Genomic DNA, 70,709 nt, shown 5'->3' on the forward strand with positions numbered 1-70,709 from the left:
GTGAGTCTATAGGCTCTATCTGAATTTCTAGATCCTTTCAAGTAGAAGTAGAATGGTCTTCAACTACATATTATATAAGTGAAGACTGCTTTCTACTTTTTATCAACTTCAATTTACATACTGTGTCCTTTTGGCAAGAATCATAGAGGTGTCAGTTGTGATGTTTGGAATAAATATTCACGTTACACAGGGTGCGCCAGAATTAAGGTGACGGAATGTATCCGTGACAGCTTATTGTGCGTGGACCTTCATGGGTTAAGAACAATTCTTAACTAGGAGTCATTCTCTCCCTGATAATATCTTCCATCGTTCTTTTCATTTTATCGCAACTATTTCTGGAGCAGGAGAATGGTCTGGTCTGTTCAGTCCACTCACTCAGCACATAGTCCAAGGTGACTGGAGTGTCAATGTTCAGCTGGAACGCAAGTAAGCACAGGGACAGATTCTGTCCCGTACAATGCAAGTCGAGACTGCTGTCCAACAGTTTCAGAGCCGCCTCAGAGTCCTTTCTTCGCTGCTTGGCATTCTTATTGGGCGTACTTCCCCAGCTACCCACTGTGTAGGGGAAGCGTCCTTTGTATAGGTGCTCGCGAATACTGCGCGCGTAGGTCTGCTTGAACCAGGATACCTGAGTGAGAAGAAACGTGGAGATTGCAAACAAAGCTTTACCTTGCAAAGCAGATGACTGGGCTTACATACTATTTCTACACTGTAGCCCTAGTACTCGTAGCTCAAAGGTACTCGTTATTCGAGAGAACGGGGTTCGAGACCCAGTACGTAGCAAGATGAGAATTTTGTAGCATCATTTTAAGATGGATATTAAATTCGTAAAAAGTTTTGATACTATTTCTACACTGTAGCCCTAGTACTCGTAGCAGAGGTACTCGTTATTCAAGAGAACGGGGTTCGAGACCCAGTACGTAGCAACATGAGAATTTTGTAGCATCATTTTAAGATGGATATTAAATTCGTAAAAAGTTTTGCTTAAAGAAATTAACAATTTATTACTATTACTATTAGCCTCTCTAGAAGCTGGAGCAATTGGAACTTACCCCTACTGTACCACTCTGTTGTAGTATATGTAGCACATTGAGTATAATATCAACTACACATTGAAGTAGAGCTACAGCTTCCACTACAATATCAGAACCAGCTTGCTTCCTGTCTGCCACGACTTCTATGAAAGTTTCCATCAAGAGAGGCATCAACATTTGGGTGTAGTTCTGTCAAAACAGAAAATGAGATTAGAAAGCATTCCTTTTAGGGTGTCAATGAAGAGACAACGGTAAATAAAGGAGCCATAATTTGACATATGCTTTTGTGCTTTACTATTTTTAAAAAGTCAACGAAAAGGTTCGAGAAGTTGACATTTATAACGGTAGCCTACTGCTGGAGTAAGGAATTTTAATTGTGTTAAGCATATTTAAATGCTTGTCACAAACATCGTTCCCCGATTATTTCACCTAGATAAATTTCATGACATGACTTAGACTCGTACCACCAACCTCCAGATCCAAAGTCCAACGCGTTAACAACTGCACCACTGAGGTTGGTCTGCTTACAAGACTCGTACCACCAACCTCCAGATCCAAAGTCCAACGCGTTAACAACTGCACCACTGAGGTTGGTCTACTGCTGGAGTAAAGGGATTCTTTAGTCCCAATCGACGAATATATATATAATATGAACTATTGTTATTATTACTAGGTATTTACTGGTGCATTATTATTTCCATTCTGAACGTACTCCTGATTCTTGTTCAATTTTACCTGTACATCATCCAGAGTTTCATTGGATGTGATTTTCTTGTCATAGATGAAAGACTTGCCAGGTTGCTGTGAGCAATACAGAGGGACGTGACGAGTTGAAGACGTGACTACAATTTCTCTGGAGACATTAGAACTGGAGGACTCTGTAAATTAAATTTCATTGTTATTTCTGTTCTTGCCCATAATCAAGATACCTTCCTATTCAATCTATTCACCTGTTATTTATTTTCATTAGTAATTTTTAATGAATATTATAATAATAATATGTAAAAATAAAACATATAAAATGTCAAAGTACTAGTCTACAACTTACTTGTTTTAAACAGATGAACAATTGCAAGCAGCATGGATCTCAACCTTGTGAGTACTTTGATTCGAAACACAGTTGTTGTGGTACGACTATCCAAATCCACTGTCAACTGTCTGGCCTGTTCATGACTGCGGGTCTGAGAGGATATCATGTCAAGAAAGTGAGGGAGTAATGAGCGATAGTTGGCTGTCAGGATTGGACATTGCTCAAGCAGAACATCAATTATGAGGAGAGAGTCTTCTCGGACTCCAGCATCCAAATGACTCATAGCACAGGCCAGGTAGCGAACAACTATTTCAAACAGAGGGGCCAATTCTTCTTCGGTGACCTGCAAATGAATTATGAAGCTAGAGTAGAGTTATGAAATCAAGCATGTTGAAAAAAAAAAAGTGCTCACAAGGTTGAGATCCATAATGCTTGCAACTGTTCACTGAGTGTTAAAGCTACATCTCTATTTGGCAGAGGAATCGACCGCCCTTGAGTTTGGTGTCCTCAGAAGCTGAAATCCCCAATTTACCTACTCTTTCATCAATCCTAACCATATGACTTCCAATATGTGACCGAGTCACTGATATGGATATAATCACCATACTTATAATTGCTTAAGTCAAGTGATGTGTTGGAAATGGTCGTATACTAGTTAAGAATTGTTCTTAACCCATGAAGGTCCACGCACAATAAGCTGTCACGGATACATTCCGTCACCTTAATTCTAGCTTGATCCATATTACTTTAAATTGGTGATGGAACGTGTCCATGACAATAAGTGTGCATGAACCTTAAGAGGTAAACTATATCACAACTTTGGTGTTCGCTGCAGCTGCAGCAATGTAGGATTTTCCAATTTCTCAATAATCCAGCACCCATTGTTTATCTACCATGCTCGCACCAGTCATTATGTGCATTTATATTACATAGCTACTCATTTTCGTCACGAGGCTGAGTGGACCCCGATTGCCTGGTCCAACTTTGATGGAATTTGGGTTCCTTGAATCAAGGCACATCAATCCTTGAAATTTGGGGTCCCAGAACTGAGTTGTTCCATTTTTGGTTTCCTGGGAATATCCTTTCAATACTAGTCATTAAAATATATCCTTGTGTTCTTTCTACAAAAATGATTTTGTCAAAAGATCCCAATTCTTGGTAAAGCCTAAAGCCCTAAAGCAATAGGTAAAAAGAAAAAAATATCTTTTGAGTGATTGTAAATGAAACCTATTCTCTGTCCTCTTTATTACATAAAACTTTCCTATATATATGTACCTTCTTTCCTATTTCAATACATGCTAATTGCATTCATAATACTAGTCATAAAAATACATCCTTGTGTTCTTTCTACAAAAATGATTTTGTCAAAAGATCCCAATTCTTGGTAAAGCAATAGGTAAAAAGAAAAAAAAGTCAACCATTCTTATCTTTTGAGTGATTGTAAATGAAAACCTATTCTCTGTCCTCTTTATTACATAAAACTTTCCTATATATAGTTACCTTCTTTCCTATTTCAATACATGCTAATTGCATTCATACATACATTTGTCTCAACTTGGCAAAAGAGTTTGAGTGAGGTCTACAATTCACAGAACTACTAGTGTAGATAAATTAAGGAGCGCGGTAGCGCTCCGCCCCGCCAAGTCAAGAAAGTTTGACCGCGCTATTACCAAGTAGGTATGCATGTATTTCTAAATTCAGAGGAGATTTGAAAGGTATTTTGAATTGAAATGCAAATGTAAGTTTACCTGAGAAAACATGGCTGAGAGGAGCTTAACAGCTGCTTTCCGTGTAGTTGCACTGATGTCCAACATTAGTGGGGAAACACTGTCCCCAAGTAGGTATGCATGTATTTCTAAATTCAGAGGAGATTTGAAAGGTATTTTGAATTGAAATGCAAATATAAGTTTACCTGAGAAAACATGGCTGAGAGGAGCTTAACAGCTGCTTTCCGTGTGGTTGCACTGATGTCCAACATTAGTGGGGAAACACTGTCCAAGATTGAGGAGAAGTGAGATTTAATAACACTAGTTGGGTTGAGTGTGATAATCTCAAGTAACCCAGACAAGCCATCTTGCTTCACTGCTGAATTGTTGTGTCTCAAACGAGACATCAATTCCTGTGAATAATAGTGAAAATGTAACAATGAATTGGAAATTTTACTTTGGTATTCAAAATGGAAGAACAAAAATAATTATAAAATCACAAAAGTTCCCGCCCTTTTTTTATCTAAACAAAGATGTTCCTTTTCTACCCCCAATACCTGACTAGGTAGGTACCTACTTTAAAATGGAAATCAAAAACTTTAGAGAAGAGCTTGTGAACAGCTATAATTATAAAATCACAAAAGTTCCCGCCCTTTTTTTATCTAAACAAAGAAGTTCCTTTTCTACCCCCAATACCTGACTAGGTAGGTACCTACTTTAAAATGGAAATCAAAAACTTTAGAGAAGAGCTTGTGAACAGCTGATGCCAAATGATGGGACAGTGCCCCCACCACCAACTGACCACTGTCAACAATAACACCGCCATCATCGTCAGTTTCCTTGAAAAAGTCCACGGAGATGGACAAAACTTGAGTCGGATAAGATCAAAACCAGAACGTGTATCCATTGTATCTTATAAAGGTAGGTAATAAGTTTGTAGTTACCTATTTCATAACTTTAAAAACTTTAGAACTGTTTAGTCATAGGCTCTTCTAAAATAAAACTCTTCAATTGTGTACTTACATACATACTTGCTTTTCAAAATATTTAATGTGTAGATACTGATTTTTCAAGACCAAATAATGTGCAAAAGACATGTTCAACAAATTCTCAGGAGTGGGGGAAAAAAGATAATAAACCCAGAAAGTAACATTGACTCTTACCTTGACACTCAGTTTTCTTTGCACCGATAACAGTTCATTTTCTCCCCTCTCCTTCAGTTGCTCCCTTATGACAATCCGTTTCACCTTGAATTCTGTGTTTGTCACATTTTGACCCTTTGGCAGGATTGTTTTATAAGACTTTCTCAGCTTAACTCTGGCCTTTTCTTTCTTCACAAACTTCTTGTGCCCTGTCTTGACCATGATTTGATGGCTTTAGTTCAGTTGATGGTTGGGTTGTTAGTTAAATTTTTATCTGAAATGAAAGATGAGAAAATGATTACTGACCTATACTTACCTCCACTATAACATTCAAAATTCCCACTGATAAAGGGTACATATTATTCTTCTTTGCTTTTTCCCATGTTCAGATGGGGTTGTTGTTCTTTGTCAGCCTCTCAATCAACCCTAGCTAGGGTCTATGCTTTGGCGGTTTAGGTTACAATTTTTTACTTTCCTTATCCTATAGGAAGGAAAGTAATGTAATCGGGTCAAAATTTCGATGGTCAGTTTTTAGTGCCAAAACACGTATTTAGTTAAGTTGATGGTTGGGTTGTTAGTTAAATTTTTATCTGAAATGAAAGATGAGAAAATGATTACTGACCTACTTACCTCCACTATAACATTTTCAAAATTCAACAAAAAACAAAATCCCTCAAAAAAGAAAGTTCGATAAAAAATTTTGAAATAAAAGAAAAGTACGTTTCCACGTTTAGCACGTGCTACAGTGTTGCGAGATTGGGCGCAAAAAAATGCAGTAAATGCACACTGTGTGACTGTGCATAATTTCCTCTCCGACCGGGTGACCGAAAGATGAATCGAATAGAATATTAGAGAACCTCGGTGTTTTTTTTTTTATTCCCTAGTTGAATTTATTACAAAAAAAAGATTCCTTTTTGTTTTTGTTCGAGTTCATTTCGAGAAATCGATGCCAAGAAAAATGGAAAATAAATTTGAATCACTCGCGAGCGCGCCAAAACGCTACTAGATCAGAAAATGGCCGCCCCCTCCTTTGATGACGTCATGGATCTCAAGATTTGTGTTTACATTTAGCAATGCATGCAGATTTCGATTTGAGTTTGGATTTTGAAAGACCTCAGGGTGTACTCAGGAACTCAGGGGTTGTTAAAAAGTACTCAGGGTGACATAGGCTATTTGAAATTGTCACATTCTATCCTGATTCAAAATGGCGGCGGTTCAAAGTTATGCCCATTACACTGCACTGAGGGAGGTGAGGGAGCGCATAGCGCGACAGTGTGTGGTGGTCCTATATACAAAGGAAGGGTCAATCACTAGCAGAAAGTAAAAAAAAATAGAATGTACAGGGTGAGGTGCAGCAATTTCCTTTTTGAAACATCAATTAAAAAAAAAATCTGATACTTTCTTCACTTCTGTCGATGGATTAGCATCAATTTGACTTCATGTTGTTTTGAAAAGTACTGCATTCAAATGACAAGCGCCATTCTTGATACACTGATGGACGCAATTTCTGGTTTCTTTCTACTTTCTCCAACATTGCTACCGGTAGATGGCCTATTTCTTGTCAGATGTTGTGCTTCCATTCTTCAAGGGCCCTAAGATGATATTTGTAAACTTCAGCCTTCAGGTAGTGTTGAGTTGGAGTTCTAATGTAGTAAGAAAAGATCACTTTGAAAATAGAACATTGGAACGAATTTATTTTGTGTAGACTCACCAGAGCGAAAACCAAGACTGAGGATTGAATCAATTCACTCTAGCCAATATTGGATATTGGAAAACCGAAATACACTGGTTCGAAACCACCATCATACACAACATTCCCTTCGTCAGGATAAGCCTTCACATCTCTTCAATTAATCTTCTGGTTCTTCTAATTACCCGAGTAGTACGACGAGGCACTTGCACTTCAGGACTGACCGTTGGAGTTCCATAAGCTTCAGAACTTGTTGGACTTTCCAAAATTGAAGGATTTCTAGGAGTGATGGGACTTTCAGGAGATGCAAGGTTTCTAGGAGTCGTAGGAGTTCCAGGAGATTCAAGGTCTCTAGGAGTCATAGGAGTTCCAGGAGTTGAAGAACACCCAGGACTTTGGGAATCTTGATGTTGAGAACATTGAGGTAGAGGAGATATATGGACTCTATTTCTCCTATACTCATGTCCCTCTTCATCCATCACGTTATAAGACCTAGGATTTTCCAGTGTTGACGAAATGACACCAGGCGTTGTTTGAATCTCTAATGTGCCACATTCATTTAGAATATACAAGGTGCGCCAGACTGACAATGGCTCAGGGTAGGTAGATCTCATCATTTCAACAAGGTTCTGCAGGTCATTTTCCTAACTTCGGCTTCGTTTCTGAGAAAAGTCCAAAAAACCACTTTTTAAAAAATACAGACCTTGTGTCAGTTTTTAGGTCATAACTTTTTAATTTTAATTGATAAACTGTTTTTGTTAAAGCTACGAGCCAGAGCACAAAATTTTATTTTTATTACTATTATTTTTTTCACCTTAATATGTACGATTTTTTCGTTACGAAATACACAGTTTTTGCCCAAAATTTTACTAGGGCAGAGAACTCCATCTTTCAGGAAAACTTGCGCTTTATTCAAGTCAAGGATCAGGCGCCCACATACGGTCAGTAGTGTTTTAGCCTCGTGGATGTTTTTAAGGTTGTTAAGTGGTTATTTATCTGGGAAGGACGTGAGTGAAAAAGGCAAATAAGATCTCATTATCATCCTTGAACAGAACACAAGGTTTCCTGAAAAATGAAGATCTGTCCTAAAAAAAAATGGACAAAAATCGCGAAATACGCGTAAAAATCGGACATAAGGTAAATTTTTCGAGCTTTAAATAACATAATTATATCAAAACTGAACTTTGGAAATCATTTCTCAGATGTATTCGGATCAAAATTTTATGCTCTGGCTTGAGGTTTTAATAAAAACAGTTGATCCATGAAAAATATTAAAATGAAAAAGTTACGATATAAAAACCGATACAAAGTCTGTAATTTTTTAAAAAGTGTTTTTTTTTTTTACTTTTCTCGGAAACGAAGCCGAAGTTAGGAAAATGACCCACAGATCCTTGTTGGAAACAATGAGACCTACGTACCTTGAGCCGTCGTCAGTGTTTTTCTGGCGCACCCTGTGTAACGTGAATATTTATTCCAAACATCACAACTGACACCTCTATGATTCTTGCCAAAAGGACACAGTATGTAAATTGAAGTTAGAATCAATTCACTCTAGCCAATATTGGATATTGGAAAACCGAAATACACTGGTTCGAAACCACCATCATACACAACAGGTAGCCCCATAAAACCCCAAGAAGGACACCATAAAAAAGATGAAACGCAATTGTAAAAGACGAACATTTACCTGATAGGAAAAGACCCCATAAAACCCCAAGAAGGACACCATAAAAAAGATGAAACGCAATTGTAAAAGACGAACATTTACCTGATAGGAAAAGATCACATTTGAAGCTGATGGTAGCAGACTGAGATTGCAATAGATTTACACAATCCAAACATTTGGGCAACAATCGTATAGGGTTCCTGCTGAATAGGTTCATGCTGAGGTTTACCTTTTCCTACCGGGTAATTCTACCCTTATCCTCAATACATTTGGACTTGATCTAAAGAGTCTGAAAACAGAACGTTTCGATTTCCCAAATGATCTTGCTCCGGCAAAAACTACGGGAAATTTATTGATAAAAAATAAAAAAATAATATCTCCTTATCCTCAATACATTTGGACTTGATCTAAAGAGTCTGAAAACAGAACGTTTCGATTTCCCAAATGATCTTCCTCCGGCAAAAACTACGGGAAATTTATTGATAAAAAATAAAATATCTAAACATAACCTAAAAATGATAAAGGACGACTTGAGTTGTATAAATAATATCTAAACATAACCTAAAAATGATAAAGGACGACTTGAGTTGTATTCCATTATGTGAAATTTAATGTAGTCAAAAAGTCAAACGTGGCTGAACCAATGAGATTGTGAGATTTCGTCCAAAACGGAATCTCATTGGTTAAGCCATGTTTGATCTAGTTTTGTTTGCGTAATATACAACTCAACTTTGCTTTTCCTCTGTTGTACAGGGTTGTCAGATGCAAATTATGCACGGAAAATGTGTGCATATTTTATCTACCTAATAAAATACAACTCAACTTTGCTTTTCCTCTGTTGTACAGGGTTGTCAGATGCAAATTATGCACGGAAAATGTGTGATTTTATCTAGTGTCGGATCAACTCATGATAAATGAAAACGGGCCTTTAATAATAATAATAATAATAATAGATCAGTTGCGCTTACGTGGGTGATGTTTCAAAGTCATAGAGCAGGAATAATGAGGACCATCGAAATTTTTCTTTTTCTTACTTGAACGATCAGTTGCGCTTACGTGGGTGATGTTTCAAAGTCATAGAGCAGGAATAATGAGGACCATCGAAATTTTTCTTTTTCTTACTTGAACACCGGTAAGTCTTGAACTCTGACGTCACGGCATACGCTCCCGTAGGCGATGACGTCACATCAAATGTCCCAAGTAAAGCTCCCTCGCAGGCAACACATTAATCTGTTTATGCGCATGCATTTCTGCGCAATTCATGTTTGTGCGCATAACTTTCTGCGCATCATCTGAAGTCTGACGTCAGAGTTCAGGACTATATGACGGAAAATAAAACTTGAATTTTCGACCTTTTACAGTTATTTTTTCGGAGAGTTGACCTCAGATTTGGATTTTTCACAACTTTTTACTTAGGAATCGACCATTTATTAATAATTTTTACCCATTTGCAACTGCTCCATAGCCCGTCCCTTATACCTTTTTTTATTACTGTCGCAATAATAAAGGAAGGACGGGCTAAAAAGTCACAATAAAATATGCATTGCAGAAATGAGGTGTACGAAAAGTCTTTGGCTTAAAATCGGGACTTAATGGGAAATGAATGGACGATATTCCCAAATCTATCATTTACCTGCAGGATTGAGGCACTGGACCAGGCAAAAATCTGTGGAAATGTATCCACCGTCCCAGAAGGTTCTTGGCTCGAGGAACTAAAGGCAGAGGGTATTGAGATCAGTGATGTTGGCTCAAGTACTGACATAGACATATTGCTGGGATCTGATATTGCTGGTAAGCTTTGGTCTGGTAAATGTGTTCAATTAAAATCAGGATTAGTTGCCATGGAAACACATCTGGGATGGACCCTATCGGGCAAACTTCCAATTAGTACAACAATGTTATCTGACAACATTGCAACTGTAGTGACCAATTTGTATGTGAAAGAAGCTAACATAACAGATCTATGGACATTAGATGTTCTTGGAATAAAGGACCCTACGGAAAATGCGTCAAAGCATGACATTGAAAGGATTACACAAGAACATTTTCTATCCACAGTGAGAGTCAATGAAGACAACCGTTTTGAAATCCATCTACCTTGGCTAGAGAATCATCCACCTCTAAAAAAAGTACTAGTTCAGAAGCCAAGACAATGAAAAATTGCTACAATAAGGAGCTGTCACAAATGAGCAATGACCAGTGTTATTATAGGGTTATGTTCAATACAGTAAAAAGGAACTTTCTTTTTCATTGTTGTGGCTTTTGAAAAATCAGAAAAAAAGTGCTTGCAAGCCTTGGTTTGAGCTATAAAACCTAGCCTAGTTGGTGAACAAAGCCTAACCTAAAGGAAAAGTTCATAGACACTTGCTTCACTATGACTGTCATTCTGCCTGCTTTTTAGAATGTACAGGGTGAGGTGCAGCAATTTCCTTTTTGAAACATCAATTAAAAAAAAAATCTGTGATACTTTCTTCATTCTGTTGATGGATTAGCATCAAGAAATGTTGGAAATTTGACTTTATGTTGTTTTGAAAAGTACTGCATTCAAATGACAAGCGCCATTCTTGATACACTGATGGAGGCAATTTCTGGTTTCTTTCTACTTTCTCCAACATTGCTACCGGTAGATGGCCTATTTCTTGTCAGATGTTGTGCTTCCATTCTTCAAGTTTGGTTGAGATGGGTGCTGCGCTTGGCGGTATTTTGACCGCTTTTGGACAGATTTCGACCGTTTTTTGGCGGTTTAAATGATTACTGACCTACTTACCTCCACTATAACATTTAAAATTTCCACTGATAAAGGGCACATATTATTCTTCTTTGCCTTTTCCTATGTTCAGATGGGGTTGTTGTTCTTTGTCAGCCTCTCAATCAACCCTAGCTAGGGTCATTGCTTTGGCGGTTTAGGTTACAATTTTTTTTTACAAAGGATGCCCTTTGCACTCAACCTTTGCTAGTTTGTTAACAAATTAATTTATTTACTTAAGTTGTAAGATCAGGTACAAAAATATACATATACATAAGATACAGGGTTCCACTCACTTACAGTTTATCTTTTGTTTTTTGCTTGTCTACTAATTAATTGTCATGTTCTCTGCTGTTTAAAATAAAACAAAGTAGGTACCTATCTTGTTCAAAAATAATAATGATATTCTTGATCCCATTCGTAAACATCAAAAGGTCTTTGCCACTATCAGAATAAGTTTGTTAGCAAAGGAAATAGGTACATGTAACAGGTTGGTATCCTCGCTGTCTAAAGTTCCCCAGCCAGACAAAGGGTACAGACATCGTCAAATTCTCAAGTCAGTTGGTCCAGACTCAAACAAGGAGTTCTGTTGCGAGAATCTTAATTTGAATTTTTCCGCTGTTGAAAATATTGTCACTTGTTGTACATGGGTAGAAGATGCGAATTCGGTTTCATGGGTACAGACATCGTCAAATTCTCAAGTCAGTTGGTCCAGAATCAAACAAGGAGTTCAGCCTTTGGTTGTAACTTGGATTACTTTTTGACCATGTATAAAGTAGGTAGTAGGTACCTTGTACGTATGTCCAATCAACACATGTAGATTAGAGAAAAAATACTTACCACAGAACTGAAAACAGTGAAAACTGAATAACTGATCCTTCTTCGGTCTATCAACGAAAGTGTTTGAACTTTGAACTTTGAAAATTTGAAATTTTGAAATAAAAGCACGTGCTACAGTGTTGCAAGATTGGGCGCAAAAAAAGCACAAGCACAATGTGTCACTGTGCATAATTTCCTCTCCGACCGGGGACCGGCCGGGTGACCGAAAGATGAATCGAATAGAGAACCTCGGTGTTTTTTTTTTTATTCCCTAGTTGAATTAATAGAACAGTTGCGCTTACTTGGGTGATGTTTCAAAGTCAGAGCAGGAAAAATGAGGACGTCACATCAAATATCCCGAGCAAAGCTGCCTCGCAGACAACACATTAATGTGTTTGTGCGCATACGTTTCTGCGCAGTTCTTTCTGCTCCTCCGCTAGCGCGCTTGCATAGTGGCGCTACCTAGCGGACGAAAAAAACGACTGCGTAAAGTCTGACGTCACACATCTTTGAACTCTTTCATTAGAACGGAAGATAAAAATTGAATTTTCGACCTTTTACAGTTATTTTTTCGAAATTTTGACCTCAGATTTGGATTTTTCACTACTTTTTACATAGGAATCGAGCATTCATTAATAATTTTTACCTATTTGCAACTGCTCCATTATTACAAAAAAAAAAAAGTAAGATTCCTTATTTTTGTTCGAGTTCATTTCGAGAAATCGATGCCAAGAAAAATGGAAAATAAATTTGAATCACTCGCGAGCGCGCCAAAACGCTACTAGATCAGAAAATAGCCGCCCCCTCCTTTGATGACGTCATGGATCTCAATTGAGATCCATCTTAAGATTTGTGTTTACATTTAGCAATGCATGCAGATTTCGATTTGAGTTTGGATTTTGAAAGACCTCAGGGTGTACTCAGGGCTGTTAAAAAGTACTGAGGGCTGTTAAAAAGTACTCAGGGTGAGGGTGACATAGGCTATTTGAAATGGAGCAGTTGCAAATGGGTAAAAATTATAAATAAATGGTCGATTCCTATGTAAAAAGTTGGGAAAAATCCAAATCTGAGGTCAAAACTCCGAAAATCAACTGTAAAAGGTCGAAAATTCAATTTTTATAATGAAAGAGTTCAAATATTTGTGACGTCAGACTTAACGCAGTTGCTATTTTTGTCCGCTAGGTAGCGCCACTATGCAAGCACGCTAGCGGAGGAGCAGAAAGAACTGCGCAGAAACGTATGCGCATAAACACATTAATGCGTTGCCTGCAAGGAAGCTTTGCTCGGGAGTCGGGACATTTGATGTGACGTCATCGCCTACGGGAGCGTATGCCGTGACGTCAAAGTTTACGATTTACCGGTATTTTTTAAATCGATTTATCTCGGGATCTAGAAGTCGTAGAAGAAAAAGAAAAATTCCGTTGGTCCTCATTTTTCCTGCTCTATGACTTTGAAACATCACCCAAGTAAGCGCAACTGAACAATAAATAACGTTATTTAACAAAATCTTCTACTTCAGACCAAAATAAATTATATAAGTGTGTTTCTACCAAATACATAGATAAGAAGCTTGATTTTTACAATCGAAACTTTTGATTAATAACGAGATTAACGAGTGACCTAAAGGGATTTGGCACTAATGCGTAAACAAATTATTTGACCAAACATGCACATACCTACTCAGTTTAACTGAACCTTGTTCAAGGAAATGCGTTTGCGCCAAGAAAAAAAAAAAATCATTTTAATGGCCTAATAAATTGGTTTCACTAATTGTCCAATGTCTATGAAGATTTATTTGATAGCAGACCTAATGGAATTTAAATATTGTTGATCTTCTATGCATACCTACTCAGTTTAACTGAACCTTGTTCAAGGAACTGCGTTTGCGCCAAGAAAAAAAAAAAATCATTTTAATGGCATAATAAATTGGTTTCACTAATTGTCCAATGTCTATGAAGATTTATTTGATAGCAGACCTAATGGAATTTAAATATTGTTGATCTTCTACACAGCATTTGCTCCCTGTAAGAAAAACAAAGAGAGTATAATAATGTGAATTGTGAGCTTTAAGAAAGTGCCTTCTAATCGGCATACTTTTTCTTCAGTCTTAACTGGATCATCAAGCAAAATTTCATATAAACATGATAGGAAAGCTATGTTGTTAGCAAATATACAAAACTGCAGCTTTGGACACTACATTTCAATGAATCTACCTCTTCTTAAATTACTTACTTTATCTAACAAATTTATTTATTATTTGTTAAGTAATTGTTTGAATCCTCAGTCTTAACTGGATCATCAAGCAAAATTTCATATAAACATGATAGGAAAGCTGTGTTGTTAGCAAATATACAAAACTGCAGCTTTGGGCACTACATTTCAATGAATCTACCTCTTCTTAAATTACTTACTTTATCTAACAAATTTATTTATTATTTGTTAAGTAATTGTTTGAATCTCTAATGTGCCACATTCATTTAGAATATACAAGGTGCGCCAGACTGACAATGGCTCAGGGTAGGTAGATCTCATCATTTCAACAAGGTTCTGCAGGTCATTTTCCTAACTTCGGCTTCGTTTCTGAGAAAAGTCCAAAAAACCACTTTTTAAAAAATACAGACCTTGTGTCAGTTTTTAGGTCATAACTTTTTAATTTTAGTTGATAGACCGAAGAAGGATCAGTTCTGTGGTAAGTATTTTTTCTCTAATCTTTAGGTGTTGATTGGACATACGTACAAGGTACTTTTATACAGTTCAAAAAGTAATCCAAGTTACAACCAAAGGCCAAACTCCTTGTTTGATTCTGGACCAACTGACTTGAGAATTTGATGATGTCTGTACCCTTTGTCTGGCTGGGGAACTTTAGACAGGGAGGATACCAACCTGATATATGTACCTATTTCCTTTGCTAACAAACTTATAGTGGCAAAGACCTTTTGATGTTTACGAATGGGATCAAGAATATCATTATTATTATTATTTTTGAACAAAATAGGTAGGTACCTACTTTGTTTTATTTTAAACAGCAGAGAACATGACAATTAATAGACAAGCAAAAAACAAAAGATAAACTGTAAGTGAGTGGAACCCTGTATCTTATGTATATTTTTGTACCTAATCTTACAACTTAAGTAAATAAATTAATTTGTTAACAAACTAGCAAAGGTTGAGTGCAAAGGGCATCCTTTGTAAAAAAAAATTGTAACCTAAACCGCCAAAGCAATGACCCTAGCTAGGGTTGATTGAGAGGCTGACAAAGAACAACAACCCCATCTGAACATAGGAAAAGGCAAAGAAGAATAATATGTGCCCTTTATCAGTGGGAATTTTAAATGTTATAGTGGAGGTAAGTAGGTCAGTAATCATTTTCTCATCTTTCATTTCAGATAAAAATTTAACTAACAACCCAACCATCAACTTTAATAATCCAAAGGGAGTTTTTAGTGATCCAAAAAGGAGGAGTCTTTGAAAACTCTTGTTTGGACCATTAAAAACTACAGTATGTACATTGAAGTTGATAAAAAGTAGAAAGCAGTCTTCATTTATATAATATGTAGTTGAAGACCATTCTACTTCTACTTGAAAGGATCTAGAAATTCAGATAGAGCCTATAGACTCACCATCTTTCTTATATGTGATCCCATGAATGGTACCAGGGGTATCATCCTCCAGTTCTGCATAGGCTTGAATGAGGGCTTTCTGTTGATCACTCAGTTTCCTTGGCATCCTCACTTTCAGGTGAACATAATGGTCGCCATAACCTTGGGAGCCCATTTTTTTCAGGCCTTTCTCTTTTAGTCGAATTTTCGTGTGTGATGAAGAACCAGGCTCGATCTGGAACATTCAAATATGATCTCAACTAGGGGGGCTGCTGTTAGGCCAAAGGAGGGTCCAACTTTTAAATCTTAAATTTAAGAACCCCCTGCTTGTATAGTGGAGGGGGGGGATACCTACCAGTACAGTCTGATCATCATAGATGCCAGGGATCCGAATAGTACCTCCCAGGACAGCTTGTGACAAAGATATTTCTGCATTTGAATGTATATCAGGACCATCTCTCTCAAAGATATCAGACTTTTCTACTCTAAATGTGATGTAGATTTCTTTCTTGCTCTTTCCTACATTCATTCGCACAGTTTGTCCATCTTCTACACCAGCTGGGACTGGAACAGTGATGGTTTGCCTCTGAGCAAACTGTCCTTTGCCATCACAGGTTGTGCAAGGATTTTTGATCAGATTTCGACTACCTGTGGAACAAATGAGGGGATATTTTAATGTTGGCTAGAAAATTCACTTTATACCTAATTGTTTTACTAGTTTGTCCTAAATACCTAGACTAGACTAGACTAAGTACAAGATAATTTCAAAAAATAATAATACCTATTATGTATCTTACCTTTGCAATACCTGCATGTAGATCTCATCACAAAAGGCCCCGTACTGATAGTTTCCAATCCAGTACCATTACAATAATGACATTTCTGAGCTTTAGTACCAGGTTCACATTTCTCTCCATGACAGCGGGTACAAGTGTCCATAATTTTTAACACAACATCCTTATTCACTCCACGTGCTGCTTGGGTGAAAGTCAATTTCATTATGATTTCTTGTGGCTGACTAAATCCAAAACCTTCGGAAAAGCCACCTTCCTGGCTCCCACCAAAGCCACCTGTCTGACCAAAAATGTTGCGGAAAAGTTCTTCAGGATCTATTGTTGAGTGAAAGTTCCAGTTGGCACTTCCATAGTTTCCAGCACCACCCATTCCTTCACGGCCCATTTGTTCTGAGGTGGCCCCAAACTGATCATACTGACTCCTCTTGGTATCATCACTGAGAACCTAACAAAAGAGAGATTTTGTTATTGTTATTTTGAATAATTTATGAACAAAAATTTAATTATATTCTAACTAGGTACCTACTTAAAAAGAATCCATGGACTAGATAGTGCGTTTCTAACAATATACTTCTTCGAAATTCCGCAATTTTAGCGCTAGTGTCGTTGTTGATTTTGAACCACGCGTTTGTTCCTCGGATCACTTTGTGAACTATGTGCATGGCAGTGAGGCAGGCCAAGTTCCGGCCCCAGCACACCAGTGTAATATACAGGGTGTGCCAGAAAAACACTGACAATGGCTCAGAGTAAGTAGATGTCATCATTTCCAACAAGGTTCAGTGGTCATTTTCTTAACTTTGGCTTCGTTTTCGAGAAAAGTAAAAAAAAAAAACACTTTAAAAATCACATAACTCATGATTAGTAGGTACAGATTTACTAGGTCCCAAATTCCACTCTAGGAATACTTTAGTATGGTCTGAACTCTGAACACAACAATGATTTTCACCATGTATCAGCATCATAACAAGTTATTACCTCATAGGCTTCAGATACTTCTTGAAATTTTTTTGCAGCATTTGGGTCTGTTTTATTTGTGAGAACTCTGAACACAACAATGATTTTCACCATGTACAGTCGACTCTCGATAATTCAAACCTTCAATAATTCGAAACTCTTGATAAATCGAAGCAACTGTCCGGTCCCTTGGAAAACTCTCGATATTTCGGAAAAAATCAATGCATTTAGGTACGCTCGATAAATCGAAGTAAAAAGAATTGGACCAAGAAAAAAAACACTCTATAATTCGAAGTTTGTCTACCAAAAACACTCGATAATTCGAAATTTCCAGTTTAAATTGTTGATCTCTGTGCTCTCCCTCCTCTTATGTTTTTCTCTTGATCCTTTCATATTTTGGAAATTGTGGCCTGTATCAGAGTTTAATAAGGAAAGTAAAAAACAATCTAAAAAATATTATGAAATCCTGGGAGTATCAAAAAATGCCAGTGCTAAAGACATCAAGAAAGCTTATTATCAGTTAGCTAAAAAATACCATCCAGACACAAATAAAACAGACCCAAATGCTGCAAAAAAATTTCAAGAAGTATCTGAAGCCTATGAGGTAATAACTTGTTATGATGCTGATACAGTCGACTCTCGATAATTCGAAATTGGAGGGACCTGACTATTATTTCGAATTATCGAGAGTTTCGATTTACCGAGATGTTCGAAGTGGCAAAGACCTTTTGATGTTTACGAATGGGATCAAGAATATCATTATTATTATTATTTTTGAACAAAATAGGTAGGTACCTACTTTGTTTTATTTTAAACAGCAGAGAACATGACAATTAATAGACAAGCAAAAAACAAAAGATAAACTGTAAGTGAGTGGAACCCTGTATCTTATATATATTTTTGTACCTAATCTTACAACTTAAGTAAATAAATTAATTTGTTAACAAACTAGCAAAGGTTGAGTGCAAAGGGCATCCTTTGTAAAAAAAAATTGTAATTGCGATAAAATGAAAAGAACGATGGAAGATATTATCAGGGAGAGAATGACTCCTAGTTAAGAATCGTTCTTAACCCATGAAGGTCCACGCACAATAAGCTGTCACGGATACATTCCGTCACCTTATTTCTAGCTTGATATATATTACTTTAAATTGGTGATGGAACGTGTCCATGACAATAAGTGTGCATGAACCTTAAGAGGTAAACTATATCACAACTTTGGTGTTCGCTGCAGCTGCAGCAATGTAGGATTTTCCAATTTCTCAATAATCCAGCACCCATTGTTTATCTACCATGCTCACACCAGTCATTATGTGCATTTATATTACATAGCTACTCATTTTCGTCACGAGGCTGAGTGGACCCCGCAACAGCCAGTCACGGAATCAATCATTTGCATGATACAAAATTGTTGACCCCGCCGGGAATCGAATCCGGGTCTCCCGCGTGCAAGGCGAGTGTAGTGACCACTAGGCCATGAGAGCTGACGTGACCAAAGTTATGATTTCATTACACAAACGGCATTTATTTTTTATTTACCCTAAAAGATACACAAAAAACACACTTACTCACTTCCTTTCCTCAGTAAATTCACCCCTGATTTTGTTCCCAGCAAGCATCAAATGTTCGCGAAGTCTGAAGCCAACCATCCTGGCTTGTTTAGACGCTGCAAAATTTTGACCCCGACGGGAATCGAATCCGGGTCTCCCGCGTGCAAGGCGAGTGTAGTGACCACTACGCCATGAGAGCTGACGTGACCAAAGTTATGATTTAATTACACAAACGGCATTTATTTTTTATTTACCCTAAAAGATACACAAAAAACACACTTACTCACTTCCTTCTCTCAGTAAATTCACCCCTGATTTTGTTCCCAGCAAGCATCAAATGTTCGCGAAGTCTGAAGCCAACCATCCTGGCTTGTTTAGACGCTCTCGTATCCAAGCGTGATCTTAGACAATGTATTACAGTGACGGAAACTCTGCTTTCCCTGGCCAAAGATCCGGACCTGAAGTTTGTAGTGTTCCCCTATCTGTACAACATTGTCATCCGAGTAGACGTGACTAAATTGGCCAAGTAAGTTAAATGAGATTTTTTTTTTTTGTTAGAAAAAAAGATTTCAATTAGCTCCTCAGTTCTCGCGTAGCTCAGTGCGCTTTGAAATGATCTCAGATAAGTATGAATTACGTAAGACTGTCCGTTTAGAACAAGATATCCTGTTGTGCTAACAATTTAATAAAGTATGTACCTCTTTATTCATGTAATCTTGCTTACAAATTGGGAAAGATAATGGTTTACATCACTTTCTGCCCTCAGAAAAACCCGTATTGAGGATTGGCTCGATACACTGCCCACCTATCTTTGTCAGAAGCAAGCAATACCTCGCTCTGTAGTGAATTCCATCATGACTTTGGCTGCACGGAAAATACCTGCCTTACAGAATAGTATTGATAGTCATATTGAAGTCATACTAGGTAAGTGGAAAATGAAAAATCTGGTGTGAACATCACACGACTTTCCTTATCCTATTGAATGATGCTTATTTGAGTGTTCTTTTAACCTAACTTTTACAATACCTCTAATTGTTTAGTCGATATATCTAAAAACCGCCAAAAAACGGTAGGAAACCGCCAAAAAGCGGTCAAAATACCGCCAACCGCAGCATCTATCTTAACCAAGTTTCATGTCGCATCCTTGTCACATTTGTGAACTATATGCCAAATTTCAAGTCTCTAGCTCATACCATTCCCGAGATATTGTTAAATTATAGCGAAAACCGTCAAAAAGCTGTAAAATGCCGCCAAGCGTTGCACCGGTTTTAACCAAAAGTTTCGTGTCGCATCCTTGTCACATTTCACAGCTACATACCAAATTTCAAGTCTCTAGCTCTTACCCTTTTCGAGATATTTTGTTTACATACAGACAGACACACACACGGACCAATGGCTGAAACTTTGGATTTAGGCTCTAGGGACCTCAAAACGTGTTTTGGCACTAAAAACTGACCATCGAAATTTTGACCCGATTACATTACTTTCCTTCCTATAGGATAAGGAAAGTAAAAAAGGAAAAAATATGAAAATTTGAAAGTATGAATAATTTTGTACTGACTCAAATATATCCTGATTTCAAAATGATAGGGCAGAAAATCGAAAAGCAGGAATGATTGAACCAACTCTTTTAGAATACCTTTGTATATGATTTTTTATAGAGTTGCGGTAGATCAGGATTCAGGATGAAACCCCATGTGCAAATATTCTTGCATTTCTTGCAACCTCGTATCTTTTCACGACCCTAACCAAACTAGGTGAGGTCAATGTCAATTAACTGGTTAGTCATATAATGGAGGGCAAAACCTCCATCGTGATAAGACCTTGGTTGTCTAAAGTGACATAAAACCTTAATAAATAAGAATAAAACCCCAATACTGTTTGTCCTAAATGTCTCCACGTTTCTCTACGTTCAACAAGAGCTCAGCAGAACTGTTCCGGATAGCATTTAACCAAGTTTCATGTCGCATCCTTGTCACATTTGTGAACTATATACCAAATTTCAAGTCTCTAGCTCATACCATTCCCGAGATATTGTTAACTTACAGCGAAAACCGTCAAAAAGCGGTAAAATGCCGCCAAGCGTTGCACCGGTTTTAACCAAAAGTTTCGTGTCGCATCCTTGTCACATTTCACAGCTACATACCAAATTTCAAGTCTCTAGCTCTTACCCTTTTCGAGATATTTTGTTTACAGACAGACACACGGACCAATGGCTGAAACTTTGGATTTAGGCTCTAGGGATCTCAAAACGTGTTTTGGCACTAAAATCTGACCATCGAAAATTTGACCCGATTACATTACTTTCCTTCCTATAGGATAAGGAAAGTAAAAAATCTGGTGTGAACATCACACGACTTTCGGGTCTTAACCAAAAGTTTCGTGTCGCATCCTTGTCACACTTAGCAAGAGATAGGGCAGAAAATCGAAAAGCAGGAATGATTAAACCAACTCTTTTAGAATGCATTTGTATATGAATTTTTATAGAGTTGCGGTAGATCAGGATTCAGGATGAAACCCCATGTGCAAATATTCTTGCATTTCTTGCAACCTCGTATCTTTTCACGACCCTAACCAAACTAGGTGAGGTCAATGTCAGTTAACTGGTTAGTCATATAATGGAGGGCAAAACCTCCATCGTGATAATACCTTGGTTGTCTAAAGTGACATAAAACCCCAATAAACAAGAATAATACCCCAATACTGTTTGTCCTAAATGTCTCCACGTTTCTCTACGTTCAACAAGAGCTCAGCAGAACTGTTCTGGATAGCAACCAACAAAGTGAGAATTGCCATGATGATCGCCAAACATCCGGAACGTATAGGTACGCGAAGAAGAAATATCTCCAAAGTCTAATGTTTACACTTTTCACAGAAATTCTTGTTCCTTTCAGACTGTCTTCCCGAGTTGGAGAAACCTTGGTTGTCTAAAGTGACATAAAACCCCAATAAACAAGAATAAAACCCCAATAAACAAGAATAAAACCCCAATACTGTTTGTCCTAAATGTCTCCACGTTTCTCTACGTTCAACAAGAGCTCAGCAGAACTGTTCAGACCTTCACTTTGTTCGGTCAATAATTATGGAAATGCCATTATACGACCATTTCCAACACATCACTTGACTTAAGCAATTACAAGTATGGTGATTATATCCATATCAGTGACTCGGTCACATATTGGAAGTCATATGGTTAGGATTGATGAAAGAGTAGGTAAATTGGGGATTTCAGCTTCTGAGGACACCAAACTCAAGGGCGGTCGATTCCTCTGCCAAATAGAGATGTAGCTTTAACACTCAGTGAACAGTTGCAAGCATTATGGATCTCAACCTTGTGAGCACTTTTTTTTTTCAACATGCTTGATTTCATAACTCTACTCTAGCTTCATAATTCATTTGCAGGTCACCGAAGAAGAATTGGCCCCTCTGTTCATGATGATCGCCAACATCCGGAACGTATCCAGGCACGCGAAGAAGAAATATCTCCAAAGTCTAATGTTTACACTTTTCACAGAAATTCTTGTTCCTTTCAGACTGTCTTCCCGAGTTGGAGATCTCTGACTGCCAGGGTAACACAGATGAGGTATTATCCGTGAAGAAGTCACTGGCTAGACTTATCTATTGGGTTCAAGATTGGGATGAAGAGTTGAGCGAGGAAATATGTGTGGCATTGAGGAAGCAACATTTTGGTCCTCTTACGCCGGATGTACAGGATTTGTGGTTTCTCAGGTGAGTCTAGTAGTTGAACCCGAAAATAGAATGGAGGAGTTGCAATTGGGAAAATATTATTAATGAAAGGTCGATTCTTACGTAAAAAGTTGTGAAAAATCCAAATCTGAGGTCAAAACTCCGAAAAAGTAACTTTAAAAGGTCGAAAATTCACGTTGCAATTGGGAAAATATTATTAATGAAAGGTCGATTTTTACGTAAAAAGTTGTGAAAAATCCAAATCTGAGGTCAAAACTCCGAAAAAGTAACTTTAAAAGGTCGAAAATTCAATTTTTAACGGCTGTTCTAATGAAAAAGTTCAAGGAGTTCAGAAACGCTTGCGCATAAACAAACGAAGTGGGAGTCATGAATTATGACGTCATCGCCTACGGGAGCGTATGCCGTGACGTCAAACTTCACGATTTACCGGTATTTTTTAAATCGATTTACATATCTCGGTATCTAGAAGTCGTAGAAGAAAAAGGAAAATTCCGTTGGTCCTCATTTTTCCTGCTCTATGACTTTGAAAAGCGCGACAGCTGTATTTTTTTTCTATCATTATCTTTATTTTGACCTTCGAAGGTACAAAGTTCCCCACTGTGGCAAATGGCTCCAATCTATTTAATGAGATTTTATTTAGTTGTACTATTAAAATATCTCATCCAAAAATATTCCTAACTCTCCGATACTCATGATACTCAGGCCTATGGACTGCTTTAGTAATGACGTAAATTTTGACGTATTTTACAGGGTGCGGCTTTTTTGAAACTTCGATTTAAAAAAGGTTGTCATCCTTAACTGATGATTAATGCTGAATTATTATCAAGAAATGTTGGAAATTTGATTTTAAGAAGGTTTGAAGAGTCCACCATTCAAATGACGACCGCCATTGACGATACATTCTGGAGGCGATTTCTGAGATTTCGCTCTACTTTTCCAACGTTGCAACAGGTATACGGCCTATTTCGCGGCGAATGTTGTGCTTTAACTCTTCAATTGTTCTTTTACGATCATTGTAAACTTTGGATTTGAGGAAACCTAACGGGGTTATTAACATTCGCCGAGAAATATGCCGTATACCTGTTTGCAATTTTAGAAAAGTAGAGCGAAATCTCAGAAATCGCCTCCAGAATGTATCGTCAATGGCGGTCGTCATTTGAATGGTGGACTCTTCAAACCTTCATAAAATCAAATTTCCCACATTTCTTGATAATAATTCAGCATTAATAATCAGTTAAGAATAACAGCCTTTTTTTAAATCGAAGTTTCAAAAAAGTAAATAACCGCGCCGCACCCTGTAGAACGTTCATTAATGACTTTTCAATAAGTCAAACTTGGCCTTTATGGTTGTACTCACAGTAACGTCACAGTTTCGTCGTCTACTGTTTCTTTGAAAGCCTAAAGAAAATTTCCGTACCAAGTAGGTAGGTACAAACGGAATTCCTTAAAATTGAAAATTTTGTGTAAAAAAGGCCCTTCTTATTCCTACGTAGGTCAAAAATACTACACCACATGAATATAACTGAGAATGTTGTCTTTTTTTATGCATTGCAGAAATGAGGTGTACGAAAAGTCTTTGGCTTAAAATCGGGACTTAATGGGAAATGAATGGACGATATTCCCATCTTGACGTGGGATTTAGGTACAACACCGAACCTATTTTTCACGTACTATAATTTCCATGCAAAAGGATTTTTTTTTTTCAACGGTTTAACACCGATATTGACAGTTAATGACCAGGACCACTAACTGAGATTAAACTTGGTTTAAGTTAACCTACTGGGTTAAGCAATCTATCTGATTAGTTGATTGTAAACCAATCGTTTAACACGAACTAACTTTTGGCCATAAGGTCTTTTTACAATCGTAGTTTTACTCCCCATCGATTGTGGACATACAATCCGGCAACTCACATTGACGGCATCCAGCCTGAGTGGAGCCAGGATAACATTCCATGGAAGAAGATCCTTGGGCAGATAGTCACATTCAATTACCAATCATGCAAAACATTGCTTAACTGTGGATACAGAACAAGACTCGGTGTATCCAACGAGCAATACATAGATGCTTATTTCCATGCAAAAGGAAAAGACCTCTTATTTTAATTACGATAAAAAAAAATAATAATAATAATCTTAGTACCTAGCTGTAAAAATATTTAAGTTATTAGTTATTTAAAAATTATTTAACCAGATATAGTTTATGATATTGTTGTTAATCTTGTATTTTCCTGTAAATACGAGGTATCTGTGATTAAAGTTGATTTTGATATATTTTTTTTTTCTCAGTCTTTTTTACAGTACACAGTACCTCTTATACCGCCCGCACACTAACAATACTTTTGTCAATATATTGCCAATACTGCAAAAATATCGATTTTCCATATTATTGTCAATATACTGACAACACATCAATACAAGTATTGTCAATATTCATCATCGTGTGTGAGCGTTATTATCTAAGTACAAGTACATCGACCTTTGAATTTCTTGGGTTCGAAGCCTGAAGTTTCGAGATTTTTATTATAGATTTTTTTATATAAAAAAATCTCAAAAGCCGCCTGTTTTTCCTTACGGGATGGTCGAAGAAAATTGATCGATAAGATGAACTTCTTTTTTACTTGATTTATTAACTCAAGTTTCCATTTATTAATCCAACATATCAAGGGGACATAAAAAAAATCATATTAGTGGTATACATACCCATCCGTAAAAGCAAAGCTTGTCGGGGAACTTAAACAGAACTTACAACTTTTTAGTTGTTCAAGTTTCCATTTATTAATCCAACATATCAAGGGGACATAAAAAAAATCATATTAGTGGTATACGTATACATACCCATCCGTAAAAGCAAAGCTTGTCGGGGAACTTAAACAGAACTTACAACTTTTTAGTTGCCTTTCTATTTATAGGATTAATCATATTAGTGGTATACATACCCATCCGTAAAAGCAAAGCTTGTCGGGGAACTTAAACAGAACTTACAACTTTTTAGTTGCCTTTCTATTTATAGGATTGTATTGTGATCTCAGTGAGCAATGGAATCTTATGAATGATAGAAAATGTATGTTCCAAAGCTAAACTGAGGATTGTCAGATGGTAAGAATTAGATGTTTGTCCTAAATGTGATTACAAATAAATTTTTTGAGGGTTTTTATTAAATGCATGCCCATGTGACTAATTGCTTGCAATGACTACTAAAAAAAAAAAAAAAAAAAAAAAAAAAAATATAACCCTGACTAATCGCTTGCAATGACTACTAAAAAAAAAAAAAAAAAAAAAAAAAAAAAAAAAAAAATGCTACTACTGGATCTACTAACCCCTGAATCTACTCTTTTCGATGATCTACATCATATGTAGGTTCGGTCTCAGACATCAGTATTTTTATTTCAACTTAAAAGTAGATCTTGTCTCCAGCCCGAGTAAAATGACATTTATTATTATTATTATTTTTTAAAATCCAAATGTTACGCCCAGTCAGTAAAGTAATTACATTATTGTATAGGAGAAGAACAAGCTGGGTCCGTCCCTCCGGGAATTTTTGTACATATGGTCGACATCATATGTAGGTTCGGTCTCAGACATCAGTATTTTTTGTTTCAACTTAAAAGTAGATCTTGTCTCCAGCCCGAGTAAAATGACATTTATTATTATTATTATTATTTTTTAAAATCCAAATGCTACGCCCAGTCAGTAAAGTAATTACATTATTGTATAGGAGAAGAACAAGCTGGGTCCGTCCCTCCGGGAATTTTTGTACATATGGTCGCGCTTCGCGCTCCCTCGTTTACGGTCGCGCTGCGCGCTCCAGGGGCTTTGCGAGGTTGTGCATGCAATCGCGCTTCGCGCTCCCGGGGCTTCGCGGGATTGAGCATAGGGTCGCGTTTCGCGCTCCCTTGTTTACGGTCGCGCTGCGCGTTCCCGGAGCTTCGCGGTTTTGCATGCGGTCGCGCTTCGCGCTCCCTATTACTACATAATATATCTACCAACATATTTTCATGTAATGATTCAAAATCAAGACTAGAGCCCGTTCTTCCTTCATTCTTTTTAATGTTTCCTAATAACTCCCAATATAAATCTAGCCTAAGGGGTATACGAGTATTCAGTAGCCGGTCCCAAGCCCGAATAAATAGAGAGGGTTGAACCCGTACGGAAAGACATCCAGGGTTTGTAAATTAATATGGTCAAACCCAATCATGATAGCACAACAAAGTCAACTAGCCTCGGATATTATTTATAGTGACTCTGTAAACGCTAGGGCGTCCCCCCGCGTTTGCATGCGGTCACGCTTCGCGCTCCCTATTACTACATAAGATATGTACCAACATATTTTCATGTAATGATTTAAAATCAAGACTAGAGCCCGTTCTTCCTTTATTCTTTTTAATGTTTCCTAATAACTCCCAATATAAATCTAGCCTAAGGGGTATACGAGTATTCAGTAGCCGGTCCCAAGCCCGAATAAATAGAGAGGGTTGAACCCGTACGGAAAGACATCCAGGGTTTGTAAATTAATATGGTCAAACCCAATCATGATAGCACAACAAAGTCAACTAGCCTCGGATATTAATTATAGTGACTCTGTAAACGCTAGGGCGTCCCCCCGCGACGCGCAGGTGCCTCGCCTAACATCTGTGTCAAATGGGCGAGGGCTACCGGGTCAAGGACGGGACCGGCTAAAGAAGATAGTCCAGAAGGAAAAAATCAGAATTGGATCACTGAATGTGAGTTCCATGACTGGACGAGGGAGAGAAGTTGCTGACTTGATGAAAAGAAGAAGAATACAGATACTTTTGTACAGGAAACGAGATAGAGAGGAGACAAAGCCAAAGAACTTGGAGATGGATAGAAACTAATATGCTAAAAACCGCCAAAAAGCGGTCAAAATACCGCCAACTGCAGCATCTATCTCAACCAAGTTTCATGTCGCATCCTTGTCACATTTGTGAACTATATATATATCAAATTTCAAGTCTCTAGCTCATACCATTCCCGAGATATTGTTAAATTACAGCGAAAACCGTCAAAAAGCGTAAAATGCCGCCAAGCGTTGCACCGGTTTTAACCAAAAGTTTCGTGTCGCATCCTTGTCACATTTCACAGCTACATACCAAATTTCACGTTAATAGGAAGAGTGACCGAGTGATACACGTGAAACTACAACTGGATGTTATGGAGCTGAATGTGTTGAGTGCGTATGCGCCGCAAGTGGGATGTGAGGATGAAGAGAAGGATGCATTCTGGAGAGATGTTGAAGAAGAGCTTGGAAGAATACCTGATGACGAGCGGGTGTTTATAGGAGGACATCTGAATGGACATATTGGAAAAGGGAATACAGAGACTGCAGAGAGAATTAGAGGAATCTGGGGATTGGAGAGTCAAAATGAAGAAGGAAAGAGAATACTGGACTTTGCCTTGGGATCAGATTGGCTATAATTAACACCTTTTTCAAGAAAGAAGATAGAATGCCTGTGACCTACAAAAGTGGAGAAAGAACGAGCCAGATAGATTTCATCTTGTGCAGGGGACAACACCTAAAAGAAGTGAGGAATTGTAAAATTATCAACGGTGAGTCAGTAGCTCCTCAACATCGAGTTTTAGTTGCTGACGTATCCTTCGATGTTGTAAAGAAAAAGAGAGTAAAGAGACCTACATCACACATCACCCAGAATCATATGGTGGAACCTTAAAGACCCCTTCCTAAATCTAGAGTATAAGCCTAAGGTGATAGAGAGTGTGAAGAAGGCCGAATGCGAAGATCTTTGGAGAAATTGTAAAGAATCTATGCTACAGGTTGGAGAAAAGGTATTGGGTAAAACATCTGGGAAAGGAAAACCGAAGGATAAAGAAACTTGGTGGTGGAGTGAAGAAGTGAAAAATAGTGTGAAGAAAAAGAAGCGAAAAAGAGACTTGATAAATTGAATACCATAGAGAACAAGTATGCATATTAAAATAGCAAAGAAAGAAGCCAAAAGATCTGTAGCACAAGCCAAAGCGAAAAACCTAGAGGAACTATTGTCTTTCGTTGTGTTATTATATGTCTTTCGTTGTGTTATTACATAGTCCTGCCATAAGTTCTGTTACAAATTGTTCACCGTATATTTTCCGTTAGCCTACATGGAAATACTCGCAACCAAATTTAATGTAACTCGTATATCGCAATAATCCAGCTCCCAATTACCTACTATGCTGGCACCGGTCGCTATGCGCATTTATATTACATAGCTACTCATTTTCCTCACGAGGCTGAGTGGGCCCCGTAACAGGCCAGTCACGGAATCAATCATTTGCATGATACAATTTCTTCACCCCGCCGGCAATCGAACCCGGGTCTCCCGCGTGCAAGGCGAGCGCAGTGGGAGCTGACTACATTCTTTGGGGCCTTTTTTCCTCTGCTTTTCCCGTAAGACATCTTAAAATTGTAAAAGATATAGCATAATGCTGAAAAGTGAAAATTACGTTTTATAAAATTCATATATTTTCTATGAATACTTTTAATAAGTCTTACGATATGGCGCGCAACTCTCCAATTTTCTTCCCTCAGTTTTTGTCAAACGATTATTATTATTATTTGTTTCTTATTTTTTTTTATTATTTTTTTTTTTCATCTTGATAAAGTCTTCTACAAATCACAAGAAATATTTGAATAAAAGGATTTTTTTTTTACTAATCTTACTAAAGTCATTCCTCTGACAATTATTATTCGGTAACCACAGTCCACTCGGTTATGAATCCCATGTTTTTTGCACTACTGGAATCTTTACTATTATTTTCAATAAAAAGTACTAGGAAATATCACATTAGATATAATGCCAGCATTATAAACCTCGAATTCACACTGTCCTCATATAAAACACAATCCAAAGGAAAGATAGGTGTGTATTATGTCAAACAATATTTTGTTTTTAGACGATGAGTAAGAAACGTAGAATAGTAAGTTTGTATTTGTTTTCTTCGCCTCAAAACAACGCCTGTAGTGCCTGTACACTACCGACGCTTAGGCGATGAGTAAGAAACGTAGAATAGTAAGTTTGTATTTGTTTTCTTCGCCTCAAAACAACGCCTGTAGTGCCTGTACACTACCGACGCTCACGTCAGATTTCACGTCAAAATGCGCAGAAACGCTTGCGCACAAACAAACGAAGTGGGAGTTATGAATTATGACGTCGTCGCCTACGGGAGCGTAAGTATGCCGTGACGTCAAACTTCACGATTTACCGGTATTTTTTAAATCGATTTATCTCGGTATCTAGAAGTCGTAGAAGCAAAAATTCCGTTAGTCCTCATTTTTCCTGCTCTATGACTTTGAAACATCACCCAAGTAAGCGCAACAGCTGTATTTTTTTCTATCATTATCTATATTTTGACCTTCGAAGGTACAAAGTTCCCCACTGTGGCCAATGGCTCCAATCTATTTAATGAGATTGTATTTAGTTGTACTACTAAAATATCTCATCCAAAAATATTCCGAACTCTCCGATACTCATGATACTCAAGCCTATGGACTGCTTTAGTAATGATGTAAATTTTGACACGCATTGTACAGGGTGCGGCTTTTTTGAAACTTCGATTAAAAAAAAGGCTGTCATTCTCAACTGATGATTAATGCTGAATTATTATCAAGAAATGTTGGAAATTTGATTTTAAGAAGGTTTGAAGAGTCCACCATTCAAATGACGACCGGCATTGACGATACATTCTGGAGGCGATTTCTGAGATTTCGCTCTACTTTTCCAACATTGCAACAGGTATACGGCCTATTTCGCGGCGAATGTTGTGCTTTAACTCTTCAATTGTTCTTTTACGATCATTGTAAACTTTGGATTTGAGGAAACCTAACGGGGTTATTAACATTCGCCGCGAAACAGGCCTTATACCTATTGCAATTTTGGAAAAGTAGAGCGAAATCTCAGATATCGTCAATTGCAGTCGTCATTTGAATGGTGGACTCTTCAAACCTTCATAAAATCAAATTTCCCACATTTCTTGATAATAATGGCAGTCGTCATTTGAATGGTGGACTCCTCAAACCTTCATAAAATCAAATTTCCCACATTTCTTGATAATAATTCAGCATTAATCATCAGTTAAGAATAACAGCCTTTTTTAAATCGAAATTTCAAAAAAGTAAATAACCGCGCCGCACCCTGTAGAACGTTCATTAATGACTTTTCAATAAGTCAAACTTGGCCTTTATGTTTGTGCTCACAGGATAATAATTCAGCATTAATAATCAGTTAAGAATAACCGCCTTTTTTTAAATCGAAGTTTCAAAAAAGTAAATAACCGCGCCGCACCCTGTAGAACGTTCATTAATGACTTTTCAATAAGTCAAACCAGACGATGAGTAAGAAACGTAGAATAGTACCTAAGTTTGTATTTGTTTTCTTCGCCTCAAAACAACGCCTGTAGTGCCTGTACACTACCGACGCTCTGGATGCTGCTGCCCTCTAGCGTGGCCTAAAGAAAATTTCCGTACCAAATAGGTAGGTACAAACGGAATTCCTTAAAATTGAAAATTTTGTGTAAAAAAGGCCCTTCTTATTCCTACGTAGGTCAAAAATACTACACCACATGAATATAACTGAGAATGTCTTTCGTCGTCTACTGTCTCTTTGAAAGCCTAAAGAAAATTTCCGTACCAAGTAGGTAGGTACAAACGGAATTCCTTAAAATTGAAAAATTTGTGTAAAAAAGGCCCTTCTTATTCCTACGTAGGTCAAAAATACTACACCACATGAATATAACTGAGAATGTTGTCTTTTTTTTATGCATTGCAGAAATGAGGTGTACGAAAAGTCTTTGGCTTAAAATCGGGACTTAATGGGAAATGAATGGACGATATTCCCATCTTGACGTGGGATTTAGGTACAACACCGAACCTATTTTTCACGTACTATAATTTCCATGCAAAAGGATTTTTTTTTTTCAACGGTTTAACACCGATATTGACAGTTAATGACCAGGACCACTAACTGAGATTAAACTTGGTTTAAGTTAACCTACTGGGTTAAGCAATCTATCTGATCAGTTGATTGTAAACCAATCGTTTAACACGAACTAACTTTAAACTCAGATGTCTTTTTACAATCGTAGTTTTACTCCCCATCGATTGTGGACATACAATCCGGCAACTCACATTGATGGCATCCAGCCTGAGTGGAGCCAGGATAACATTCCATGGAAGAAGATCCTTGGGCAGATAGTCACATTCAATTACCAATCATGCAAAACCTCTAGCGTGATGCAGACGAACCAAGAGTTTAATATAGAAGTTTCTCTCGGCTTGATATTTTTTATATGGGAAGCAAGGTTTCTCAATATACTCTGCGTTACGAGAATATTGCTCACATATCTTATATACTGGATGGTGTCGAAAGATTCTTGAGGAATTCCATTATCGTGAAAATATTTTATGTTCCCGATTAATCGTCAACTCTAGCTAATTGATTACTTGGACATGGAATTAAGTACGATCTCATCTAATTGTACGGGTTTGTCAGTCAGACTACTCCTTGGTAGTTGGGTGCTCGTACTACTCGTCTAGTAAACAAGAGGGGGGTTCGAATCCCAACCGAAGGATGGAATTTCATTACTTTTTCCAAGAATTTGATCATTTTTTACTTTCCTTTTTATTTATATTTGTAAAGGTCCAAGGGTTAGGTGGTAGACAATGCTGTAGGATTTTTGCTAATCTTGGCCTCTATCCAAGCAAGGGTTAGGTACAAACTATTCAAGTTTTTTTTTTTCCTCGTCTAATCATATTGTTTAGCTTGGGCTCTAGTTTCTAAAGATGAAAGTCTGAAAAGAAAGGAGAAGAAGAAGAAAATGAATAGCTCATCCCTAAATCTAAAAGAAATTTAGCTGAAAAATCCAGCTCCAAAAGGACCATATTAACATGAACTCTTCACTGAAAACACTGACCCTGATTACACCTATTGGGGCATTTCGTAGCACGCAATTTTAAGGGCTTCTATTTTCTGTAAATCAAATATCCCAGCACGTCATTTTTCTGAATTTTGTATTCTCCCACTTCACCCTGTATGTTATTAGAGTAGGACTGAAGCCTGAGCACATCGAGGAATTCCAGTCTCGTGAAAATATTTTATGTTCCCGATTAATCGTCAACTCTAGCTAATTGATTACTTGGACATATGTAGAATTAGTACGATATTATTGTACGGGTTTGTTAGTTACTATTCTTCCTTGGTAGTATAGTGGTTGGGTGCTCGTACTACTCGTCTAGTAAACAAGAGGGGGGTTCGAATCCCAACCGAAGGATGGAATTTCATTACCTTTCCCAAGAATTTGAACATTTTTTAATATTTGTAAAGGTCCAAGGGTTAGGTGGTAGACAATGCTGTAGGATTTTTGCTAATCTTGGCCTCTATCCAATCGTATTGTTCAGCTTGGTCTCTAGATATTGTCCTCAGTCTGAAAAATGAACAAGTATTGATGAAAAAATCAATTTCTAAAGATAACAGTCTGAAAAAGAAGAAGAAGAAGAAGAAGAAGAAGAAAATGAATAGCTCATCCCTAAATCTAAAAGAAATTTAGCTGAAAAATCCGGCTCCAAAAGGACCATATTAACATGAACTCTTCACTGAAAACACCGACCCTGATTACACCTATTGGGGCATTTCGTAGCACGCAATTTTAAGGGCTTCTATTTTCTGTAAATCAGAAATATCCCAGCACGTCATTTTTCTGAATTTTGTATTCTCCCACTTCACCCTGTATGTTATTAGAGTAGGACTGAAGCCTGAGCACATAAAAAGAAGGGGGACCTATCATGTTTATTTATTACATTTTATTTTTGTTTAAACTCCCCAGGCTATACAAAAAACGTACAACTCCTGCCAAACACGAGGAAGCATGTTTTAAATTTTGATTTTCACTTTGCTTGCCCTGAAATAAAATGAAGAGTTCCAAGCTGGGCCCGTCCCTCCGGGAATTATTTAGCCCGTAGTTTATTCGATCAGTACCTATGTACCTACCTAATTTGTTTAATAAGGAAGGACGGACTAAAAACGTACAACTCCTGCCAAACACGAGGAAGCATGTTTTAAATTTTGATTTTCACTTTGCTTGCCCTGAAATAAAATGAAGACTTCCCCGACATGTTGAAATTAATGTGGGGTCAGGGGGATTTTATTTTCTCTTCCGTACTTATATTTTACTTTTATTCCCTTGTTTACGTTCATCTTTTTTATTGCCTTTTGTCTAAAAAATGTAATTTTAAATGAAAATTATCATAAATGTACTCAAAATACATCAATTTAGCAAACAGAATGTGTGAATGGAAAACACGTAGAAAGATAGCAATCATGCTATACAACTTGCGAACTTCAATTCGATTAGCGATTGTTCAGATCTCGTTAATAATAGGTTATGAAGGGTTATCCAACGGCTGAATTTATTGGAAATTATTGTGTAACCTTTTGTCTAAAAAATGTAATTTTAAATGAAAATTATCATAAATGTACTAAAAAAAAATCAATTTAGCAAACAGAATGTGTGAATGGAAAACACGTAGAAAGATAGCAATCATGCTATACAACTTGCGAACTTCAATTCGATTAGCAAATGTACATCAATTTAGCAAACAATGTGTGAATGGAAAACACGTAGAAAGATAGCAATCATGCTATACAACTTGCGAACATCAATTCGATTAGCGATTGTTCAGATCTCGTTAATAATAGGTTATGAAGGGTTATCCAACGGCTGAATTTATTGGAAATTATTGTGTACCACCTAACCCTTTGCCTGAATAATGACCTCAAATTTTGTACTAAAGTTATTCACATGTAAATTAAATTATATTATGTTCTTAGGTCCCCATAAATTATCAAAAAGTTATTTGTTGATTTCTGTAGTTTAGAATTTAATTCAATTGGTATTCTAGTTTTAATTTAAAGTTAAATTAAGTATATTTTTGTTTGTATTCTAGATCATTCAAGTTTTATATCAATCTGTAATTTTAGAATATATCAATTCATACTTATCCAGCCTGAATAATGATCTCAAATTTTGTACCAAAGTTATTCACATGTAAATTAAATTATATGTACGTATTATGTTCTTAGGTCCCCATAAATTATCTATTTGCTAAGCTTAAAATGTAAATGATGGGTTTTACCCATGCATTTTTTGGTCTTAAATATTTAATTCTAACCCAAATCCCCGATCTACTTTTTGTTTGTAATCTGTTCAGTTATTTGTTGATTTCTGTAGTTTAGAATTAGAATTTAAGTCAATTGGTATTCTAGTTTTAATTTAAAGGTAAATTAAGTATATTTTTGTTTGTATTCTAGATCATTCAAGTTTTAAATCAATCTGTAATTTTAGAATATATCAATTCATACTTATCCACCTCTCTTGAATCTCCTTGTGTTCCTTGTCCATTCAATATTGTCCGTTTTCATATTTTTGATTTCCCTATCCTGTATCCCCAATTCCTCACTCCATATTTCATCAATATTCCAAGGGAATCCGTAAAATCCGAACCGTAAGGACCACAAAACTTAATAATTTTAATTTAACGGTAAAAAATAATAATAATAAAAATAGGTAATCAATATCTGATCATTTGTGGCTTTGAATATTTTCAGAAATACAATTCATTTTCACGGTCCAGCAATCAACATAATTTTAATTTAACGGTAAAAAAAATAAGAATAATAAAAATAGGTAATCAATATCTGATCATTTGTGGCTTTGAATATTTTCAGAAATACAATTCATTTTCACGGTCCAGCAATCAATCTCAGTACGTAGCTGTAGAAATATTTAAGTTATTTAAAAATTATTTAACCAGATATAGTTTATGATATTGTTGTTAATCTTGTATTTTCCTGTAAATACGAGGTATCTGTGATTAAAGTTGATTTTGATATATTTTTTTTTTCTCAGTCTTTTTTACAGTACACAGTACCTCTTATACCGCCCGCACACTAACAATACTTTTGTCAATATATTGCCAATACTGCAAAAATATCGATTTTCCATATTATTGTCAATATACTGACAACACATCAATACAAGTATTGTCAATATTCATTATCGTGTGTGAGCGTTATTATCTAAGTACAAGTACATCGACCTTTGAATTTCTCGGGTTCGAAGCCTGAAGTTTCGAGATTTTTATTATAGATTTTTTTATATAAAAAAATCTCAAAAGCCGCCTGTTTTTCCTTACGGGATGAAGAAGAAGAATACAGATACTTTGTGTACAGGAAACGAGATGGAGAGGAGACAAAGCCAAAGAACTTGGAGATGGATACAAACTAATATACAGCGGTGCGAATGATAGTGGAAGAAATGGAGTTGGGATTATTCTGGATGAAGACGAAAGTGACCAGCGTTAATAGGGAATACAGATACTTTTGTACAGGAAACGAGATAGAGAGGAGACAAAGCCAAAGAACTTGGAGATGGATAGAAACTAATATACAGCGGTGCGAATGATAGTGGAAGAAATGGAGTTGGGATTATTCTGGATGAAGACGAAAGTGACCAGGTGACCAGCGAGTGTCTCTAGGAGGAGATTTGAATGGACATATTGGAAAAGGGAATACAGAGACTACAGAGAGAATTAGAGGAATCTGGGGATTGGAGAGTCAAAATGAAGAATACTGAACTTTGCCTTGGGATCAGATATGGCTATAATTAACACCTTTTTCAAGAAAGAAGATAGAATATCTGTGACCTACAAAAGTGGAGAAAGAACGAGCCAGATAGATTTCATCTTGTGCAGGAAACAACACCTAGAAGTGAGGAATTGTAAAATTATCAACGGTGAGTCAGTAGCTCCTCAACATCGAGTGTTAGTTGCTGACGTATCCTTCGATGTTGTAAAGAAAAAGAGAGTAAAGAGACCTACATCACACATCACCCAGAATCATATGGTGGAACCCAATCAATTTTTCCCCCAAAATTAGACTTGTTCACAGAATTTCCTTTTTTGACTTTGAAAATCAAATTTGAATAAAAAATAATATTAGAAACCACAACAAACTAATACTACTGTAATGAAAACACAATACATAGAATTGTTTTACTGACGTAAATTCTGGCCCGCAATGTGAATTCAACATCGGATAAGGTCTCAGTCTCGCATCCACTTCTTTTCCTATTCCATTCATCCCTATCAATCCCTCAGTGCTCCTTACTGCTAAATTAGTTTTAAGTTCCACTCATCCCTATCAGTCCTTCAGTGCTCCTTACTGCTAAATTAGTTTTAACTTCCACCCATCCCCATCAATCCTTCAGTGCTCCTTATTGCTAAATTAGTTTTAAGTTCCACCCATCCCTATCAATCCTTCAGTGCTCCTTACTGCTAAATTAGTTTTAAGTTCCACCCATCCCCAGCAATCAATTTTTCCCCAAAATTAGACTTGTTGACAGAATTTCCTTTTTTCACTTCGAAAATCAAATTTGAATAAAAAATAATATTGCATTTTTAAAACTCTCGATTTCATTTCAGTTAGAAACCGTAACAAACTAATACTACTGTAATGAAAAGACAATAGAATTGTTTTACTGACGTAAATGTAAATTCAACATCGGATAAGGTCTCAGTCTCGCACCCACTTCTTTTCCTATTCCATTCATCCCTATCAATCCCTCAGTGCTCCTTACTGCTCTGGCCCGCAATGTGAATTCAACATCGGATAAGGTCTCAGTCTCGCACCCACTTCTTTTCCTATTCCATTCATCCCTATCAATCCCTCAGTGCTCCTTACTGCTAAATTAGTTTCAAGTTCCACTTATCCCTATCAATCCTTCAGTGCTCCTTACTGTTAAATTAGTTTTAAGTTCCACTCATCCCTATCAATCCTTCAGTGCTCCTTACTGCTAAATTAGTTTTAAGTTCCACTTATCCCTATCAATCCTTCAGTGCTCCTTACTGCTAAATTAGTTTCAAGTTCCACCCATCCCCATCAATCCTTCAGTGCTCCTTATTGCTAAATTAGTTTTAAGTTCCACTCATCTCTATCAATCCCTCAGTGCTCCTTACTGCTAAATTAGTTTTAAGTTCCACCCATCCCTATCAATCCCTCAGTGCTCCTTACTGCTAAATTAGTTTTAAGTTCCACTTATCCCTATCAATCCTTCAGTGCTCCTTACTGCTAAATTAGTTTTAAGTTCCACTCATCCCTATCAATCCTTCAGTGCTCCTTACTGCTAAATTAGTTTTAAGTTCCACTCATCCCTATCAATCCTTCAGTGCTCCTCACTGCTGTTTTTTTTCCCAAAGAATGTAATTCTATTTTGTTCTTTACAATGACATCAACTAACGTTACAATTTAATAAGAATATATTATGACATTGTCAAAGAATGTAATTCTATTTTGTTCTTTACAATGACATCAACTAACGTTACAATTTAATAAGAATATATTATGACATTGTATTTTAGTGGATAATTAGTTTTAAGTTCCACCCATCCCTATCAATCCTTCAGTGCTCCTTACTGCTAAATTAGTTTTAAGTTCCACTCATCTCTATCAATCCTTCAGTGTTCCTTACTGCTAATTTAGTTTTAAGTTCCACTCATCCCTATCAATCCTTCAGTGCTCCTTACTGCTAAATTAGTTTTAAGTTCCACCCATCCCTATCAATCCTTCAGTGCTCCTTACTGCTAAATTAGTTTTAAGTTCCACTCATCCCTATCAATCCTTCAGTGCTCCTTACTGCTAAATTATTTTTAAGTTCCACTCATCCCTATCAATCCTTCAGTGCTCCTTACTGCTAAATTAGTTTTAAGTTCCACTCATCCCTATCAATCCTTCAGTGCTCCTTATTGCTAAATTAGTTTTAAGTTCCACTCATCCCTATCAATCCTTCAGTGCTCCTTACTGCTAAATTAGTTTTAAGCTTCAAAATCGCAACAAGAGGAGAGTCCCTGCTTGAAGCTATTGCAACATCAACTCTATCCTGTATCACATTGAAATTGAAGTCGTCCTTAGCACCAGATTCTTCCATGGCGAGCGGTTCAATACGTATATTCAGTTGGCAACATCATTCAGACAAAGGATCATGAGAGGAACGTTACACCTGTTTAGGACACGGGACCCTTTGAGTAAGTCACAAATTGCCATGTTTCTGTTGATTTGTTTTGTGTCTACTTCTAACATATCAAGAATCTATATGTTGCATGTCTACTAACATTTTTGACCCTTAATAAATTGATTTACAACTCTCCAAGCATCATTAAAGAAATAAGTGAATTTGCAGTAAGATAAACCAATCTCGAGTGTTTGCTCCGAGCTTTTGTCAGCACTATAAATTCCAAGTGCGAAAGCTTTGTCGGACTTCTGTGGTACATATTCACCAAGAAAATCCTAACTAAGGTTCGTGCCAACTAAAAAGTTACTACTTTGTGTGGATGGAATCTCTTCAGGTAAGTAAGTTATTATTTGCAGTAAGATAAATTAATCTCGAGTGTTTGCTCCGAGCTTTTGTCAGCACTATAAATTCCAAGTGCGAAATTCACCAAGAAAATCCTAACTAAGGTTCGTGCCAACTAAAAAGTTACTACTTTGTGTGGATGGAATCTCTTCAGGTAAGTAAGTTATTAGACTATAAGCTCGTTTTGAAATTACATGGTTCGAAAACACCTGTCCTGGTGTTCAATTATATACATCAGGTGGATCTGAATCTAAAATATTGAAAACGTTCGCGATGTTTCTATGAATCTAAACCAGAATCAGAAAAACCCAACAATAACGAGCTAGGTACTTCATTGTTATAAGAAGGTCCGTGAACCAAAAAAGAGGACCTAGCGCCAAGAAAATCGACAAATATGAGAAACTAGAAAATTCTCTAGTAACTATTGTTAGTCTAGTTGTTATATCGGTTATTTAGGTAGGTTCAAATTTTAAAATACGAAAGAACGAAGTTGTTGACAATGTGTACTATTTCTTTGATCATCTGCATGTACCTATATTTCCCATTGTTCCTATGGAAATGATCGAGCAAAATCAAACTTAAATTGGCTATGTCGTTTGTCATCTTTTAGGCCATTATCTCTACTGTTTGAAATTTTGTAACTATTGTTAGTCTAGTTGTTATATCGGTTATTTAGGTAGGTTTAAATTTTAAAATACGAAAGAACGAAGTTGTTGACAATATGTACTATTTCTTTGATCATCTGCATGTACCTATATTTCCCATTGCTCCTATGGAAATGATCGAGCAAAATCAAACTTAAATTGGCTATGTCGTTTGTCATCTTTTAGGCCATTATCTCTACTGTTTGAAATTTTGGTTGGACAATCAACATTGCAAGTAGAGACGAAGAAAATTATGATGTGTTGAGGCGTATGTCTTACATTATTACATTATTTCATGTAAATATTAGATAAAATATAATTCATAAATAATTAACTTAACAAGGTATTTTGGAGAAATTAAATCGGCGGACATGGATAATAAACTATTTTTTTATTATTATTATATGATAAAAAATGAAACGTGAAAAAATAAAATCCAAAGTGAGAGGTGGAGATAGTCGAGAGGAAAGGGAGGAGAGAGAGACAGAGGACGCCATATTCGATCTTAGTTAAGGAAAATCAATATTTATGTACCTACCCATTTTATTTAATATTCAGTTTATTATTATTCTTGATTTGATTATTTGGTTTTACTTCTATGTAATGATTTAAAATCAAGACTAGAGCCCGTTCTCCCTTTATTCCCAATATAATGTTCAAGTCACCCATCCATTTATTGGCCTTGCTCGGCGTAGCTTAACATAGGTGACGCTAAAACTGGTCTTAAATGATCGACTGAAGTGTTGTCTAAAACTTTCTCGCTTTGAGTTCATAGGTCTTCGCGACAAATTTCGAGATCAGAGCTCATTTGTGTGAGAAAATGTGAAAAAAATCCCCCAAAAACCAGTTTTTTTTGGTTTTTTGGCTTTATGGTTTTCTGGACAAAATTTGCACCACCATTTTCGTGATCCTGGTAAAAAGACCTTTAATTTGATATATAGGTCGACCAGGTTTGGATAAGTCCTTCTATGGGGACAGACAGACAGACAGACAGACCGACCGACAGACAGACCGACCGACAGACCGACAGACGACACCGAAGCGAATACAATAGTCCGTCCCTTATACCTTTTTATTACTATTGTAATAATGAAGGAAGGACGGACTAAAAATGAAACGTGAAAAAATAAAATCCAAAGTGAGAGGTGGAGATAGTCGAGAGGAAAGGGAGGAGAGAGAGACAGAGGACGCCATATCAAAACACATCGTGCAAATGGAGAATTTCAATACAAGAGAATAAGTTAGGAGCGCTACTCTCTGTCTCTCTCTAGTCTCTCGCTCGTAAAACATGAAGCGTTTCACCTTTTTTGAGCCCATCACATATGGAATTGTGTATTCACCGTTTCACTTGATTACATTTGCACTCACGTTCGTTTTTGTTTTTTTGTTTTTTTTTTTTTTAATAAACAAATTCTGCTGATGAAAATTTTTCGTTTAAAATTTTGTTTGTAAACAGCAGCGTTGGTTTTACAACGTGTCGTGATGTAGGGTTTTGTTGTACGGTGGGAAATGTAAGAGCATGTGACGCTACCTGGTGGAATGTTCGTTGTACTAGAAAATGACATTGGCGGGATGGCGAGTGGAATGTATTTTTTATTCGGTATTTTTTTATGATCATTATCATTATTAAATTTTTTTCTCGTAATTTTTTTGAGGAATTTATTTGCTATTTGGAACAAAATAAGATTGGCTTCTATTTTTTCTGGAAATTTTGGGTCCTTTACCTACATACTTTTCAGTGGGTATTATACTCCTAGCTCCTAGGTATTTATGGAGAAACGGTAAATCTAGGCGCACGGCAGTGCGCCAGGCCAAGTTCCGGCCTGCGCGTGGACTTCATTGAGTTGTCACAAAAATGTTGATGGATTGTATAGATCAGTTCAGCGATATCAAACAAACGATGTGGGAAATGAGTTAGGTACATGTTGCTTCCTTGCGTTTCGAAATATCTAAATTTATCGAAAAACGACGCCGCCGGCGTACGATCTAGTGAAAAATATTGTTGGACTCTTGAGTGAAAAGCAACCCCTAGGCGAACTACCAGCATCCTTAGGACCACAAGGAAAACATCTGTAGACTTCAAAATCCTGAGGATAGTGATGAACGCGAGACGAGACTACCAGCATCCTTAGGACCACAAGGAAAACATCTGTAGACTTCAAAATCCTGAGGATAGTGATGAACGCGAGACGAGACAGTCGAGTCAGGAACAAATTTCTTGCATCCAGAATTTTACTTATTACAACGAGAAATATAGAGAGAGGGAGAGAGAAAAAAACAATTTAGAATCCTTAGGACCACAATAGGTAGAAGAAACATCTAGAATCTTCAGGACAACGAGGAAAAAGTACATCCAAAATCTTCAGGATAACTAACAAAATTATCCAGAATCCTGAGGATTTCGTGAAAAAATTAAAACTATCTAAAATCTAAAGGTAGACGAAATAATCTAGAATCCTCAGGACCACGAGAAAGGAAAAATAAATTGAGAAAAGAAAGAACACTCAGAATCTTCAGAACGAAAAAAGGCATCCAGAATCAAGGACCTTAAAAAAGCAATTCAGAATCAAGGATCACGAAAAAGCTATTTAGAATTCATAGGAGAACGAGGAAAAAAAAAACATCCAGAATTCATAGGACCACGAGAAAAAAAAAACATCCAAAACATGCAGGATAGTAAGGAAAAGGAAAAAGAATCCTGAGGACCACGAGAAAAAGCCATCCAGAATTCTCAGGATAAAAAAAAAAAAAAAAAAAAAAAAAAAAAAAAAATTTAATCTTCAGGATAACTAACAAAATTATCCAGAATCCTGAGGATTTCGTGAAAAAATTAAAACTATCCAAAATCTAAAGGTAGACGAAATAATCTAGAATCCTCAGGACCACGAGAAAGGAAAAATAAATTGAGAAAAGAAAGAACACTCAGAATCTTCAGAACGAAAAAAGGCATCCAGAATCAAGGACCTTAAAAAAGCAATTCAGAATCAAGGATCACGAAAAAGCTATTTAGAATTCATAGGACAACGAGGAAAAAAAAAACATCCAGAATGCATAGGACCACGAGAAAAAGCCATCCAGAATTCTCAGGACAAAAAAAAATCTAACAATCTTCAGAACGGCCAGGAAAAGTATCCAGAAGGACCACGAAAAAATCATCCAGAATCCTGGAGACCACGAGAAAAAAAGATAAATAAAAAATCTGTCGAAATTATTTTTGTCAATCGTAAAACATTTATTAAATAAAACGACAGTAAAGTAATAATATTAAAAAAAGTTTGTAGGTATTTTCATTTCATTATTCAACTCATGATAAAAATTTAATTAGACAATAGAATAGACAAAAGAGATAGAGAAGCGGAAATCCTCAGAAGGGTTGAAAACGAGATAATGTAGAGATGATTGTATTGTATTTCTTATTTATTTATGTATATGTATTAGAAATTACTGGCAGCGGATAAAACAGAGAGCGGAAGGAATTCGTAATGATGTTGGAAGAAAGATATTATATGTATACGACTATACCTACATACGCTGGTTACGTAACCCGGATCCGCAAAGGTTAAATGTTGGTGACGACCAAGTTGGGTTTGGGTATAGAACAAATAAAAAATCTGTCGAAATTATTTTTGTCAATCGTAAAACATTTATTAAATAAAACGACAGTAAAGTAATAATATTGAAAAAAGTTTGTAGGTATTTTCATTTCATTATTCAACTCATGATAAAAATTTAATTAGACAATAGAATATGAGATAGAGAAGCGGAAATCCTCAGAAGGGTTGAAAACGAGATAATGTAGAGATTTTATTGTATTTCTTATTTATTTATGTACATTGTACATGTATTAAAAATTACTGGCAGCAGATAAAACAGAGAGCGGAAGGAATTCGTAATGATGTTGGAAAGATATTATATGTACGACTATACCTACATATGCTGGTTACGTAACCCGGATCCGCAAAGGTTAAATGTTGGTGACGACCAAGTTGGGTTTGGGTATAGAATCTCCTACGGTGTAAGCTTGGGTCCCGAGGATTCACAAAAATCGTGCATTAACACGCTCGGGCGGATGAAGAACGATGATGAAAGCTATTATGGATACGACCTCAAGGTGCCCCCGCTAGTGTTCAGGTGTAGGATGTCTTCTAGCAGTCTTTTTCCGAAAGTTTTGCATGAAACAATGTTCTTCAGTATGTAACCTGCTCTGGCGATTCTAAAGTAATAAAATGAGAATTAATTATTAAATAATATTTGCTCCATAGTGTCTTGCGATCAAATCGAAATCGTGCATTAACACGCTCAGGCGGATGAAGAACGATGATGAAAGCTATTATGGATACGACCTCAAGGCGCGCCCGCTAGTGTTCAGGTGTAGGATGTCTTCTAGCAGTCTTTTTCCGAAAGTTTTGTATGAAACAATGTTCTTCAGTACCTATGTAACCTGCTCTGGCGATTCTAAAGTAATAAAATGAGAATTAATTATTAAATAATATTTGCTCCATAGTGTCTTGCGATCAAATCAGAAAAAATGTTACCAAGGAAGAAAGGAAAATCTCAAGGTGTGTCCACGCATAGTCCACCATTTGTGGACATCTATGTATAGGAAGAATAATATTAGATGTCATTTGAAAACTAGAGTAACAAAGTGAAGGCCGTATTACACCCTGAGATGCGAAGATATCCGCGCTACCCGAAGTACGAACATGATTCCACAACTTGAATGTCAGCTGTCAATGGAACGCTTCGTGGCATATTCTGCCGTAGCTCAGCGCGCATATATTTTCTTGTCTCTGCAAGGTTCTTTGGAATAGGATCCCGAATCTTCATTTTTTGTTGCTGTTTCTACTATTGAATTCAATGACGTCAATATCAAGACAGAAGATAAAATTGAGATGCATTCGTTTATAATTCATCTATTATTATTTTTTTTTTACTAAGTATTTTGTGTTGCAAGTACAAATGTTTTAGTTGTATACTATAGTTCGAGTGGGTGTCTAAAATGGAAAAAATTGCTGACAATCATCTCATCACTATATCCAAAGTTGAATTCAAGGTATTTGTTCAAATGAAACTACTAGTACGTCTAATAATCTAATCAGACATTTCCAACAAACTCACATAAAATTCATCATCGTCAATTTTCTTATGATTCCGAGAAATCTTGGTATTTTGGTGATTTTGGTATTTGGTAACCGAGATTTTGGTAACCCCTGTGAATAACTTAAAACGATAACACTACTGTCTAGTTGGCCCGAAGGTTTATTAGTTTGGGCGGTAATTAAGCACGGAGTTCTCTTTTTTTTTTTTCTTTCCTTTTCTGTTTGGAAGCATTCATTTTTTATTACTTTCACCCTTAAAATATTCAACTCAAACTAGGGCGGGTCCATTATTGATCTGAGGCACTGCGCATTATTTGACGCACCACGGGTATCGATCCTGGTGCTAAGGCTGCTTGCAACTTAGCGAAGCGCTGGAACAGCGAGATTTCCTCGAGGAAAAACTTTCCTCGACTTTTTCTTCGATGTAACTTCTTTTCAATTGTTCGTCCAACTTTGAATATGTTGAATCCTTTCTGTAATGAAATGGAAATGGTTTTCCAGAGGTTTTGTAGGCTTCTAGTTCTATTAATTGGGAATTCTAGTTATATCACAAAATTCAATTAGGTTCAATTTTCTTTATTTCGTCTCCTTAAAACCTTTACTTTAGTCAATGTCACCCAGCTCTCTCCGACTATGTTGGCAGTATCAATAGGCGCCCAAATATTTTATTTATTCATATAATACGCATTTAGCAATTGGTTATTTATCACATCAGCCATCAGTGGATTTAAAGAAATAAGGCTTTAGGAAGTTATTCCGTGTCAGGAATCTCATCAGGGTTAAAATGGATTCGGAATTGTCGGCAGGATATATGTAATGAAATGGAAATGGTTTTCCAGAGGTTTTGTAGGCTTCTAGTTCTATTATTTGGGAATTCTAGTTATATCACAAAATTCAATTAGGTTCAATTTTCTTTATTTCGTCTCCTTAAAACCTTTACTTTAGTCAATGTCACAGTAATGAAATGGAAATGGTTTTCCAGAGGTTTTGTAGGCTTCTAGTTCTATTATTTGGGAATTTTAGTTATCTCGCGAATTTTAATTAGGTTCAATTTTCTTTATTTCGTCTCCTTAAAACCTTTACTTTAGTCAATGTCACTACAGCTCTGGCTGGGCCTTGGCCTCCTCCTTCATTTTCTCACGCCCAATGATTCGTAGGTCTTTCGTTATATCCACCCCTCCCCCCTTCATTTTGTTTATGATTGTCATTCTACGCAGAATGTAGCTTATTCCAGTGTCTTCTTGTGAAAATTTAGCAGTCGTTCATTTTCTCACGCCCAATGATTCGTAGGTCTTTCGTTATATCCACCCCCTCCCCCCTTCATTTTGTTTATGATTGTCATTCTACGCAGAATGTAGCTTATTCCAGTGTCTTCTTGTGAAAATTTAGCAGTCGTCAACGCTGGACCTTTTGCCAAGTATTCTCATTGTCCAATTTATTTATTTTCGTCTCCACATTAATTTCGCGAATGATTTTCAAGCCCAAATAAAGTGTTTTCCTCTACTTGTATAAGTAAGAGAAAATAAAATAAATACCTACCTAGTTTTCAAAACACGTTCTAGAAATTCTTGAAAAACCTTTTGTGAAGATCCCTCGAACAATGACAAGATCCCTAGAACAATGACAGATACTTTGTATATTAGGAACATTAGTAAAATCTTGATGTCAAATGTACCAATTCCTCAGAGAAGTTCTATGTTCAGGTACTCGGATTTCATACTCCTTGAGAGATAAAACCTGATGAATTTTGTCATTAAATTCTGGCAAGAATGTCTATTCACCCGGGTCTTCTCCTGATTTCTGTTGTGCGAGTTGACATCTTCAATTATGGAGCACAAAACCTTCATTGTAGTTGTAATGACTTCACACAGCGAAATACAACACGATGATTATACTGATACATCAGGCATGGATTTGTCTTGTGCTGAATTCTATTTTCCGTCTTAGAAACTGAAGAACCTTTGTTTAAATGTTGTGTTTGAAAATTTGAAGCGGAAAAAAGAATCAATTTTGGAAATGAAAATTAAATTTGGCACCAATTAATTTTCTTGTGTAAGTCCTTTTTTTCTATCCTTTTTTTGTACCAAGGTTTTCTTTATTTTGTTTGCTCTTTAGATGTAAATAAATCTTTTTTCTAATAATTCGATTATCGTGATCGAGATATTGTAAAAGTTAGGGTAAAAGAACACTCAAATAAGCATCATTCAATAGGATAAGGAAAGTTTGTGAAGATTCCTCGAACAATGTACCAATTCCTCAGAGAAGTTCTATGTTCAGGTACTCGGATTTCATACTCCTTGAGAGATAAAACCTGATGAATTTTGTCATTAAATTCTGGCAAGAATGTCTATTCACCCGGGTCTTCTCCTGATTTCTGTTGTGCGAGTTGACATCTTCAATTATGGAGCACAAAACCTTCATTGTAGTTGTAATGACTTCACACAGCGAAATACAACACGATGATTATACTGATACATCAGGCATGGATTTGTCTTGTGCTGAATTCTATTTTCCGTCTTAGAAACTGAAGAACCTTTGTTTAAATGTTGTGTTTGAAACTTTGAAGCGGAAAAAAGAATCAATTTTGGAAATGAAAAATAAATTTGGCGCCAATTCATTTTCTTGTGTAAGTATTTATCCTTTTTTTGTACCAAGGTTTTCTTTATTTTGTTTGCTCTTTAGATGTAAATAAATCTTTTTTCTAATAATTCGATTATCGTGATGATGAAAATTGCTTCTAATAGTTCTCTTCATGTTGTAGGAAAATATTTTCCCATGGACAACAGAACTTACAGGCAAAATTCTAATGCCAGCCCTACAATATAAACTACACTTCCTAGCTCTTCTCAATTTTGGAGGAAAATTATCTAGCGTAACCGCAAAATATGAACGCCAATAGTTCTCTTCATGTTGTAGGAAAATATTTTCCCATGGACAACAGAACTTACAGGCAAAATTCCAATGCCAGCCCTACAATATAAACTACACTTCCTAGCTCTTCTCAATTTTGGAGGAAAATTATCTAGCGTAACCGCAAAATATGAACGCACTGATGTGATTTAGCGTGTCGAGTACGTTGAACCAGGTTCATCTATTCTAACGATGGAATCAGTGCTGTAGCGAAACGTAAAATAAAGGACGTCTGATTTTCAGAGTTCCTTTTTAAAGTATGTAATGCTTCTCGGTCGAGGAAATTTTTAAAGGTTATAGTCTAAAGCTGCGTCCACACATAGTTGACGGCGTCGATCAATGATTTAAATTACACCAAAATTTTGTTAGCCTTTTTTTGTTTTGTGGATTTTTTTTATTTTATTTATATAAAGCGCTTTAACTACAAGGTCATTCGCGTTAACTCCTAGTTCAAATTAGGCGATATACCTACTTTTATGCATCTCAGTAATTCTAATTACAGTCATGAGCATGATACTTTGATTTCTCCAATCTCGCTATTTTTTGGATGAGGTAAGTTATCCTACTTTAGCAATGCCAATTACAAAAATAAAATAATTAAGCTAATTTAATAATCTTTTATGGAATTCGCATATTTTATCAAAAAAAGAGGTCTAACTCTTTCGAAGAAAGTTAGGTTTCAGCCAAACTCTTTAGCTGGCGGACCATTTTCGTCTTCGCCTCTGATCCTGATGCTATCACAAAGCGAGTACCCTATTCCTATTCATTGTTCGAAGCTAATTATTTCGTGCTGTTCCATTTTTCGTATGGTAAAATATTATTTGTTGAAATGAAGCTACATTGTCGGCGTGACGGACCACTGAGTTTCCTTAATGAGATATATCAAAAACAAAACTTCTTGTTTAAACTATTGAGGAGTTAAATAAAATATAATGCTGATATTGTTTTTATTATTATTAACCATAACCAAAAGTCAGCCCAAAGCTAGGACTGATTGAGAGGCTGATAAAGAACACCCGCATGAAAACCATAACCAAAAGAAAGTCAGCCCAAAGCTAGGACTGATTGGAAGGCTCATAAAGAACCCGACCCCGTATGAACATAATAAAAGGCCAAGAAGAATATGATTAAAAAAAAAAAAAGAGAGATAATACAAAATTGGATGTGCGGATTACCATGAGCTAACAGCCTCCCAGAATGATGCCTAATATAACTTTGACATCACTATGAATGATCCCATCACAATATTTACGTAAGACCAGGGATCTTGTGGTGACATGTTGTAGTCCCCATTTTCTTCTTTGGATCACAATACTTACCTTTAAAACTTCCTCGTCTTTCTTCAAGCAGTGCAAGTATTGAAATCACCCGCTTACACTTAATGAATAATCTTTGTTGTGACGAAATCAAACAACAATCGTATGCAACCTTTTAGATAATTTTAGCGTTGTATTCTTGTGCTTGCGACAGTGACACCTAACACTTATTTTTTCTTCTTTGGATCACAATACTTACCTTTAAAACTTCATCGTTTTTCTTTAAGCAGTGCAAGTATTAAAATCACCCGCTTACACTTAATGAATAATCTTTGTTGTAACGAAATCAAACAACAATCGTATGCAACCTTTTAGATAATTTTAGCGTTGTATTCTTGTGCTTGCGGCAGTGACACCTAACACTTATTGTTGCACAAGTTACACGGTACACTAACTTGTTTATAATCAAACTATTATTTGTTTAATGCCAATACCAGACACGTATAGCATGATACATACACATTATTTTATCTGGTTTCATTAGATTAAATTAAAACACTTATTGTTGCACAAGTTACACGGTACACTAACTTGTTTATAATCAGACAAACTATTATTTGTTTAATGCCAATACCAGACACGTATAGCATGATACATACACATTATTTTATCTGGTTTCATTAGATTAAATTAAGTCATATTTGCAAACCTGATTTCTCAACACGATACATTACTTACGTCCGATCCGAAACTTCTACATCCAGAATCAAGGATCTTAAAAAAGCCATCCAGAATCAAGGATCACGAAAAAGCTATCTAGAATTCATAGGACAACGAGGAAAAAAACATCCAGAATTCATAGGACCACGAGAAAAAAACATGCAGGACAGTAAGGAAAAGGAAAAAGAATCCTGAGGACCACGAGAAAAAGCCATCGAAACTTCTTTGAAGATCTCCAGTATTTCTAAACCTCTTGTAATGCTCTTCAATTTCCTCGGTGTTGTTTTAGTCTGGTTGTGCCTACGCGTAGTTAATGTATTCTCTAAGGAAAATAAATAACCCAGCTCCTCGCACTATTAATTAGTGTTGAATATTCATTAGGCAAATAACTTTGAAGATCTCCAATATTTCTAAACCTCTTGTAATGCTCTTCGATTTCCTCGGTGTTGTTTTAGTCTGGTTGTCCCTACGCGTAGTTAATGTATTCTCTAAGGAAAATAAATAACCCAGCTCCTCGCACTATTAATTAGTGTTGAATATTCATTAGGCAAATAATAAGCTTTCAAGTCCAGAACATTAATATTTTACGAGGCTATTGGAGATGCCGCGGTATAAGGGAGGGGCTATTCATGTTGTCTGACTGCTTGGAGCAATTATTGGAACTCAGAACCAGTTTCTAATCTCAGCGTCGCCAGCGATAGAACTTGTTTACTCTTGGTATCATCTGCTTGTGTCCAGGTTACTATGATTCATCCAGATGAATATGGCAGCAAGGAGTCATCGACCCAAAATGAAAGAACCAATCAGAATGCGAGAACTCCTTGCATTGTTGCAATTAAGGTTTAAGACTAAGAGTTTGTCGCTGTAAAGAATTTGAACACATGGGGTATTATTGTTACACAGCGATCGGAATGATCAATGCTACTGACTACATGTCACCTCAATGTGAAAGACCCCCTCGATTACATGGAACAAACATACACACATTGATGATAGTCTAAATCTGTGAGCACCATGTTAACTTGCTCCATATCATCATGTTTTAAATATAGACATGGAAATGTTGAGACAAAATGTTCTCCGAGATCAAATTTCTAGGAAGACGTCGAGTTGCCACTTTGCGAAGATCTACATATACGCACCTTAACAAATCTCGCCATAAGATCCTAAGCCAAGAGCAACTCTCATCGATTACATGGAACAAACATACACACATTGATGATAGTCTAAATCTAAATCTGTGAGCACCATGTTAACTTGCTCCATATCATCATGTTTTAAATATAGACGTGGAAGTTGAGACAAAATGTTCTCCAAGATCAAATTTCTAGGAAGACGTCGAGTTGCCGCTTTGCGAAGATCTACATATACGCACCTTAAGAAATCTCGCCATAAGATCATAAGCCAAGAGCAACTCTCGCATTTAAAAAGTCAAGATCTTCAATCTTGACAGATTACCTGTGCTTGACAAAACAAACACTACAACAAAGCAACTCTCGCATTTAAAAAGTCAAGATCTTCAATCTTGACAGATTACCTGTGCTTGACAAAACAAACACTACAACAAAATCCTTGAGTTCTGGAAAGTTCCCTACTCGCACCGGTCTCTAGTGAACACTAGCAGCATAACTTTTGAACTTTTCTAAAAGGAACAAGTAATATACTCGCAAAGTTATAATGCTATCAAAGGAAAAGTTTCAGGAAACTTTTATCGGGTCGTGGCGGAGAAGGGTGGTTTCAATAGGAACAAAGTTCTTTAATATATTTCTGTCTCCTCGTGTTTTTCCTTCCCTCATTTTATTTTTCCATTTCTTTATCGGAAAAAGTTATACTATCGGGTCGTGGCGGAGAAGGGTGGTTTCAATAGGAACAAAGTTCTTTAAAATATTTCTGTCTCCTCTTGTTTTTCCTTCCCTCATTTTATTTTTCCATTTCTTTATCGGAAAAAGTTATATCCCCTCTGTAATGTTGTTTTTCAGGCACTTTTTTTTACTTTCCTTATCCTATAGGAAGGAAAGTAATGTAATCGGGTCAAATTTTCGATGGTCAGTTTTTAGTGTCAAAACACGTTATCGGGTCGTGGCGGAGAAGGGTGGTTTCAATGGGAACAAAGTTCTTTAATATATTTCTGTCTCCTCGTGTTTTTCCTTCCCTCATTTTATTTTTCCATTTCTTTATCGGAAAAAGTTATATCCCCTCTGTAATGTTGTTTTTCAGGCACTTTTTTTTAGTATGTAATGCTTCTCGGTCGAGGAAATTTTTAAAGGTTATAGTCTAAAGCTGCGTCCACACATAGTTGACGGCGTCGATCAATGATCGAGTGAAAAACCAGTTACCCCGTCCACACTGTCTTTTGTATTAAAATTATATAGAAAAAATAAAAAAATAATAAATAATTATAAATAAAGAACTCAACCAATTAGCACATCGATCGACGTCGACTGATACGTCCACATACAGAATCGCAGTTTACTATGGACTTGAATCGACCAAAGTCCTTTGATCCGAACTGACTTTCTACTGATTTCGGTCGATCGACGCCGACAGAAACCCTCGAACAATGACAAGATCCCTAGAACAATGACAGATACTTTGTATATTAGGAACATTAGTAAAATCTTGATGTCAAATGTACCAATTCCTCAGAGAAGTTCTATGTTCAGGTACTCGGATTTCATACTCCTTGAGAGATAAAACCTGATGAATTTTGTCATTATCGACAGAAAGCGTTCACACTGGCTTGACAACATCGACTCACCTGGTCGATTGACGGCCTTCGACTATGTGTGGATGCAGCTTTAGGCCGAAGTAATACGCTTCCAATGTGAGACAGGTTTTTCGAACTTCAAAGACATACAACTCTTTTATTCTGGATGCCCGACAGAAAGCGTTCACACTGGCTTGACAACATCGACTCACCCGGTCGATTGACGGCCTTCGACTATGTGTAGATGCAGCTTTAGGCCGAAGAAATACGCTTCCAATGTGAGACAGGTTTTTCGAACTTCAAAGACATACAACTCTTTTATTCTGGATGCTTAAAATCTGGCAAGAATGTCTATTCACCCGGGTCTTCTCCTGTTTTCTATTGTGCGAGTTGACATCTTCAATTATGGAGCACAAAACCTTCATTGTAGTTGTAATGACTTCACACAGCGAAATACAACACGATGATTATACTGATACATCAGGCATGTTCTGGATGCACAACTTTTATTCTGGGTTGTCAAAAAAAGAAACCCCAAAAATGTTCTAAAACAGCTCCTGTTTTATTTTCCTCATTCCAGTAAGCTTACTGAACTTAATGCTGAGGATGTAAACAAGCTGGGCCCGTCCCTCCGGGAATTTTTTAGCCCGTAGTTCCACGCATAGTCCACCATTTGTGGACATCTATGTATAGGAAGAATAATATTAGATGTAATTTGAAAACTAGAGTAACAAAGTGAAGGCCGTATTACACCCTGAGATGCGAAGATATCCGCGCTACCCGAAGTACGAACATGATTCCACAACTTGAATGTCAGCTGTCAATGGAACGCTTCGTGGCATATTCTGTCGTAGCTCAGCGCGCATATATATGTAAACGCACTTCGATTTCTTGTCTCTGCAAGGTTCTTTGGAATAGGTTCCCGAATCTTCATTTTTTGTTGCTGTTTCTACTACTGAATTCAATGACGTCAATATCAGGACAGAAGATAAAATTGAGATGCATTCGTTTATAATTCATTTATTATTTTTTTTTTTTTTTTTACTAAGTATTTTGTGTTGCAAGTACAAATGTTTTAGTTGTATACTATAGTTCGAGTGGGTGTCTAAAATGGAAAAAATTGCTGATAATCATCTCATCACTATATCCAATCCAAAGTTGAATTCAAGGTATTTGTTCAAATGAAACTACTAGTACGTCTAATAATCTAATCAGACATTTCCAACAAACTCACATAAAATTCATCATCGTCAATTTTCTTATGATTCCGAGAAATCTTGGTATTTTGGTGATTTTGGTATTTGGTAACCGAGATTTTGGTAACCCCTGTGAATAACTTAAAACGATAACACTACTGTCTAGTTGGCCCGAAGGTTTATTAGTTTGGGCGGTAATTAAGCTTAAAACGATAACACTACTGTCTAGTTGGCCCGAAGGTTTATTAGTTTGGGCGGTAATTAAGCACGGAGTTCTCTCTTTTTTTTTCTTTCCTTTTCTGTTTCGAAGCATTCATTTTTTATTACTTTTACCCTTAAAATATTCAACTCAAACTAGGGCGGGTCCATGCAAACGAAAACATAGAGAGTCTTAACAAGCTGGGCCCGTCCCTCCGGGAATTTTTTAGCCCGTAGTTTATTCGATAGTGATCAAAGAAAATCAGTACCTATCTACCTACCTAATTTGTTTAATATTCAGTTTATTATTATTATTCTTGATTTGATTTTTTGAGTTTAGTTTCATGTAATGATTTAAAATCAAGACTAGAGCCCGTTCTCCCTTTATTCCCAATATAAGGTTTAAGTCACCCATCCATTTATTGGCCTTGCTCGGCGTAGCTTAACATAGGTGACGCTAAAACCGGTCTTAAAATAACGACTGAAGTGTTATCTAAAACTTTCTCGCTTTGAGTTCATAGGTCGTCGCGACAAATTTCAAGATCAGAGACTACGCACCGCCCAAAAAGAGCATACTTTAGCGTCATTTCTTGATATCCAGAAGGCTTTTGACGTGACTTGGCGGCGCAAGATAATTGTAACCCTTGCTATTTTCGAGCCATTACCCATGGACACTATTGATATACATTCGATAAAGCCTCTCTGTGAAATTTCAGCCAAATTTTGGGGCTTACAATGAGGTAGGAAAAATTGTTTAAAAAGTTTAGCACATTGCATACACACAAATAATTCCGGGCGTTCATACAAATGAGACTTTCATATACAAAGAAGAGAGTCGCAGAGTACAGGATTTTATTTGTTTTCATATGTTTACATGGGGTTATATTACATATGTTATGCTCCCATGACCTTGTACTGGCTAATAGTGGATAATGGCGGATACAAAACTGAAATAAGGATAGAAAGAGGGGAAAATATTGTTTAACAGAACTACAAACATTGTTTTCACCACTCTAATTAATTAAATAAATTTAATAATATTTTGTACTTTGCTCCAGTCATAACAAAAAGATAAAGCTTTGAGACTATAAAATGTTTTTACGCTCTTGGCGAAAAGAGAAAAGATGAGTACGTTTTTTGCTGATATTTCCACAAAACAATAGATGAGAAATGTAAATGTATGACACAAAGAGCGGGATTTTTCATTTTTGTTCTTCAAAAAGCCTATGTTTAAATGTTAACACTTCTGTAAAACATGGCCATTAGAAATTTCAAGAATCTTTTTTTCCCTCGCGTAAATACCTTCTATATTGGTATCTCTTTGGCTAAAAACTTGCCTCCTACATTAAATATTCTCTTTAACCTTATCAGTCTTTTACAAACTAAAAAAAAAAAAGAAAAAAAATCAGAAAAGAGGTATTAAGAAAATAAGGCAATCGAGAGATTTCAAATATGTAGGTCAGGGAAATACACGAAATTTTCATTTAATATCTAGGTAGTCTGAGTATTTAGACCAAGTTCTCGGTTCGATTATTTCCAACACCATAACATCACCTGACTGATGGTTCTCATAATTGTGGTCTACCTCACGATGACAAGCAAGTCACCGAATTGCAATTGGTTCGGGTGAACCAGATAAACACTCGGTCAAACTTCTAGTACCTTGGAGTCTAGAACATCAGAGAGATGATGAGTTAATTTCTGTTGGATTGGGATTTGTGCGGTTGAATGATAGAGATTGGCTCAGACACACTTCCGCCTCACTATACTGGGAGACCCAAATGTAGCTCTGGGCAAGATAGCTAAACCTGGCAAGAGACCACCAAAGGCTTGGGCTAAGTCTTTAAAACAACAAACTGTAAAACTCAGTCAGAAAAAAAGACCCTACAGAGAGCCCACGAAAACACCCATTAAGTTCAAAATCTAATGTGAAAATTTCCTCTGTGTTGAACACTTCTGTCAAATTTGATCAAAATAGGACAAACCGTTCGAGAGTTATGGCGGAAAAAAACTATGCAAAATCGTCAAGTTACGTTCGTTCTCTGTAGGGTCCTTCGTTCTGTAGGCTCCTTCGTTTGTTCAGTAAATTTGTCTGTATATTCTAAATTAAAATTTTCCTTTTCCAGCAAAGTGGTTCCTGGCTTCGAGAGCGTTGCCAGCCCGAAGACTCACGAAGGCAGCAGGAAAAACTTCGGGAAATCCTGGTGATTGCGGAAAAGCTCGGATGTACGCTTACTCAGCTTTGCATCGCGTGGGCGTTGAAGAACGAGAGTGTCCAATGCTTGCTTCTAGGTGCTACATCTGTCCCGCAGTTGTATCAGGCTCTGCACTGCTTGCAAGTAAGTTTGTGTTGCGTACAAGCCGTTTCGGGGGTGCAGTTACTAATGACCGCCACTCACACCCAGATGGTCTGACAGGCCTAGGTCTCAAGCTTTTTCCGCCACACACGTTAAGATGACCTGTGAAACCGCGGTCTACCAGATGGTCTGACAGGCCTAGGTCTCGAGCTTTTTCCGCCACACACGTTAAGACGACCTGTGAAACCGCGATATACCAGATGGTCTGACAGGTCTAGGTCTCGAGCTTTTTCCGCCACACACGTTAAGACGACCTGTGAAACCGCGGTCTACCAGATGGTCTGACAGGCCTAGGTCTCGAGCTATTTCCGCCACACACGTTAAGACGGTATGTGAAACCGCGGTCTATCAGATGGTCTGAGCGTGAGTGGCGGGCATAAGGTACTGGATTCATAACCGAAGGGACTGCGGTTCGAATCCGGACAGAGATTTAAATAATAGTTATCGAAAAGGGAGTAATTCGATTCTTCACATAAAAATTACATTGGACTGTACATCCTTTTCAACCTCTAATGTGTAAGAGCTACAGAAGTATTTACAAAGCGTCTAACATTCAATTCTACGATGTATCCTGAAACAGAATGTTGGATCAAAGGAAAACTTGTAAAAGGAGAACATTCCAAGCATTATTGAATAAGACGGAGAACAAAGTTTGAAGTCTTTTGTCAAAGTTACAAAATTCTTTGTTAAACCCTATTTTCGACTTTCTTTGTGTTATCAGGAGAGAAAACAGAGAAGTTAGCTCTAGAAAGCGGAGTTTTTTTTTCGAATGAAATCAGACAACCATTTAAGGCCAGCCACTCACTATCAGGTAGACCTGACAGGTACACCTCATCAGGTCTAACAAAAGTGGTCTAAATCTAAGCTTTTTGCAGCGCAGTAGGATGTGCTCTACCGTTACCGTTCTTGGCAGGTATCACATGTCAAACTTTCCTCTCTTTTGAATAGGTGAGAATGTGTGATCTTGGTCCGAATGACCGATTCTCATTCTCATAAGGCGAACTTCATCTTCTTAATTCTTCTTAATTTCAGACGAGGTTTTCCAAGGGGCGGTAGTGGTTTTTATTCTTCCAAGTTTGTTTTCATTAGGGTTTGTATTGGTCCATGTGGTGTTTAATTCTGGTAAAAGTGGTTTTTAACAAGGGATTTTGTTTCATCTAGGAGAAGAGAATCGTTACAGATAGGTTCACTTATGGCTTTCTTAATAACCTCAACGTCCGCCCGTTCGTTTCCGGATATACCAACATGGCTCGGACAATACCTAGATATCATTAAGCACAAGATTCGGAATAATCCAAGTGTAAATCGTACCAGCTATTGGAGTATAACAATAATATGATGCTTCCTTTCCCTCGGTTACGGTTAGCATCGAAAGCTTTTGAATTTCCCAAGTGGAAGCGCTTGAGAGAAATTCCGAAATATCGATCCACTGGAAAACTCAGGCTAAGTTGAGATGCAACTTTACATTCCTTCACACTCTCCTCGTCTACCTTAGCAAAGGATTTAACTACGCATGCGCCGCGTAAAACATCAATATTTTGGATGGTTCACTTATGGCTTTCTTAATGACCTCAACGTCCGCCCGTTCGTTTCCGGATATAGGATATACCAATATGGCTCGGACAATACCTAGATATCATTAAGCCCAAGATTCGGAATAATCCAAGTGTAAATCGTACCAGATATTGGAGTATAACAATAATATGATGCTTCCTTTCCCTCGATTACGGTTAGCATCAAAAGCTTTCGAATTTCCCAAGTGGAAGAAGCGCTTGAGAGAAATTCCGAAATATCGATCCACTGGAAAACTCAGGCTAAGTTGAGAGTGTACGCAACTTTACATTCCTTCACACTCTCCTCGTCTACCTTAGCAAAGGATTTAACTGCGGGTCCATTATTGATCTGAGGCACTGCGCATTATTTGACGCACCACGGGTATCGATCCTGGTGCTAAGGCTGCTTGCAACTTAGCGAAGCGCTGGAACAGCGAGATTTCCTCGAGGAAAAACTTTCCTCGACTTTTTCTTCGATGTAACTTCTTTTCAATTGTTCGTCCAACTTTGTTTGAATATGTAAAAATTCCCGGAGGGACGGGCCCAGCTTGTTGCTGTTTCTCTAAAGGAGATATGATTGCATCAGGTCCGGATTTAGACGTTGGGTGTCCACCTAATCACCACATACACCACAATTTATATTGTTCTCATACTAAATCTGTCCGCCCCTCATTCCAGCTCTCTCCGACTATGTTGGCAGTATCAATAGGCGCCCAAATATTTTATTTATTCATATAATACGCATTTAGCAATTGGTTATTTATCACATCAGCCATCAGTGGATTTAAAGAAATAAGGCTTTAGGAAGTTATTCCGTGTCAGGAATCTCATCAGGGTTAAAATGGATTCGGAATTGTCGGCAGGATATATTGAATAGGGAGTTACCGAGAAACAAAAGTGGTCTAAATCTAAGCTTTTTGCAGCGCAGTAGGATGTGCTCTACCGTTACCGTTCTTGGCAGGTATCACATGTCAAACTTTCCTCTCTTTTGAATAGGTGAGAATGTGTGATCTTGGTCCGAATGACCGATTCTCATTCTCATAAGGCGAACTTCATCTTCTTAATTCTTCTTAATTTCAGACGAGGTTTTCCAAGGGGCGGTAGTGGTTTTTATTCTTCCAAGTTTGTTTTCATTAGGGTTTGTATTGGTCCATGTGGTGTTTAATTCTGGTAAAAGTGGTTTTTAACAAGGGATTTTGTTTCATCTAGGAGAAGAGAATCGTTACAGATAGGTTCACTTATGGCTTTCTTAATAACCTCAACGTCCGCCCGTTCGTTTCCGGATATACCAACATGGCTCGGACAATACCTAGATATCATTAAGCACAAGATTCGGAATAATCCAAGTGTAAATCGTACCAGCTATTGGAGTATAACAATAATATGATGCTTCCTTTCCCTCGGTTACGGTTAGCATCGAAAGCTTTTGAATTTCCCAAGTGGAAGCGCTTGAGAGAAATTCCGAAATATCGATCCACTGGAAAACTCAGGCTAAGTTGAGATGCAACTTTACATTCCTTCACACTCTCCTCGTCTACCTTAGCAAAAGATTTAACTACGCATGCGCCGCGTAAAACATCAATATTTTGGAATTTGCGTGCTCTGGGAAAGTTTGCTGCGACTAATTTAATATTGTTTTCTTCTTTCTTTTTCACCTCAAGGGGCTTCGAACAAACCCTTGAATGAAAACTTCTTCAGTTCTTGAATACATTTTTTTTTTTTTTCTTTCTTTCAAGAGCGTATTCATGGCTGGCACCTTTACAGTTTATATCCCTCTACGGGTAGAAAATAGTGTTTGAAAGAACAATTGTATCGAAAAGGAATTTTTATCGGAGTAAAATGTTCATTTCTAAAATAGATATATTTACGAATATAAGTCGAAAATTCTCTCCAGTTTTATCTAGATATACTCATAACTCAAAAATATGCTTCACCGTAAGACCGTATGAATACATTTTTTTGTTGCTTTCAAGAGCGTATTCATGGCTGGCACCTTTACCGTTTATATCCCTCTACGGATAGAAAATAGTGTTTGAAAGAACAATTGTATCGAAAAAGAATTTTTATCAGAGTAAAATGTTCATTTCTAAAATAGATACATATATTTACGAATATAAGTCGAAAATTCTCTCCAGTTTTATCTAGATATACTCATAACTCAAAAATATGCTTCACCGTAAGACCGTAAAAATATAAATTTCAAGATTTTAAAAATCGGACATGTTAACATTTTCTTGCAATGTCTATTGTTGAATTTCTCTATTAGTAGCTTATGTTCTTAAACAACCGAGCACTTAATCTATGCATTCAGAATGTCGAACTCGAATTGGATGATTGACGATCCTGGTCAGCCCTTGCTCCACTGCAGGCTGAATCGTATCATCGTGAAGTCATTTGAAGATTCAATATTACACGATGAAATATTGTTCTAAAAATTTCGTTGGTTATAGGTAATTCTGATGCCAAACGCCGAAACTTACAATCAAAGAAATTCATAGAGCTACTGCGGTATCAAAGAGGTCAAGCTTTCATTATTTGGCCGTTTTAGCTATTCATCTCTTTCAGAAACCGGACCCTGAAAAACAGTATTTTATACTTACATCTCGGTTTGATTGATGTGTTTCATCTTCAGTCCAACTATAAGAAGCGTATTTGTTCTGAAAACAAACAAATTTGGGTACCATAAAAGAACGTTTGAAAAAACAACAATAACTCACTGAAAACATTAATAGGGAAAATTTCAAGCTCATCAATTTTGTTCAAGACAAAGGAAATGTCTGTTTGTGCTGTTTTCAATCATATTGTTCCTTTTTTTTTCATTTATCTTCAATATTGTTCTATCTATGTGGAGAGATAAATGTATCAATCACATCATTCGTTTAACTCTAGGAATAAGCTATATTCAGTTGGCAACATCATTCAGTCAAAGGATCATGAGAGGAACGTTACACCTGTTTAGGACACGGGACCCTTTGAGTAAGTCACAAATTGCCATGTTTCTGTTGATTTGTTAAATATCGTTGGTCATGGGTAATTCTGATGCCAAACGCCGAAACTTACAATCAAAGAAATTCATAGAGCTACTGCGGTATCAAAGAGGTCAAGTTAAAAATTTCGTTGGTCATGGGTAATTCTGATGCCAAACGCCGAAACTTACAATCAAAGAAATTCATAGAGCTACTGCGGTATCAAAGAGGTCAAGCTTTCATTATTTTTTATTTAAATTTCTCACTTTTCTCTCGCTCTCTCTTCTTTATATCTCTTCTCTCGTTATTTTTAATTGAAATACTTTTTATACTTTTTAATTGAAATACTTTTTATACTTCAGTAATGAAGTTAATTAAAATAATTATTCAACATGTAACAAATCATATAAATATTTTACATAGTTTTCGGATTCAGTTATCTTGTTTGTCTTACAGGTAATTTTAGTCATATCTACTTCGGTGGTGTCTGAATTCTACCAAAATGATTTTCCAACTCACGATGATGAATTGAAATAATTTTAAATATAACCATGCTGAAACAAATTGTGTAAAATATTATGAATTGTACAAACAAGTTTCTGGCCCAAGATGACTTCTGTATGCAACAATCTGTCTACTTTGAGTCATTTCGAATGGAAAAGTATGGGACATCTTTCCAATCTCTTGAGCCATGATCATACGATATTCCGACTTTGCCCTAGGTTTCAATTCCAGTGAAAAAATGTTTTTCCCAGAGCCTATTTATTATATTGAAGACGTTTAATAAAGAGAACTTCTAACATATGAAAATAATTAAAAGAAAACCCCATTGTCGCATTGGTACTTACCTAACCTAATACAGAACAGTGGGAAGTACATCAACCAAGTTTTCACGGACATGAATTCCCATGAAAAAAGGCCATTCCTGCTTGCGGGCTCGATTCTCTTTAACGAAACAAAATTAACCTCTAGATCCGAAATCCAGTGCGAGAACAACTACCCCACTGGGGGGTGATCTTGATCTTTATACACAGCAGATTATAGACTCATTCCAGAAAAAAAAACTACCAGCATCTAAATTACACCAAAATTTTGTTAGCCTTTTTTGTTTTGTGGATTTTTTTATTTTATTTATATAAAGCGCTTTAACTACAAGGTCATTCGCGTTAACTCCTAGTTCAAATTAGGCGATATATCTACTTTTATGCATCTCAGTAATTCTAATTACCGTCATGAGCTTGGTACCTTGATTTCTCCAATCTCACTATTTTTTGGATGAGGTAAGTTATCATACTTTAGCAATGCCAATTACAAAAATAAAATAATTAAGCTAATTTAATAATCTTTTATGGGATTCGCATATTTTATCAAAAAAGAGGTCTAACTCTTTCGAAGAAAGTTAGGTTTCAGCCAAACTCTTTAGCTGGCGGACCATTTTCGTCTTCGCCTCTGATCCTGATGCTATCACAAAGCGAGTACCCTATTCCTATTCATTGTTCGAAGCTAATTATTTCGTGCTGTTCCATTTTTCGTATGGTAAAATATTATTTGTTGAAATGAAGCTACATTGTCGGCGTGACGGACCACTGAGTTTCCTTAATGAGATATATCAAAAACAAAACTTCTTGTTTAAACTATTGAGGAGTTAAATAAAATATAATGCTGATATTGTTTTTATTATTATTAACCATAACCAAAAGTCAGCCCAAAGCTAGGACTGATTGAGAGGCTGATAAAGAACACCCGCATGAACATAATAAAAGGCCAAGAAGAGATAATACATGTATCGATAATTGGATGTGCGGATTACCATGAGCTAACAGCCTCCCAGAATGATACCTAATATAACTTTGACATCACTATGAATGATCCCATCACAATATTTACGTAAGACCAGGGATCTTGTGGTGACATGTTGTAGTCCCCTGTTTCTTCTTTGGATCACAATACTTACCTTTAAAACTTCCTCGTCTTTCTTCAAGCAGTGCAAATATTGAAATCACCCGCTTACATTTAATGAATAATCTTTGTTGTAACGAAATCAAACAACAATCGTATGCAACCTTTTAGATAATTTTAGCGTTGTATTCTTGTGCTTGCGCAGGATAAGGAAAGTCGTGTGATCTTCACATCAGATTTTTTACATCAAGCTAAATCAAAATTTTGAAGGTGTACCTTCAAAATCAAGCCCCCCCAAAACTTTAGGCAAGAACCGCCTATGCTCAATATAAAAATTTGCATTTTGGAGACGAAAAAGGAGGTATTATTCGTGTGTTTTATATTTATCACACATGGCCTTGCTGCTTAGCGTGTAAATAAATAAATAAAATTTTATATTTACGTTGTTGTATTTGCCTTTTGAAAGATCTGACAACGTATAAATTCGCATAAATTTACTTCTGTTCAGCATTTTTTTTCCTTTAATATTACAAACCAGTTCATATAAATTCACCTCAATCACAAATACAAGTATTTTTTATTCCTTTGTATATCTTGCATCAGATATTGCTAATTTCATGCAACTACTTTGCATGAAATTAGATACATGAGGAATATTTCCATTTAGCATTTTTTTTACCTTTTAATATTACTAACCAGTTCATATAAATTCACCTCAATCACAAATACAAGTATTTTTTATAGTTTTTATTCCTTTGTATATCTTGCATCAGATATTGCTAATTTCATGCAACTACTTTGCATGAAATTAGATACATGAGGAATATTTCCACTTTACACGATGCATTCAAATTTTGGTTTCGATTTTCACACCTACAATAACATTGAACATTTGACACAAAATGGCACTTTATTGTATGGCGTTCTTTTGGGAACAATAATCGTGATTATTCTAATCTGCTTCTACTTCAAGAAAAAGTCCATCAAACAAAGCAGCCTCTCCAATGTGAGTTTCTTCTGTCAAAAATGTGGATACAAAAACAATTTTCATTCTGACAGAACCCAATCTCCGAAATTTGTTTTCTTTGATAAAACTGACCCTGGAACTTCACTCAGATCTCGTCAGTGGAAACAAGCTAAAGAATTATCTGCATCAGCACTTGCATGTCAAAGTCGCTATGAACGAAAATTTAACGTAGGAAACTTAGATAGACGACTAGATTTGAAAAGTAATAATGCTAGCAAGGATCCATTGAAACGTCAAAGCATTAAACGCACGGCCGAAGCTAGCAATTATGATCCTTTTTCCTTTGATAAAAGAAAGAAAATCGACAAGAGGAAATTGCTGGGATTTAAAACTAGACCAGAATCAAAAACGGATACAGCCCAAGTGCGAGTAGAAAAACCTGTTGGAGGAATCGGCTTCTTTAAAAGAATGTTGTAAAAAGTTTTCTAAGTAAAGCTCAAAACAGTGACTAATCATTTCTTCCATACCTACCGATCTTTAACATTTCGTTTCCTGTAATTACAAATATAGGGCAACAGTGTTTTGGTACGCATACTTATTCTTGGTACCCCCAATTTTTAATCTTCGACACTGGTCAAACTTCACGTGAAATACATTATTTGACATTTACACTTGTATAACACACAAGCCAGTTCGGTGAGCGAAGTGAAAGGGCATGAAATACAAGATTATTAGATCACAGCAGGAACAGACTCAGAAACTGGTTGCTCGCTAGGATGACTTGTAACCAAAAGTACTAACCATGTAGAAAACATCGGTCTGAACTTCCAGTAAGCGTCTTTACCACCTACCCGGAATATTTTGGACACCAAGGAGCTGCTGCGCCCACACTTCATTTTTGAATTACAAAGAACACTCAAGACGTGTTAAATGGATTCATATTATTCATAAGTTTTTTATGAAGTACCTACCAAACAGGAGAATGAACATATCAATGAAATTCAACTTTACTGATTAGGTGCCTTGTTTAGTATTTAGTATTATTGTTTATAAATGTCCTTTTTTAGCCCGTCCTTCCTTTATTAAAACATTCAGGTTGCAGATGTTTTCCCAAGAAAAATATAGAATATACTCATACGTCAAGGAGACGTGTTAAATGGATTCATATTATTCATAAGTTTTTTATGAATTACCTACCAAACAGGAGAATGAACATATCAATGAAATTCAACTTTACTGATTAGGTGCCTTGTTTAGTATTTAGTATTATTGTTTATAAATGTCCTTTTTTAGCCCGTCCTTCCTTTATTAAAACATTCAGGTTGCAGATGTTTTCCCAAGAAAAATATAGAATATACTCGTCTATACGTCAAGCTCGGAATACCAAGCAGTACAAAAGACAAGTACCTATTCACATTTCAGTTTTCAATTCTTCTTGCGTGTCAAAGTCCCATTTGTCCAAAACACGAATATTAAGAGTAAATTATTCATAGGCCATGTCGTTAATATGTATACTTACTTTTAAATATAAGTTTCAATGCTAGAACGTATAGAATAAAAGGTATTATTATTTGAAGTTTTAGAAATCCTGGTAAGAAGGTGAGTTGTTATCAGATATGATGATTATGACTTTTATTAAAGTTCTGTAGGTCCCGTAGGCAACACGAAAAGTTATTAATGATCCTCGTAATGTATAATGGCTTTTAGCTAAATATGTACACTTTAGGGATGATCTATTCATTTTTCGACAAAGGGTCTTGATTGTGATTTTAGGTCTACTAGGTCACCTAGAAAGCTATTCGCTATGAAAACTCCTTTTGTTTTGTTTTCGCTTGGTCTTTTTTTTTGTGTCTGTGATGCCTTAACCGTCCTTTTTTATGATTTTTTATTTTTATTTACTACAATTTTCAGCAAACATACATACTCGTAAATCTGGGTGGTCATTTGAGTAAATGTAAAATGTAAATGCAGTTTCTTTGTGTTATGTCACAACTTTGGAGTTTGGTGCTCACTGCAGCGTTGTAGGATTTTCCCAATATCTCAATAATCCTAAAATCCAATGTTTACCTACCATGCTGGCACCGGTCGCTATGCGCATTTATATGTCATAGCTACTCATTTTCCTCACGAGGCTGAGTGGGCCCCGCAACAGCCAGTCACGGAATCAATCATTTGCATGATACAAATTTCTTGACCCCGCCGAGAATCGAACCCGGGTCTTTTCTCTTGCGATCTTAGATCTTAAACCCACGAAACAGGTAGGTATCTTAATTAATTCAGAAATTAATTATAAACAAAAACATAGCAAAAAACTCATTTTTACTTTCCTTATCCTATAGGAAGGGAAGTAATGTAATCGGGTCAAATTTTCGATGGTCAGTTTTTAGTGTCAAAACACGTTTTGAGGTCCCTAGAGCCTAAATCCAAAGTTTCAGCCATTGGTCCGTGTGTGTGTCTGTCTGTCTGTGTGTGTGTCTGTCTGTCTGTCTGTCCGTCTGTCTGTCTGTAAACAAAATATCTGGAGAACGGTATGAGCTAGAGAGTTGAAATTTGGTATGTAGCTGTCAAATGTGACAAGGATGCGACACGAAACTTTTGGTTAAGACCGGTTATTTGAATGAAGATAAGGACTTGTCCAGTGAGCAGAACATAAATAGAAAGGTATACCAATTGTGCACTTGATACAGGGTGTTTGATAAGTTGAATTTCTTACACTAGTGAGTAAATTTTAAAGGGTTTTCTTTGAAAATTTACTCTTTAACCCAGGTTGAAGAAGCATTTTATTATAACTGTCTCATTTGTAGACTTCATCCCTTTCTTCTCACTTATTTATTTACATGTTCGTTTTGTCCATCTTCTAGACCTCTAGATGTACTCGCGTTCTTGAAATAGGGGACAGTTTCTATTTTCAATTTTCCATCCCTGTACTGTGTGAGCCTGAAAATTTAGAAAACATTTATAAACGTTTTTTGGTGCTAATGAAAGCTTGAAATAGGTACTGTATTTGGTTTCTAATTGTCTGATTTTTTTTCTAGAAAAATTGTTGATAGAAAAATTGCTGTTATTCAAATATCCACTTTCTCACTTTCTATTTTTTTCCCATACAAGTGATCCATTTAGTTCGGCCGACTTGTACAGAACACCCTGTAGGCTAATGATTTGGAATATTAATATCGTTTTTTGGTGCCAATGAAAGCTTGAAATAGGTACTGTATTTGGTTTCTAATTGTCTGATTTTTTTTTTTCTAGAAAAATTGTTGATAGAAAAATTGCTGTTATTCAAATATCCACTTTCTTACTTTCTATTTTTTTCCCATACAAGTGATCCATTTAGTTCGGCCGACTTGTACAGAACACCCTGTAGGCTAATGATTTGGAATATTAAATTTACTCGTGGTTTTTAGGTTAGAGTCAAGAGATTGTATTCATGCCATGTTACCCAAGCAATCCTATCTAGTACTCGTCGTAGTCTGATCTTACTTATTACTGTACGTACCTACTTTCACAAAACAAAATTTTTAATAGACGTAGAGATAAGCATTGAAATACATTAGTGTACTAAATTAGTACTTAACTGTAGTCGTGGAATTCAGTGGTATTGTGACGGCCCGTCGCTTTGGATATAACTGCTTAAAAGCTTGAGGCCGTGGTTATGAACGGGGCCATCGTAGGACATCGTCGGACTTTTTGCGTGTAAAGTTGGCGGGAAATTCGAATTTTTGATTTTTTTTCCGCAAATTGTACAATCTGAATTCATTTTTTACTTTTTATCTTTAGTTTGCACGTTTATATTATACTTTTCATTTATATTAGCTATTAAAAACAAGCAAATTACAAAGCAAACAAAAATAAATATAAAATGAATTTTAAAAATTGCCGCCGGGACAGCTATCTCACGTCGTCCGAGCTCATCTCAGCCCTGTTCATAAACACACCCAGAAACACACTGAGCTCACGAGACGTGAGGACAGTGTAGCTATCGTAAACGACATCCCTTACTATATTATGGGATAACTTTGAACCACATCTTTCTAACTCCCCATGAGCTCACGTGACGTGAAAGTAGTGTGTTTCTACTTTTATAACCGTTTTTCTATATGACGAGTAAGATAAACGCTTTGCGGAGATACGCTCTATTGGAGAAAAATTCTGACTTCGTTCGTTAAATGAATGTAGTTATGTTGAATCCAAATTGTCATACGTTTAATCAAGCCGTAGGTATTTTATTATTCCTCTCTGTGCCACTTTCGCCAAGAAGATGCGGCCCCGCGTCAGTCGCGACTGTCAACAGTGGGCCAGACGCTGTGTTGATTGTCAGAGGGCAAAAGTTCATCGCCACACGAAAAGTCCGCTTCAGAGTTTCCCGCCAGTTGAATACAGATTTGAACAAGTTCACATTGACCTTTTTTGTCCCTTGCCTCCCTCAGAAGGCAAAACCTACTTGCTGACTTGCATTGACCGATATACAAGATGGCCTGAAGCCTTTCCCTTGCCTGAAATCACGGCCGAATCTGTGGTTAAAACTTTCTATTCAGGCTAGGTGTCCAGATTTGATGTTCCTTAAAGACTTATCACGGACCAAAGACGCCAATTTGAATCCTGTCTCTTTCAAGAAATGGCCAAGCTACTTGGTACATATTTGTGATTATAAAACGGAAGTACGTACCTACGTATGTACTATGTACTACTACAGGTTTAAATGGGAAAAGGTGGCTTCCTTAAAGACTTATCACGGACCAAAGACGCCAATTTGAATCCTGTCTCTTTCAAGAAATGGCCAAACTATACTTGGTACATATTTGTGATTATAAAACGGAAGTACGTACCTACGTATGTACTATGTACTACTACAGGTTTAAATGGGAAAAGGTGGTGTACAAAATATCTCAAGAACGGTTTGTCGTAGAGCGATGAAATTTGGTACGATATACCGGTATGGTCCAAGGACGCGACTGTAACAATTTGGTAAAAATCGGACAGTCCCTCATCCAGATATTAATTAAAGTCAAATGATGCCTTATTACATGGGGAGTATTTTGAGATAGAAAATTTTCGATCAAATATCGGCCGCCATACATATAGACGGCTTGGAACTTGGAATGTTCACATTTTTTTTTTTTTCAAATACGTATTTCGCAAATGTAATAGAAAGTCGTGTGATGTTCACACCAGATTTTTGTTTTATGGTGTCACCGCGGGACCTCATACGTCGCAATCAAGTGCGTTAACTCTGGACTAATCGCGTCTTTTGTTTCATATACACTGGCCAATAAATAATTGCCATTATATTTTATTTCAAAACAAGCAACCTCCGTGGCCGAGTGGGTGTCACACTAGGATTGCACTCCGGAGGTTTCGGGTTCGATTCTCGGCGGGGTCGAAGTTTCCCCTGACGTGACGGTAGTGTGGCTGTCCTGAATGAAATTACCTACAATATTATGGGAAAACTTTGAACTACTCGTACATCTTTCTGACTCCCCATGACTTCACGTGACGTGATGGTAGTGTGGTTCTACTTCAACTTTCAATCAAGAGTGTTGTTTACTTATAATAGATTATTTATTTTTTCCTCTTACTGATTATTACTACTTTTTTTTTTTAAAAAAAAGGAAAAAAGATGCGTGTTCCACTGCCGTTTTTATTTCGTAGCAATGAAACAACTGGTACATTAGACGCATGTGGCCTGTGTTGTAGCATGGTTCTATACTTCAACTTTCAATCAAGAGTGTTGTTTACTTATAATAGATTATTTATTTTTTCCTCTTACTAATTATTACACTTTTTTTTTTAAGGAAAAAAAGATGCGTGTTCCACTGCCGTTTTTATTTCGTAGCAATGAAACAACTGGTACATTAGACGCATGTGGCCTGTGTTGTAGCATGCCCATCTCGTAGTATGCCTCTCATCAGATGGGCGAGAAGAGACAATACTTATTACTTCAATAGGATCTTTCTTACTCCCCATGACTTCACGTGACGTGATGGTAGTGTGGTTCTACTTCAACTTTCAATCAAGAGTGTTGTTTACTTATAATAGATTATTTATTTTTTCCTCTTACTGATTATTACTACTTTTTTTAAAAAAAAGGAAAAAAAGATGCGTGTTCCACTGCCGTTTTTATTTCGTAGCAATGAAACAACTGGTACATTAGATGCATGTGGCCTGTGTTGTAGCATGCCCATCTCGTAGTATGCCTCTCATCAGATGGGCGAGAAGAGACAATACTTATTACTTCAATAGGGTAAAATGAAAACAGATTGCTTTCTTTAAAAAAAGCGATCTGTTTTCATTTTCCCCTATTGATTTTAATTTGTTTTACCAAGTGTTGTGTATACTTGAAAGTTCAAACTTTTTAATATTACTTATTTCTTACTCATTTACTTCTTTCCATGCTTTTTCTCTTGCTTTCGTAAAGGAGCTACCCTGTAAAGCTTGTCTGTTTTCATTTTCTCCTATTGATTTTAATTTGTTTTACCAAGGTGTTGTGTATACTTGAAAGTTCAACCTTTTTAATATTACTTATTACTTACTCATTTACTTCTTTCCATGCTTTTTCTCTTGCTTTCGTAAAGGAGCTACCCTGTAAAGCTTGTCAAGTGCTTGCTGATATGTTTTTAGCTCTGCTAGTACATCGCAGATAACGCTGTATTAACCATTAACCTTGGAGTCGAAGAGACGTATAATAACCTAAGACCCTGCCATACTGTTTGGTAATTTACACCAACGATATAATATAGATATGTAGAATAAAGATGATAATAATCATCTTTATTCTTTCATCCTAGGATTTCAGATTGAAATGTCAAAGAAAATAAAAATCCTTTAGTATTTTATTTACCATTATTTTTATGCACTTATTTACTGAAATAATTCGAATGAGTAATAACCGATCTTACCACTGAGAGTTGCGACAGTGTTAAGGGTTTTATTTAAATGCTCCATAATCAAAAGTTTTAAATTTTTATGTAGTACCTACCTACTTAAGTTAAAACAAGCTGGGTCCGGTCCCTCCGGGAATTTTTTAGCCCATAGTTTATTCGAAATCAGTACGAAAATCAGTACCTACTATGTACCTATCTAATTTGTTTAATATTCAGTTTATTATCATTCTTGATTTGATTTTTTGATTTTACTTTCATGTTGGAGTCGAAGAGACGTATAATATTCTAAGACCCTGCCATACTGTTTGGTAATTTACACCAACGATATAATATACTATATAGATATGTAGAATAAAGATGATAATAATCATCTTTATTCTTTCATCCTAGGATTTCAGATTAAAATATCAAAGAAAATAAAAATTCTTTAGTATTTTATTTACCATTATTTTTATGCACTTATTTACTGAAATAATTCGAATGAGTAATAACCGATCTTACCA

At 36.5% G+C, this 70,709-nt stretch overlaps 5 protein-coding genes and 1 long non-coding RNA gene across 10 annotated transcripts; 4 read left to right on the top strand and 2 right to left on the bottom strand.

Annotated features, from left to right (window-relative positions):
• Positions 1 to 375: 375 nt before the first annotated feature.
• LOC103516617 (testis-expressed protein 10) lies at positions 376 to 12,015 on the bottom strand (the record flags this gene model as incomplete). Of its 2 annotated transcripts, XM_026828957.1 has the most annotated exon segments (7): positions 376 to 628; positions 1,053 to 1,223; positions 1,770 to 1,912; positions 2,083 to 2,407; positions 3,977 to 4,183; positions 4,934 to 5,186; positions 11,855 to 12,015. In XM_026828957.1, coding segments are annotated over 6 exon segments (1,300 nt in total), but the record flags the coding sequence as incomplete, so codon positions are not given.
• On the bottom strand, positions 7,395 to 17,546 carry LOC103516618 (protein tumorous imaginal discs, mitochondrial). 3 transcript variants are annotated; one of them, XM_026828958.1, is made up of 6 exons: positions 17,202 to 17,543; positions 16,230 to 16,671; positions 15,788 to 16,080; positions 15,454 to 15,667; positions 13,698 to 13,855; positions 13,378 to 13,528 (listed from the first exon to the last, which is right to left on the bottom strand). In XM_026828958.1, exons 1-5 carry the CDS (start codon positions 17,292 to 17,294, stop codon positions 13,794 to 13,796), a joined length of 1,104 nt encoding a protein of 367 aa, XP_026684759.1. In that variant the 5' UTR covers positions 17,295 to 17,543; the 3' UTR covers positions 13,378 to 13,528; positions 13,698 to 13,793. The 3 variants fall into 3 exon arrangements, with proteins under 3 accessions (XP_026684760.1, XP_026684759.1, XP_017302619.1); XM_017447130.2 differs by having other exon boundaries at positions 13,379 to 13,509; positions 13,679 to 13,855; XM_026828959.1 differs by lacking the exons at positions 13,378 to 13,528; positions 13,698 to 13,855 and adding an exon at positions 7,395 to 8,126 and having other exon boundaries at positions 15,337 to 15,667; positions 17,202 to 17,546.
• Positions 17,547 to 18,183: 637 nt separating this feature from the next.
• Positions 18,184 to 25,629, top strand: LOC108253337. 2 transcript variants are annotated; one of them, XM_026828961.1, is made up of 5 exons: positions 18,184 to 18,233; positions 19,058 to 19,256; positions 19,497 to 19,654; positions 22,264 to 22,459; positions 25,451 to 25,629. In XM_026828961.1, the coding sequence occupies exons 1-5, from the start codon at positions 18,188 to 18,190 to the stop codon at positions 25,461 to 25,463; spliced, it is 612 nt and encodes a 203-aa protein (XP_026684762.1). In that variant the 5' UTR covers positions 18,184 to 18,187; the 3' UTR covers positions 25,464 to 25,629. The 2 variants fall into 2 exon arrangements, with proteins under 2 accessions (XP_026684762.1, XP_026684761.1); XM_026828960.1 differs by lacking the exon at positions 25,451 to 25,629 and adding an exon at positions 23,993 to 24,127.
• A 104-nt stretch (positions 25,630 to 25,733) lies between these two features.
• On the top strand, positions 25,734 to 26,428 carry LOC113470480. Its single transcript, XR_003393518.1, has 2 exons — positions 25,734 to 25,797; positions 26,007 to 26,428. It is a non-coding gene; the product is annotated as an uncharacterized LOC113470480 (long non-coding RNA).
• Positions 26,429 to 26,969: 541 nt separating this feature from the next.
• LOC103516619 lies at positions 26,970 to 27,873 on the top strand. The gene is made up of 2 exons (XM_008481593.1): positions 26,970 to 27,161; positions 27,541 to 27,873. The coding sequence occupies exons 1-2, from the start codon at positions 26,970 to 26,972 to the stop codon at positions 27,871 to 27,873; spliced, it is 525 nt and encodes a 174-aa protein (XP_008479815.1).
• A 34,979-nt stretch (positions 27,874 to 62,852) lies between these two features.
• On the top strand, positions 62,853 to 63,851 carry LOC113470479. The gene is made up of 2 exons (XM_026828954.1): positions 62,853 to 63,004; positions 63,175 to 63,851. Exon 2 carries the CDS (start codon positions 63,200 to 63,202, stop codon positions 63,800 to 63,802), a length of 603 nt encoding a protein of 200 aa, XP_026684755.1. The 5' UTR covers positions 62,853 to 63,004; positions 63,175 to 63,199; the 3' UTR covers positions 63,803 to 63,851.
• Positions 63,852 to 70,709: the final 6,858 nt, after the last annotated feature.

This window comes from Diaphorina citri, unplaced genomic scaffold (genome assembly GCF_000475195.1).
Source record: "Diaphorina citri unplaced genomic scaffold, Diaci psyllid genome assembly version 1.1 scaffold1617, whole genome shotgun sequence".
Classification (NCBI taxonomy): domain Eukaryota; kingdom Metazoa; phylum Arthropoda; class Insecta; order Hemiptera; family Psyllidae; genus Diaphorina; species Diaphorina citri.

Excerpts from the sequence above, each read along its gene's own strand:
- LOC103516618 (XM_026828958.1), bottom strand. The coding sequence starts at position 17,294 with ATGGTGAAAATCATTGTTGTGTTCAGAGTTCTCACAAATAAAACAGAC. Across the intron at positions 16,081-16,229 it reads TACATGCAGGTATTGCAAAG|GTAGTCGAAATCTGATCAAA; the intron begins GTAAGATACATA and ends TTTGTTCCACAG. Across the intron at positions 15,668-15,787 it reads ATGATGATCAGACTGTACTG|ATCGAGCCTGGTTCTTCATC; the intron begins GTAGGTATCCCC and ends TGAATGTTCCAG.
- LOC108253337 (XM_026828960.1), top strand. The coding sequence starts at position 18,188 with ATGAAAAGAACGATGGAAGATATTATCAGGGAGAGAATGACTCCTA. Across the intron at positions 19,257-19,496 it reads GACGTGACTAAATTGGCCAA|AAAAACCCGTATTGAGGATT; the intron begins GTAAGTTAAATG and ends TTCTGCCCTCAG. Across the intron at positions 19,655-22,263 it reads TCATATTGAAGTCATACTAG|ACTGTCTTCCCGAGTTGGAG; the intron begins GTAAGTGGAAAA and ends TGTTCCTTTCAG.
- LOC103516619 (XM_008481593.1), top strand. The coding sequence starts at position 26,970 with ATGATAGCACAACAAAGTCAACTAGCCTCGGATATTAATTATAGTGAC. Across the intron at positions 27,162-27,540 it reads TCAGAATTGGATCACTGAAT|CTACATACCAAATTTCACGT; the intron begins GTGAGTTCCATG and ends CACATTTCACAG.
- LOC113470479 (XM_026828954.1), top strand. The coding sequence starts at position 63,200 with ATGCATTCAAATTTTGGTTTCGATTTTCACACCTACAATAACATTGAA.